This window comes from Perissodus microlepis, chromosome 13, assembly GCF_051167445.1.
Source record: "Perissodus microlepis isolate ML-2025 ecotype Zambia chromosome 13, ASM5116744v1, whole genome shotgun sequence".
Lineage (NCBI taxonomy): Eukaryota > Metazoa > Chordata > Actinopteri > Cichliformes > Cichlidae > Perissodus > Perissodus microlepis.
Window position 1 is genome coordinate 3,298,680 of NC_140473.1, and position 72,089 is coordinate 3,370,768.

The 72,089-nt window shown below is 39.1% G+C and overlaps 2 protein-coding genes across 2 annotated transcripts; one reads left to right on the top strand and one right to left on the bottom strand.

The window, feature by feature from the left end:
* Positions 1-6,405: 6,405 nt before the first annotated feature.
* On the top strand, positions 6,406-17,878 carry LOC146374505 (cationic amino acid transporter 2-like; the record flags this gene model as incomplete). The annotated part of the gene is made up of 11 exons (XM_084949191.1): positions 6,406-6,823; positions 7,245-7,400; positions 7,503-7,668; positions 11,341-11,471; positions 12,779-13,001; positions 14,170-14,306; positions 14,842-14,944; positions 16,261-16,385; positions 16,582-16,748; positions 17,144-17,252; positions 17,401-17,878. Coding segments are annotated over 11 exons (1,857 nt in total), but the record flags the coding sequence as incomplete, so codon positions are not given.
* Positions 17,879-37,862: 19,984 nt separating this feature from the next.
* On the bottom strand, positions 37,863-44,649 carry LOC146374506 (uncharacterized). Its single transcript, XM_084949192.1, has 3 exons — positions 44,463-44,649; positions 43,703-43,800; positions 37,863-40,796 (listed from the first exon to the last, which is right to left on the bottom strand). Exons 1-3 carry the CDS (start codon positions 44,647-44,649, stop codon positions 38,232-38,234), a joined length of 2,850 nt encoding a protein of 949 aa, XP_084805318.1. The 3' UTR covers positions 37,863-38,231.
* Between the last annotated feature and the right edge of the window lie 27,440 nt (positions 44,650-72,089).

A 72,089-nucleotide genomic window follows, 5' to 3' on the forward strand; every position in this document is an offset into this window, starting at 1 on the left:
TCCATGGTCTGAGGACACAGCTGAAGTCGCCGGACAGGGATCCAGGCACTGGCAGAGGATGGAAAATGCCGACACAAGAGGATGAGACCCATCATTGAAGATCAGATAGATAACAGCGTCTATCCAGGGCAGCCAATACATCATTGATACGGAGCAAAAACAGGACAAACGCAAACACAGGTGCCATCATACCATCACTCTTTTGACCACATTTTTAAGACTAAGAACTAGGAAAAATTCACAGATATGCAAAGAAACTTCTTGGGACACTCACAGCTAACTGGATGGGATTTACAGTTTTGATTGATTTTTGCCAGTACCACAGAATGCCCATTACCACAGTAACTTCGACTGCTGCTTAGCTGATGGCACATTTGAAACTGATGACTCTCACTGGTGGACTTAGTTTTCCTCTGTAAATCTCTTGTATTTATGGGTTTAAAATGTGTTTTCATAACTTGCCTCCCCCTCTCCCAAACAAACATATGGCATTGGCTTAAATGCATGTGCACACATTTTCAGCTTATTCAAACCAATCAAGATGGGCCTTTTTCCCTCTCTCTTTTGTACTTTTTTGCATAAGTTCTTTACCTCACCCTCAATCTTTTAATTCCCCCATGGCTGAAGAACCAGTCTAGTTCTTAAATGGCTACTCAGTTTAGTAAATAAGATCAAAGGTCATAAGGGTCATGGTCTGTCAGTCCTCACCATCCAACCCTTTTTGTTATGTTTTGTTATGTTCTCTCCTGGATTCCTGCTTCCCTCTATGTGGGTGTAACAAGGCAGCCTTTTGCTGCTTGATTTACAGTGAAGATGGAGACACTGACAAAGTATGGTGGAAGCAAGAGGCACTTATTTGCCTACATATATCTAAAGCCATGACATTCAATAGCAGGTCAAGCCTTCTACAGCAATCACTCCTCTGTCTAATGACAAATGGCAGCCTTAAATACTCTCAGCTGTTAATGACTAAACCAATATTTACTCTCAGGTGAGTTTACCAAATTCTAACATTCCATAAACATTGTACAATACACAATCTCAATAAATAAATATACATACATTTTAACATTCTGATAATTATCTGTGGGGATACTGGTGGGCACGATTCAAGATTCTTCCCTACCACGACTCACCTGTTTAGCTAAGCTAATTCATTAGACACAAACTCACTCATGGGAAGCATTAATTGACTCCAGAGTGGAGCAAAACTTGGCTAAGTCTTGGCTCTTAATGGGATCCTACTCTCTGACATCACTCACGCGAACACTCAGCTGTCTCTGTCTGGCGACCACGTGGAGGAGTTTAGTGTGTTTGTTTTCCATCCCCCAGTACTCCATTAGTTCTCACCTACCCCTGGTTAAGCAAGCACAACCCACAGATTTATTGGGCTAAGGGCAGCATTTCAGAATGGAGTACCTGGTGTCATGAGAATTGTCTGCGTTCTGCTACACCTAGTGTCTCAGCTACAGAGCCGCCTGACCCAAGTGACAAATCTGATCTCTTTGCCAATCCTAAAGTCTACCACGACAGACCCAATGAAGGTTTCATGCTTTTCAGAATTTTCAAGACACTTTTATTAACAGTTGCTGGAATACACAGCTACAGCTGCAGCTTTCCAGTTCGCAGCTCACTCTCCCACAACAACAACGGCATGACAGAACCCAGTTTAAATGTTAAAACTGGCGAGGCGTGATTGTCGATGCCGCTCAGGTGCGTCCACCTCACCTGCAGTGGCACCGCAGACCACGCCCTGCCACATCCTTATATTTATAAAACACTTTTATACTCCTACTGACCCAAGACCACAAGTCACATCTTTGCTATTCATTCATACAGCACTACATTCTGTGTGCTTCAAGCACTTTATTTGCCTCACATCCATGGCCAGTTTAGAATCACCAGTTAACCTAATATGCATGTCTTTGGTCTAAGGCAGCGCTCCCCAATCCCCGGGCAACAGATACCAGTACCAGTCCGTGAGAGTTGAGGCTCGGGTGTGAAATTTATCGTTTTCAGTGTTTTTATCGGTTTTTAGTGTTATTTTTGTTTTTATGGTTAACTCGGTTTCCCTGGGATTTTTCCCATGTGTTATGAATAAATCTTTTTTTTTTTGGTACTGGTAGTGGTTTTATTTTGTTGTATTTATCCGCGACACCTTAAAGGCCGGTCCGTTCAAATATTGTCGAACATAACCGGTCCGTGACTCAAAAAAGGTTGGGAACCGCTGGTCTATGGGAGGAAGCCAGAGTACACTGAGGAAATCTACAAAGCCAGAGAGGCAACAAACCACACACTGCTGCCATAACATTTTGATTTTTGAATGATTTATATAGACATGTTACTCAAGAGAGGCAGAGTTAAGTGGGTTGGATTAGGAATTTGGATCATTACTGTGATTAATACTGTTTTAAACTCATGGCTTCTGCACACACTTTGGTAATATTTCTGTTTAATAGTGATGCTTATATTTATTTGGTATAGAAGAAATACATGGCATTGCTTCTCTATTGTGGCAGGATTCTCAGGGCTTTGTCTACTGAAGTTCATTCTTTAAAAATGCTCCAGAAGTGACCTAAGATTTGATATGCAGGGGGAAGGTTCTATAGCTCTGCTCATTTGTTGTGGTGTGTGTACACACTATTCTGATAGTGGTGTCTAAATGACTATGTTTTCTCTTCTAATCATTGTCTATTTTTTCCTGTAATTTTCATTGTATTAATGCATATTGTTTGATTTATTTGTAAGACACTCAAAAACAAAAGCGCTCTCTTGTTGAAATCTTCCTTAGAAATGTATCTTTCCCCAGGCAAGCGTTTTGGGAGTTTTTCCTTGTTAATATGATAGTGGTGTCTAAATAATTTTGCTTGTGTTGCTATAAATTTCACAAGTTTTCTTTAATTTTGTTATTTTCTGCTCTTATTGGTCATTGTTTTATTGGCATGTGATTTGCTAATAAATGTTAAAGGAATTCACAAACCTTCTATCAATGAGATCCTAAGTCACTCATTATTCAGAGTGTGACATATTAACTGACTGACTGATCCAGCCTCCCAACAACCCATTTGTCAAATAATTGAAAATACCTCTGGTAGTTCTGATCTGCCACTAGACACACAGATATATACAATCACACCACAAAGGTGTCATTATGAACAGTGTGGTGAGAGCAATGAGAAAAAGCATTGATTTCTACTCTGAGAAAGTGCACTCGTAACAATTACCGCTCCATTACAATAGAGCTAACTGAGTGCAGAGAACAACTTTAGAGCAGTCCTGACACATACAAGCGCACACACAAAAACACTGCTGGCTGCCTGCCATCACCACAGCTACTAACACACACAAATGTTGGAGGTGGGGCTGTGCAGAGTGAGTGAATTTATTTAGAGGTATTTCTACTGTCACAGTGTGCATATTAATTTTGCAGGCTGAATTATTAAAGCTGCAGAGCAAAGACATCCCTCACACAGCCTACAGCAAGACATGAAGGAAAAGAGTCCAGTGTTTTAAAAGGCGATCATTATGATACAGACACTGAATTCACTAAATTATAAACACTTCATTATTTGAACAAATAAAGGATATTCCATCAAATTCCATCACTCTGTACCTGACAGACTGAAGGTGTTAGGGTGCCAATCATTTCCATCTTCCTGGATTTCAAACAGAATTCCCTCCTTTTCATTGACAAAGGGATTATGTCATCAACTAGAAAGCCAGAGAGGGACCGAGCAGTTTAGGATCTTTTCTGAATACTTTTGCTGCCATCTTGTGACCTTACCAGGTATTACAGACTAGAAGAACCTTAAAGTCATTATGTTGTTGTCAAAGAACTGATGAGAAAGACGTTTGACAAGCTTAATATATGTGTTAGGGAATCGTTTGGATATAGAGAATGCTGGTGGCATGAATTTAAATGTTTGTAGCTTCATCCAGTGATGAAACTGAAATCATAATAGGGAGGGATTCTCCTATCAGATGGAAAGATGAATTAAAAACAGCAAAATTACAATATGTAAACTTGTAAAGGAATATTATAGACAGTTTTCAAAGCTATAGATTGATCTGTAAAGATGTCAAGCAGCTTCTAGATGCTTAAAGGAAGCAGTGAGGTCAGTTTCCATTCTGGGTTTTTAGCATTAATAAGGCAACCTGCTCTAAGGTGAGTTTGAGGTCTTAAAGAAGTCAACATAGAGAATTTTTTTTTTACCAACTTTATTTAGTGCTTTTCTACTCTACCTGAACATTCAAAGCGCTCTATACAGGTTGCCTCATTGACTCATTCACACCTGTTCATAGAAGCCCTTTCATACTGATGAATGCATCAGAGAGAAACTTAGGGATAATGTCTTGCCCAAGGACATTTAGCATGCAGTCTGGAGCAGTCACGGATCAACCCAAAAACCTTCTGATTAGTAGATGACCTGCTCCACCTCCGCAGCCACAGCCACCCCTTTTAGGGTTAAAGAATCATTTTGAAAGTCATGTCCATAAAAGGTACAGTAAGTAATTTTTTTTAGGTGATTTGATAATAAAAAAAAAAATTGTTGTACTTCTAAATACACAATTCATGTGTTCCAACAAATTGATACATTGTCATAAACTTATCATTTATCTATTAAAAATACATAGGAGCTGGTGTCATGTTGTGGAAGCTGCCATCTTGCCCCACCATCTGGAATACACTGGCTGAGATGGGCATTGCCGCTCCGCCTTTTTACATTTTACATAACTGGCTAGAGACTGGCCGCACTTTATACATTAGTTTTAATTTAAAGGTCACAAATAGCTCTTTCTCACTATATATGACCATTTAACATTTGTACATGTATATTTTGGTGATCTCTTTCTCAGTATGTTTTTCTTCTTATGTTAGCTTGGAAATAAGCTAAGATTAAACCAGTTAATGTTAGGCTCCAGTGTCCTAAAAAAAAAAAAAAAAAAATCACACTTTTCCCCTGATAAACAATTTGATTGCATTCTCACATCGTATGGGAGTTCGTTTACGACTAAGAGCCAGTTCAAAGAAAGTTTCACCTACATGGGCAAACAGCAGTGATTATCAACAGAAAAGTTCAGTATATAAAAACAACTGACCTCAGTATTGCTGCTAGTGGACAGAAGTGAGTGTCACTGACTCATATCAGACTCCTTTAGAGTTTTACTAAATGTGGACACCAGCTAAGCTAAACGGCTGACTGACAACAAAGATGTATTCTGCTTGAACCATGTCACAGCATCCACTTATTAATTAGTGAGAAGAACTTAACATATGATTAATGATAGAAATCACAGTTTTTGTGTTTTTCTTTCCCCAATCTGATGCTGACCCTTAATGGACCTTAAATTAATGGCCTCGTGGTAGCAGTGCTCTAAGTCTGAAAACAAATGTTTTACTAGATTAATATCACAGTGACATTGTGACACTGTAGCTAGTTATAGATTTAGGCCATAGCTTTTATACTGAAGGTGGATTTAAGGCTGCTGATGATACCATTCATGAATCATCTGATTTAAAGGAAAAAAAAAAAACAATGACAACAATGAAAGTATTTGCATCTTGAAATGGATCCAGCACAATTCGTTGCAGGACTGCTGAAAGAATTTTGTACAGTTACCCAGTCTTAGTTTTTAGTCTAAAGTTTCTGGATCCTGGAAAAAGTTGCCATAAGCTGCTGGGCCACAGCTGGAGAAGTGGAAATGTCAACATGATTTCCAAGAGCTGATGGATTACCAGAAGCAAAAAACTTTGGGGGATTTATGTAGCTAACCTGTTTATATGGGCTCAGGAAAACATGGCTCCAACTCCGCTCAGGCTTGTGATTTTGCCAGCAGCTTGAAAATCAGAGATAAATTCTGATGGAATAGTTCAATGCTGGAAATTAAAAACCATCCAGCATGTCATATAACCCTGTGAGACATATTGAAGTGAAGGCCAAGAGGTATTTGGTTAGCTGCCACATCTGGGGCTTTCTGTAATGTGTCTGTTCACTACAAACAATTCCCAGTTTCTGGAAACAGCATTATCTACACTCTACTGTGAAATAGAAACAGTATTAAATTCTTATTTCTATCTGTGCAAGGCATATTAAAGTATTTCCATCACATGCAGCATATATACCTCATACTGTTGACAATTCATTGATAGAAGCAGTGAGACAGGAGGCCTGAACATCATCATGCTGATTAGCTGAATTGATGTCAGGTGTGCCGCTGCAGCAGTCTGCAGGGCTGTTAGCTGGAAAGAGAAGGGATTTTTTTTTCTTCTCTCCTCTTCTAGTCCACACAGCAGAAACAAATCTAAGCACCTGTGAAATGAGTAGCAGGTAATGTTTGTTTTGGCCTTTTCATTATAACTTCAAGCCAGAAAAAATCAGGCACAGAGAGGCCACATAATACTTGAATCCTTCACTGGTGTTGGTTGTTTTGTTAAATCACAGTACTACTGATTTCAGAATATGTTCTGTGTTAGCGTTCATCCGTTCCCTGGCCCGTAAGAAGCCTTTGGAGCCAGCAGGTGAGCAGTCCAACTTCTGCCGATGCTTGACCAGCCTGGATCTGATTGGCCTGGGTGTTGGCGGCACGCTTGGAGCAGGGGTTTACGTGCTCTCAGGGGAGGTGGCGAGGGAAGTGGCTGGTCCTAGCATCGTCATCTCTTTCCTGGTTGCTGCAGTGGCTTCAGTCTTTGCAGGGTTGTGCTACGCTGAGCTTGGTGCTCGTGTGCCAAAGATGGGCTCGGCCTACCTTTACAGCTATGTGACTATAGGAGAAGTGTGGGCATTTGTGACTGGTTGGAATCTGCTGCTGTCCTATGTCATTGGTACGTGGAATTCAGGGGGCACTATACATCTTTACCATGTATTTGACAAAATACATAAATGCAGTATGCCAAGTGATGTAGTTGTGCATCAAATCCAGTTTTTGCAGCAGTTTATGGTAGAAGGTGTGAAAAAACAGACACAAATGTTAAAGCTGACACTGCCTGAACTGATTATTTATTTTTATTTGACTCTATTTGTAGGGAATTTGATCATATTTAATATAAAATATTTGATATTTACTTCTTTACACACGAAGACCCTTAGTCTTAAATGTTTTGTAAAAGCTGATTTTATTCAGTTTTATTTGTATAGTGTCAAATCACAACAAAGTCACATTAAGGCATTTTATATTAGTAAAGACCCTACAATAACAATTAATGGAGTTATCTTCCATGCCTTGTTTTTTAAACTTCTCCTTAGAAACATCTAGTATAGCCAAAGCCTGGACTGGAGCATTTGATGACCTGATACACAATGTTATGGCTAAGCATCTAGGGGAACATACACCAATGGACTCACCTGGCTTGGCTGAATACCCAGACTTCTTTGCTGCTGCGCTGATTATGTTGCTTGCTGGTGACATTTGCAATTTTGACATGAAGTATTATTTGTATCATAGATGGAAAAACATTCTTAAAGGTAAAGTACATCTGTTTATATCTTTCCCTCTGTTTTCAGGGGTGCTTGCATATGGTCTGAAGGAGTCTGCAATCATGAATACTGTTTTTACAGCAGTAAATGTGACTGTGTTGATTTTTATCATCACTTCTGGCTTTATAAAAGGAGATCTCAAAAACTGGCACATCAGTAAAAAGACAGTTCTAAATGCAACTTGGGAAATTATGTAAGTTTTATTTATGCTAATTGTCATTTTCATTCACATTCTGATAGATTTATTTTTTTCGTGTACTCAAAAGTCAGTTTTAGGTTTCAGTTTATATTTGGAAATTTTTACTATGCTGGACACAGTACTGTGAAAAAGTATTTACCCCCTTCGTGGTTTCATGTTTGTCACACCAGCATGTTTCAGATCATCAAACAAATTTTGATATTAGAGAAAAATAACAGGGACAATATGTACTACAATAACCGGTGATCTGTCTTGATCTGTGGAAGAATTTCAGCCGACTTTCCTTTGCAGAACTTAATTCAATTCAATTCAATTTTGTTTATATAGCACCAAATCACAACAAAAGTCGCCTCAAGGTGCTTCATAGATAGAGAGAAAAACCCAACAACCTATGACCCCCTATGAGCAAGGAAAAACTCCCTTTTAACAGGAAGAAACCTCCGGCAGAACCAGGCTCAGGGAGGGGCGGGGCCATCTGCTGCGACCGGTTGGGGTGAGAGAAGGAAGACAGGATAAAAGACATGCTGTGGAAGAGAGACAGAGGTTAATAACAGATATGATTCAATGCAGAGAGGTCTATTAACACATACTGAGTTATAAAGGTGACTGGAAAGGAAAAACTCAATGCATCATGGGAATCCCCCGGCAGCCTACGTCTATTGCAGCATAACTAAGGGAGGATTCAGGGTCACCTGGTCCAGCCCTAACTATATGCTTTAGCAAAAAGGAAAGTTTTAAGCCTAATCTTAAAAGTAGAGATAGTTTCTGTCTCCCGAATCCAAACTGGAAGCTGGTTCCACAGAAGAGGGGCCTGAAAACTGAAGGCTCTGCCTCCCATTCTACTTTTAAATACTCTAGGAACAACAAGTAGGCCTGCAGAGCGAGAGCGAAGTGCTCTAATAGGGTGATATGGTACTACAAGGTCATTAAGATAAGATGGGGCCTGATTATTTAAGACCTTGTATGTGAGGAGCAGGATTTTGAATTCAATTCTGGATTTAACAGGAAGCCAATGAAGGGAAGCCAAAACAGGAGAAATCTGCTCTCTCTTTCTAGTCCCTGTCAGTACTCTTGCTGCAGCATTTTGGATTAGCTGAAGGCTTTTCTGGGAGTTTGTAGGACATCCTGATAATAATGAATTACAGTCGTCCAGCCTGGAAGTAATAAATGCATGAACTAGTTTTTCAGCGTCACTCTGAGACAGGATATTTCTAACTTTAGAGATGTTGCGCAAATGGAAGAAAGCAGTCTTACATATTTGTTTAATATGTGCGTTGAAGGACATGTCCTGGTCAAAAATGACTCCAAGGTTCCTCACAGTGTTACTGGAGGCCAAGGTAATGCCATCCAGAATAAGAATCTGGTTAGATACCATATTTCTAAACTTTTCAGGGCCGAGTACAATAACCTCAGTTTTATCTGAATTAAGAAGCAGAAAGTTAGCGGCCATCCAGGTCTTTATGTCTTTAAGACATTCCTGCAGTTTAACTAATTGGTGTGTGTTATCTGGCTTCATGGACAGATAGAGCTGGGTGTCATCTGCATAGCAGTGAAAATGTATGCTATGTCTTCTAATGATGCTGCCTAAGGGAAGCATGTATAATGTAAACAGAATTGGTCCTAGCACTGAACCCTGTGGAACTCCATAATTAACCTCAGTGTGTGAAGAGGACTCTCCATTTACATGCACAAATTGGAGTCTATTAGATAGATATGATACAAACCACTGCAGTGCAGTACCTGTAACACCTACAGCATGTTCTAATCGCTCTAATAGGATATTATGGTCGACGGTATCGAACGCTGCGCTGAGGTCTAGCAGGACAAGCACAGAGATGAGTCCACTGTCAGAGGCCATAAGAAGATCATTTGTAACCTTCACTAAAGCTGTTTCTGTGCTGTGATGAGCTCTGAAACCTGACTGAAACTCTTCAAATAAACCATTCCTCTGCAGATGATCTGTTAGCTGTTTGACAACTACTCTTTCAAGGATTTTTGATATGAAAGGAAGGTTGGAGATTGGCCTATAATTAGCTAAGACTGCTGGGTCTAGAGATGGCTTTTTGAGTAAAGGTTTAACCACAGCCAGCTTGAAGGCCTGTGGTACATAGCCGATTATTAGAGATAGGTTGATCATATTTAAGATCGAAGAATTAATTAATGGCAGGACTTCTTTGAGCAGTTTTGTAGGAATGGGGTCTAAAAGACACGTTGATGGTTTGGAGGAAGTAATTATTGAAGTTAACTCAGAAAGATCAATTGGAGAAAAAGAGTCTAACTTAACATCAATGGTACTAAGAGTAGCTGTAGATAATATTACATCTGTGGGATGATTACTGGTAATTTTTTCTCTAATGATAAAAATTTTATTTGTGAAGAAGTTCATGAAGTCATTACTAGTTAACGTTAAAGGGATGGTTGGCTCAACAGAGCTCTGACTTTTTGTCAGCCTGGCTACAGTGCTGAAGAGAAACCTGGGGTTGTTCTTATTTTCTTCAACCAGTGACGAATAGTAAGATGTTCTGGCTTTATGGAGGGCTTTCTTATAAAGCAGCAAACTATTTCTCCAGGCTAAATGATGATCCTCTAAATTTGTGACACGCCATTTCCTCTCCAGCTTACGAGTCATCTGCTTTAGGGTACGTGTTTGAGAATTATACCACGGAGTCAGGTACTTCTGATTAGAGGCCTTAGTTTTCACTGGAGCTACAGTATCCAGAGTCGTACGTAGTGAGGAGGTAAAATTATTAACAAGATTCAGTCTTCACACAGGGTTTCCAAGCATGAACTGCCTGATTTAATGTCATGCCAAAGTTTTAAAAGAGCCCACACATTTTGCAACTTCTATCTTGTTAGTCCACAGAATATTTTTTCAAAACTCTTGGAACTCTTGCAAGACTAATTACTACACACTTTTCTCATAGGCTTAGTTAGATGGTTAGCATTTTTCCCTTAAAATAAAATATTTGTTCAATATTAAATTTGTTTGATAGTTTAGGCTTGCCAATTCTTCCTTGTTCCTCAAGTTCTCCAGTTTCCTGTATTGTGTATTTATTTTTTGCATACTGGAGTTTAACATTGGCTCTGGTTCATTCCTTGCATGCCCTTTGCACACTTGGAAGATTCATAGGTTGGTGTTAAGTGATCAACAAAACTCTGAAGATAGTCAGGTACGAGGAGTAGACAGGAATTATTGAAAAAGCAACCAGTGTCCAAAGAAAAACTTTGAAAGACCTTCAAGAAGACAGGAGAACTATTTCTTTAAACAAAAACAAGATGCCCAGTCTTACTTTGGGAGCAAAGTATAAAGAAATGAGGGGTAATGGAGATCTAAAGAGCTTAGAAAGAAGAGGTTGCTTGAATGGGGTAATGAAGACTTACACAGTACTGTATATTCATAGCTGCCTGCCACCACGTTAGAATGCTTATCCCAAATGGTGAGGAGACTTGATCTAAATAGACAATCCGATTTATTTCAGTCACAACTTTTTCCCCCTCTTTGTGCTCTTTATAGTTTCATGGTATATTTAAGATTTCTCAAATTGCTCAGTCATATGTATAACTTTTATACAAGCAGAAAACCAATTTGTCTGATAGTATGTAAATCATTAATGTGGATATTTCCGTTGTGATATCATGTCATGAAACTACTGTTGCTTTTTGCAGGAAACTTGAGCCGAATGAAACTGTTGACTTTGGTGTTGGCGGCTTTTTCCCCTTTGGTTTTGATGGAACTTTGGCCGGGGCAGCAACCTGTTTCTATGCTTTCTTTGGATTTGACTGCATTGTTGCTACTGGTACTCTTGAGTAGGATTAACTTTGTTACCTTTCATCTGGCCACAAACATTTTGCCCTGTGAGGTTGTTTATTATATTCCAGTCTGTAATGCACTATGTGGACAAAAGTACTGGGTCACATCTCTTAATTATTCAGTTTAGTTTGTGAAATTTCTTCCATCCAGGATATTCCACATTCAAATGTAAGTGGCATTGCAAAGTACAACCACAGTAACTTAGCTACAAATTGGCAGGAAATTTCTGAGTAAATTTTGAGTATGCCTATTCTTCTACCTGGTGAATTTTCAGAAAACATCAGGATATATGTTGTTGAAGCAAAGGAAAGAAAACAGCCTTTAAGTTCTGAAATAAATGCTTTCCAAGAGAAAACTACAAGTCGTGTTGGGAAAATTCCCTGTGAGCAGAAGCAACTTCCAGTCTACAGAATACTCAATTTGCATGTTTGTAGAGTTAATAATAGTGATGTGGTTGCAGTGTAAAGACACCCTACTTTTTACCCTATGAGCTGTTTTAAAATGGTTCCCTATGGGAGACAGACAGGGAGAAAGCTGTGCTTTGATGGCATTTGTGAGATGATCGTAAATCCTATCTCAATGAGAATAGCACTGGATGAAATAGAACTACGATAGAGAGATGGATATCAAAACATAGCTATCGTGCATGTGCGTGTGTGTGTACACATATGTATATTTAAAAAAAATAAATAAATACAAATCCCTAGCAAAAGTTTAAAACCACTTGAAAGATGGCAAAAAATCGTATTTTGCATGGTTGGATCTTAACAAGCTTCCAAGTAGAGCTTCAACATGCAACAAGAATAATACATAATAAAATAAAATTATAATAAAAATCACTCCACACACTTTGCTATCTGGAAATCTCATGGACAAATCTAGTTTTGATGACTGCCAGGAGAATGTTGCCTCCATTGTACTAACTCTTAAGCTTTGGAGGTTGGATAAAGCTATAAGACTGTCTGTTTGTGTTTGGCCCAGGCCCCTTAGTTCCAGGGAAGGGAAGTCTTTGTGGGAACAGTTTGGAAAAGGCCCTTCTCTGTTGCGGCGCCGTTTTAGGAGACCAACTCTATATTAATGCCTGTAGGCCTAGAATAGGATGTCATAAATTTCCTGTAGGTGTAATGTGCAAGTGACTCAGTACTTTTGTCAGTATAGTGTTTGTGCTTTTGTTGCAAAATAATCTGTTGGTCTGTTTATTTGATTGTTTTGGCTCATCTGTGTGTAGATCATTTCATTATTAGATTGTTTGCTGAATCAGGAAGTGTACGTCTAATTCATCTGCTTCTCTAGGAGAGGAGGTGCAGAACCCACAGAAAGCCATACCTCTTGGGATTGTGGTATCCCTGCTTATTTGCTTCGTGGCTTTTTTTGGCGTGTCGGCTTCCCTGACACTTATGATGCCCTACTATCTGCTTGACGCTCACAGTCCATTACCTGTGGCCTTTGAGTACATTGGCTGGGAGCCTGCAAAGTATGCTGTTGCTGTAGGATCCCTTTGTGCACTGTCAACAAGGTAATGATCTGTACACCTGTAAAACACTGAGTCAGTTCCAATTGCTAGATTCATTTACACAATTGTTAAAACTGCATGCTTAAATTTACTTTAGTACTACAGAAATCTTTTCTTTCTTTTTATTAAATTGTCATGCACAATTGCCTGATTTGCCTGAAGAAAAAAAAAAAGGTTCTTTGCCCCTCACTGGCATCAGGGGGTGTTGTAATTTGACCATTTTTCTAAAAGCAGCAAGGGCAATCTGTTATGATGTAGCCTGTAATGACTTCAAAGCAGTGGAATACTTGACCCCATTTGCTCAGGCTGACTATTACTAATCATGATTAATATATTGCCTTGTAAGCTATACAGAGATTTGGTGTAGTATATATCGTATGTGAAACTAAATACATAGTATGCCAAGTTCCCCACACACACACACACACACACACACACACACACACACACACACGATAAATAGAGCTAAGTAATGGACTGTTTAAATACTAGAATTTAAATCACAGAAACTGGAGAAGTTGTCGAACGAGATGCATGTTAATTCATTCACATGCACAAATGCCACAACTACCTGCGAAGTCCATTTCAATGACTGGAGTTACCAGAGGAATAGCAGACTGCTTAAGGCTGCAGCTCCATGAACATAATCAAATAAGCCATTATTTGGCTTATTAGTTGTTAAAAATGAAAATAATTCAACCTCAGTACAACATGATGATGGAAAATATCCAGAGTCCAGTACTGTTTTTTTTTTTTTGTTGTTGTTCTTTAAAAAATATATATCTGGCTCTATCCATGTTTCTAATGCTAATAAGCTGGCCATTTTAACATGGGAGTGTATGGGCAATGCAGTGCTTTTGAAACGGCAGTTTTTGGCACCTTTCAGCTACTAAGATGATATTAATTATTTGTAACCATCTTATAGGCAACAAAGTAAAAATAATAGTAGAAAGAAGCTCTCCCTATTGTCAGAAATCATAGTTCAGCTCTTGTTGAAAGTGGCTTTGCTTGTCTATCCTGTATGTGTTTGTGCTACCAAAGCCAAATAAACGGCATATAAAACTACATCTCATTCTTTGTTGTAGTTATGGCTCATCTGTGAAGTCTGTGATGTGCAACTTGCTGTACCTGTAATTTCACGTTTAAAATACAGTTGATACGTCATTCACAGTTTGCTGGGAGTGATGTTGCCAATGCCACGGGTGCTGTATGCCATGGCCAGGGACGGCCTGCTCTTCAAGCCACTCAGCTACATGAGTTCCAGGCAAAGTCCTGTCTTGGCTACATTGTCCTCAGGAGCTGTGGCTGGTAAGGCAGCTCTTTTTAACCCCTAGCAAATAGGTTATTAACCAATTTCAACTTTTTTGATGTTCACAAAATCAAAAACAGGTGCAGCAGAGGGACAACAATATGTCAACACCCAAAACTGGAATTATTTTGTAGGTGGAGGCTACTGACATAAGCATTCAAATGGTTCCAACCAGTAAATCTAACATAGTGTCTTGATGCATGCTCAATTGTCCAGGTAAATAAATCTCCCACTGAAAACGCTACGTCCAGATGGATAGAATCAAACTTTTGGGACTAACATAGATTTTCTGTCACCTTCTCACTTTTTCTGAATTTGTAAAGCTGCTTTACACCCTCTTCTGCTTTACTCATTTGAGGCTTTATCTTATTTAATGTTGTAGTTGTCATTGATGCCTCTAGTTCTGCACACAGGGTCTTTCTGTTGCTCCTTGACAAAATGTCAAAGCAAATTAGTGTCTAAACATTTTTAATAAGTGTTAAATTGTAGACTTTTGTGTCATCTGTAGTTGGGTGTGTGTTGATCTTTTTGCAGCTTTCATGGTCCTTTTATTTGACCTCAAGGCACTGGTGGACATGAGCTCTATTGGGACCATTTTTGCATACACTCTTGTTGCAGTATGCCTTCTTATATTAAGGTTAGTACTCAGCCTAACAAATTAACATATACTACTGTTCACTAAAAAACAATATATTCTTGTAAAAAAAAAACAAACAAAAAAAAAAAACTAGCCAGTAAAATAAAGATTGCAAATCAATTTGTACATGCATAGTGCTTTTATCCCCAGGTTAACTGAAAAATCTAAATTGCCCATAGGTGTGAACGTGGGAGTGAATGTGAGTGCGAATCGTTGTCTGTCCCTGTGTGTTAGCCCTGCGACAGACTGGCGACCTGTCCAGGGTGTACCCCGCCTCTCGCCCTATGACAGCTGGGATAGGCTCCAGCATCCCCCATGACCCTGAAAAGGATAAGCGGAAGCAAATGGGTGGATGGATGGATAGTACTTTTATGCTCTGAGCACCCAAAGCCCATCCTGTCCAATATCTTTAGAATGGATCAACTACTGTTTTGACTTATAGTCTTGAGTTTAAGTAGTGAATAGATGATGTATCCTACATCACTGGAAGAACATTTACAGCATTTATACAATGCAAACTTTAAACTTAGTGCAAAATAGCATTGGGACAAAATGCTAAGTACATATATACAAATTAATTTATGTGAGCTCACAAACTTTAGGCAGAACTTCATGGTACTAATGATTTGCAAATCTAATACACCTTTATTTTAATCACATTAAAACACAGATAACCTATAAAATGTATACACTGATATTTAATGGTTTATGGTATTCATCCTAATCATTTGATTATATATGCATGTTGTACAATCATTCTATCCTGAAGAGAGAGCCGTTGAAAGTAACTGATATATAACCCCAAATTAACAAGATACACTCATGAGTGTATGTACAGCTTTTTTTTTTTTTTTTTTTTTTTTTTTTTTTGAGCATGACACATGCTTTTCAGCAAGATGTTGTATTTTTAATCAAGATGATGCTTAACTGCAGCTATTGCAACAACACAGATTCATAGTACTAGTGTGCTGAAATGCCCACCATGCAGTCAACTTTGACATTAAAAATACAAGAATAATGTCACAATGTTCCTCTTCCAAAAGTCCTGCAACTGTTATCTAAAATTCCCAGGTGTTTTCCCAAATGCTCTGTTTACAACTGTGTACCGTTGTAAACAGGGCATTGTCCTGAATCTTGAGGTGTTGCTGCTATCAAATTCAAAATAAGCCTTTTTTTTCATGAAAAGGTAAAATGTCTGTTTTAAACATTTGGCATGTGTATGTTCTACTGCAAATGACTTGGTCAAACAAGAGTTCCAGATTAGATGTAAGCCTGACTGTTTTTTTTGTTGTTTGTTTTGTTTTGTTTTGTTTCAGGTACAAAGATAATGCTGGTTTTGTCCTCAGACTAGAGCCATTCTCAATAAGGGATGTGCTCAGGCCTCCATTTCGAGCTACCCACCGCACCTCTAAAAATGTCACCATTCTCACCATCATTATCTGTGAGTCATCCTTTATCACCCCGCCACACACACACCTGATTTGCTGAGGCTCCTGACAGCTGCTTCACTTTGATACTTTGTATCTTGATCAGATACTGCTAACACTATTCATTAAAAATTATTTTTGCTATTAAGAATGCAGAAATGAAACAAAATTCTAGTATTATGTTTTCTGACAGCTCCGACCTCTCCCCAGTGTTCCTGGTAATCGTTTTAACCGTGCTCCTGTCTGAGGCCTTGTACTCACTCAGCAGACGGGAACTATGGAGCGTGCTCCTCGTCTCTGTCCTCGTGCTGACATTGGTCCTTGCCGTTGTTATCATCTGGAGGCAGCCACAGAGCAGGACTAAAGCTTCTTTCATGGTAAAGCAGATGGTGTTGGGCGCTTGGTTCCAAATGTAGGATTTCATGCTTCTTGAAAGTCTGCTTCTATTGATTTTCATTGAATACAGCTTATTTGGGGGTCAGTTGCTGGGCCTCACTAAGGGTCTGTTGCAGGGCACAGAAAGTTTATAGCAAATAAATGTAAGGCATGTTTACTAAAGGGAGGGCAACCAGTGGGCAAATGTTGGCTGACATTTTTTTCTTCTTGTTAAACTCCAAAAAGAAGGAATAGTAAGGAGAGTACTGGTACTGTCTGTCCCTGCTTAAAAAAGAAAACACTTGGCCTTTTTACTTAGGAAAAACAATGAAAAAGTGTAACTTCTAAAGTCAAAATGACATACATAAATCAGTCATGGGTTCATATCCTTCTGCAGGTTCCCTGTGTACCTGTAATTCCAGTTTTAAGTGTCTTCATTAATACCTACTTGATGGTTCAACTGGAAGGAGAAACCTGGGTCAGCTATGCTGTTTGGATGGCAATTGGTAAGAGCGTGCATTTTCAGCCATTTCAGGTAACTAGGATTGCTATCAAATGCTTTTATTCTTCCAGGTTTGCATCATTGTCGAGAGCATGTAGATGTATTAAGGAATAAAGACAGTAAGTTCATGGCATGCTATCCCCTTTTCTCAGGTCTGATCGTATACTTTGGCTATGGAGTTCGTCATAGTGTCCAGAAACAAAGACTCCAAGAAGCTCATGATCAGCTTAGTAGCAATAACGTAAGCAGTAATGTTGTGGATTGTGCTGCTTGATGCTGTGTTCCAAAGAATATTTAAGATGATCAAGAAATCACCTTAAAATCCTATTTTGGAATTTTACCCTGACTGACACAAAGCTAGTATGTGTCCTTTGATGCATATTGTTTAGCTAACAACTGCCTGAACTAAATATTACCATGGCAACAAATGTTGCAGTTTTATCTGTTTTGGCTTGATCAGTCAATCTGTGTTATGCAATCTTGGCTATTGTTGTTTAATGTTAGTATTTCTGAGTTAATATTTCACTTTTTACATATTGATGTATGTTTCTGAAGTTGGGGGGGGAGTAAATTTGTTTAAAAAAAAAAATAAAAAAGTAAACTAAATGTACCTAAATAAACTTGGTTCAGGTGAAGAAATTATGGTTTCCCGTTAGGTTATACTTAACTACTATTAATCAGTATTTTGATTTTGTCACTGTGGGAGTGCAGAAGAACCTGAAACACTTTATTTCCTCAGCACTTGGTACCATAATGGCTGATTAAAATAAAGTACACCTTACCTTTTATTTACACTGGCAGTAATTGTATTGAGGGTGTGTGTGGGGGGGAGGGAATATCAAAAATGCTCTCAAGACGTTCTGCAAGGTTTGTCTTTGAGCCAAATTAAAATGACGACGTGTTCTGTGCACTCACGGTGCTAGACTAATCAAATTTCAAGTGGAAAACTTTGGGACACCTTGAATACTCCAAAAACCAAACTATTTTTCATTCATTCATGACATAATTTTCTTCACTATTCATTCCACCAGTGTGTGAATGAATAGTGGAATTGTACAGCGCTTTGAGGTTCTCGAAAAGCGCTATATTAATGCAATTTTTTATTATTATTATTATTATTATTATTATTATTATTATTATTATATTCCCCCTCTCTCTCATTTGTAGCTCTTAGTTATTACAAATACTTGATTGAAGTTGGTGGCAGTGGTGGCACAACCAGTTATTAGTTATGACCCATATTAGTGTAGCCTGAGACTGAGCAATCTATGAGGCCCTTTTATTATGCACACATATCGTCCCTTCATACACAAACGTCATGAAGTAACATGAATGTGGTCAAAAGTGTGCAGCTGATGGCAGGTCTATGGTATTCAGAAAAAAGTCAGATTTATACATGTGAAGTTCTTCATGACGTTCTTCAGTTTTCTTACAAAGAATCTGTAAATGGCTTTAGAGCCACACATATTCCTTCTTATACTGCTCTATATTGAGGTGAAACATTGGTGGTATATTCGTGACTAACCGTGAATCACTTTTATTGCACTGTTCACGATTTTTTTTTTTTAAACAAACAAAAAAAACATTTAAACCTACCGGGTAAAGAGTTGATTTGTGTTACCAGGTTGGGAGATGGTCTCTGTGTCATTAATACAAAATAACAGTGAAGTGAGCAAACCTGTGCCATCTGTTTAGTGGAAATGGGTGATGAACAGTGATCTTTTGTTATCCATCCACCACAGAACTTTTCAAGCATCAAACAAAACTTCAATACAGTAAAATGAAAATGTCAAAACTGTACATCCAAATGAAAATATTCACTGACTGTTACACAAAGCTTGGCTCATGAATTTATGTAATTGGCCCCGATATTCACTTTGTTTTCAGGAGTTATTCCACCATTGACCACTGAGTGGAGTTGTCATAGTATTTTTTTGCTATCCATACAGTTTATGAATTCAGCTTGCTGATATCAGGATTACCTGATAACTTGCACTGCACCCACTAATCTAAATCTCATCTACTGGCCCCACAACTCCATAATACTGGTCAAAACTCTGTCACTAAGGCTTTGAAGTACAGAGTCTGAAAATAGAGGGTTGTGCCATAGGGGCTACAACAATCTTTACATACAGTCTATGGTATGTTGTGCTTTTTCAAGAAGCTGTTTTGAAGAAACTTCTTGGCCACTGATGGGCCTTAAGTGTTCTAAATCCTTCCATCTGTACAGATTACCTGTCTGCTCCCAGATGCTATCCTCCTCCTTGGAAGGACCGTCATCTAGGAAAGGTCAATTAAATAATGTCGGAAGTGAAATACCTCCCATGACATTTGGACTTGAGAATGCTGTATGTACATAATATTACTGGCTGCTAATAACAATGCTGGTCTTTTGCGGTAACTGATGTCCTGTCATTGGTCCACATATTACTCATAATACTGATCCATTCAGATAGACAAAAACATAAAGTTTATACACTAATCTGTCTTATATTTTCCAGCTGGTGTGGTGTTTTGTTTTTTTTGTATGTGTGTTGTTGTTTTTTTTTTGGTTCTGCACTTTAAAACACCCTGTAGTCCTCCTGTCAGTCTCTGGGGCTCACCTGAGCAGCTGCCACCACCAACACTCAAAATGAGTCCATCAGGGGAGCACCGACACACACACTTGTGCAAACTTGCCTTATTAGCTGCTCCAGATTGGCCATCCTAAAGCCCAGATGTCTGTGACCTCCCACTGCCCCCTAAATGCAAAGCTATTGTGATTAAAGCATGATTGGCAGTGCTGGTTATTAATTCTAATCTGGGCCACATATGTGGGGTGGTGGGCAGAGGGCAGGCAGCAGTGTGTGCCAGGCTCACGCCAAACGGAGGCTAATTCAGTCTGACACGCTATCAGAGCAGACTCTCACACACATGCGTGCGACATTCCCCCAATGTGCCGACACAGCTATAGGCAACACACATTTTTCCTCTAATGTGCAGGAGAGAGGAGGCGAGGAGAGAAGGTTATCCTTTAACAAGAAGCGCGTACACATTTCACAGCACTCCAACACAAAAGTGGCATTTCCCGAAAACCATTAAGGTGCTCTGTAACTTCAAGTACATCATTTGAAAGCAGAAACAGCATGTGTTTTGCAAATCATTTCCATCTCGAGACTCGTATAAAGGTCTTACATTTACCACTTAGAGGCAGAAACTAGAGTGAAGGGTTATTTTCAAAATATGTTTTCTTTCCTTCAAGGTAAAAGCCTCGAAGCAAATGATGTCTTGTCTGTATTACCAAGTCACTTCTCGGGTTAAGGTGTCATCTCTGTGGCTGCAGTCAGCCTGGAATTACTGCAGGAGTATTACAGGAGGAATGGACGGACTCTGATTACTCATCATGGGGATGCTGTTTTATTGTAGACTCTAATGAAAATAACAGCCAACGCATGGTGATTTAAATGTATGCAGGCTCATTTGCTAGGACTAACATCTCTTGTAATACTTGAAGTAACTTGGTAGTTGGCAAATGAAGCCATCTTTAAAAGATGTGAACAGGATTAACATTGACTATATTGGACACTGTTGTAACTCAATGTTTTTGAGGCCACAAACTACTAATTTGCAATTTAAAAAAAGGTTTTCTGCTGCAATGATGGCTCTATTCATCTAAATCGGAGGTGCGTGTGTAAAATCTAAGCGGATTGTAAGTAGAAGGACAGAAAGAAGGATGAGGTACTGTTGCTTTTCCTGTAGAGGGCATTGCTTTATCATGGAAGGGAAATGCATTCATGTTTTTGACACAGTTGGTTGAAAATGGCAGCAGAGAGGAACACTCTGTTTTTGAGGGCAGCTCAAATCAACACATTTACATGTACAGACTGGCAGATTTGGTTTAAAGTGCACAGTATGAATGAATGTATGGGTAAATGTAACTAGTACTTTGAGTGGTCAGTAAGAAAACGTGTGAGTACATTACAGCATATATGTTTTTGTGGATCGAACACACTGTGGTCAGACTAGTTTGTGTATTTAGTATTAGTTATCTCCTTTTTGCTGTATTAAACAAGTGTAAAACCAGGCTTATGGTTGAGTAGTCCACTTGTAACTCTCTAATTGAGGGAAGTGACCCAGACACACCAGCATGGCTACCATAATAACATCTGCTTAAATTCCTTAATGCTTCCTTTGCAGCCATGTCACTTATTGAGATGACTGGAAAGTGGTACAAAACAACATGTAAATTATTGTGTTTCCCATAATATACCATAACTTTGCTAATACATATGTTTTGAACACACAAAAAATGTAATGGAAACATCTATTAAACACAGTTTTATAAAAGTGTGCTTGCTATAGTTAGTGGGGGGGGGTTTTCTTGAGTGAAGGGAGCTTTTTTTCTTTTTTACTTTAGGAAAGTTCTGCACAAAGGAAGATAATTATCCATATTCATGTGATTAAAATACAAGTGAAGACTATGTAATTTGTTTTGCATTGGCTATGTCACCAAATTGGACGTTGCTGTAGCCAGTCTTCAGGATTATTGCTAATTAATTTGACTTCAGAATTGCTGAAATCCTTAATAAAGACATGTGGATCATCTCTTCAGCAGAGGGAGAAAATGAGTGGACACCAGTCCTACAGGGAGTGCAGAATTATTAGGCAAATGAGTATTTTGTCCACATCATCCTCTTCATGCATGTTGTCTTACTCCAAGCTGTATAGGCTCGAAAGCCTACTACCAATTAAGCATATTAGGTGATGTGCATCTCTGTAATGAGAAGGGGTGTGGTCTAATGACATCAACACCCTATATCAGGTGTGCATAATTATTAGGCAACTTCCTTTCCTTTGGCAAAATGGGTCAAAAGAAGGACTTGACAGGCTCAGAAAAGTCAAAAATAGTGAGATATCTTGCAGAGGGATGCAGCAGTCCCAAAATTGCAAAGCTTCTGAAGCGTGATCATCGAACAATCAAGCGTTTCATTCAAAATAGTCAACAGGGTCGCAAGAAGCGTGTGGAAAAACCAAAGCGCAAAATAACTGCCCATGAACTGAGAAAAGTCAAGCGTGCAGCTGCCAAGATGCCACTTGCCACCAGTTTGGCCATATTTCAGAGCTGCAACATCACTGGAGTGCCCAAAAGCACAAGGTGTGCAATACTCAGAGACATGGCCAAGGTAAGAAAGGCTGAAAGACGACCACCACTGAACAAGACACACAAGCTGAAACGTCAAGACTGGGCCAAGAAATATCCCAAGACTGATTTTTCTAAGGTTTTATGGACTGATGAAATGAGAGTGAGTCTTGATGGGCCAGATGGATGGGCCCGTGGCTGGATTGGTAAAGGGCAGAGAGCTCCAGTCCGACTCAGACGCCAGCAAGGTGGAGGTGGAGTACTGGTTTGGGCTGGTATCATCAAAGATGAGCTTGTGGGGCCTTTTCGGGTTGAGGATGGAGTCAAGCTCAACTCCCAGTCCTACTGCCAGTTTCTGGAAGACACCTTCTTCAAGCAGTGGTACAGGAAGAAGTCTGCATCCTTCAAGAAAAACATGATTTTCATGCAGGACAATGCTCCATCACACGCGTCCAAGTACTCCACAGCGTGGCTGGCAAGAAAGGGTATAAAAGAAGAAAAACTAATGACATGGCCTCCTTGTTCACCTGATCTGAACCCCATTGAGAACCTGTGGTCCATCATCAAATGTGAGATTTACAAGGAGGGAAAACAGTACACCTCTCTGAACAGTGTCTGGGAGGCTGTGGTTGCTGCTGCACGCAATGTTGATGGTGAACAGATCAAAACACTGACAGAATCCATGGATGGCAGGCTTTTGAGTGTCCTTGCAAAGAAAGGTGGCTATATTGGTCGCTGATTTGTTTTTGTTTTGTTTTTGAATGTCAGAAATGTATATTTGTGAATGTGGAGATGTTATATTGGTTTCACTGGTAAAAATAAATAATTGAAATGGGTATATATTTGTTTTTTGTTAAGTTGCCTAATAATTATGCACAGTAATAGTCACCTGCACACACAGATATCCCCCTAAAATAGCTAAAACTAAAAACAAAGTAAAAACTTCTTCCAAAAACATTCAGCTTTGATATTAATGAGTTTTTTGGGTTCATTGAGAACATGGTTGTTGTTCAATAATAAAATTATTCCTCAAAAATACAACTTGCCTAATAATTCTGCACTCCCTGTATTAATGTCACTTTCAGGCTGGTAAGCTTTTATCTTTTTCAACCTCCGTAGTGAAGTAGAAACATGGACTAGTTTGTCCATGTTTCTACAGTCTGTACAAAACAACACAGTTATGAAACACGGGCATTGCAGGTCCAATAAAAACACATTGTAACAGATTAAATATCTGTGACTAGTGTAAGTGCAGCCTGATTTTTGGTATGTTTTAGGAAAAAATGTATTTCATTTACCCCACAGTAAATAAAAAAATAACCAATTAAAACAGAAGTACCTTCAAATAAAAAAGAAGTGACAAAAACCAACAAAAACAGTTAAATGTTTTCAAACCCGACCTTAGGAAAAAATATTTTAAAAGTATTCCAATTATCTGGAATGGCCCTTTGCAACTCTTGTTGTCCTGACACTAGTTGCAGTGCAAGTAGACAGAACGGGTTAATCAAGAGCTGACTGAAGCTTTGGACCTCTGGCATACCACTCTGGTGTCTTTCTGGTGTCCATTGTGCTCGTCTCTCTTATGTTACTTGTATTTCAGGCCTGAAGCTCCAAATTACAGCCACCAAAATGTCCTAACCTGCAAGTTAGTTCTTGCAGCCTTTTGTCATGCTACTCAAAAAGCCGAATTATTCAATAATTAAATCTAGCAGGGTAAACATACCAATCAATTTTTTAAACAAAGAAAAAACGAAATAAAACAAGCAGAAAACCTAAACCACTAAAATCAACAAAATAAACATGCAAAACACATTAAACCAAGTATTCTGCCTGGTGATGAGTACTGATTCCAGTACTTTTCTGCACAGTTTTAATTCTGCACACTTTTTCTACAAGCTGCATGAGATAATGGGGGGCCCACTCACGTTAAGAGATCTGACTGGGCAATGCAGTTTCAGTTATGAAAATAAACGAATGCGCTGTTTTAGCGCTTGCACAGCTGGTGCGCAGCAACCCTTCAGGCCGGCCCATTGGCCAAACAATGTGTCGGCCCACCGGGAAAGTGCCCAGCATGCCAGATTACCAGTCTAGCCCATATCTCTAGCATGTATTTAGTTCTATGGATTTATAAATTGAATTGTTTTTCCCTGTTAATTCTGACAGACTTCTTTAGCATTTCCCTTTTGCTTTGCAGTTGACATGAATAATAAATTCTGCCATGGCCTTTCTGAGCTCTTTCACAACCTTATTTCTCAGTATAATAAATAAAAGCCTGCCATTTTGTGCTTTATTCTAAAGAGGTACCTTAGAGGATGGTCCTTTGGTTTTATAAGTGAAAGTACATTTCCATTAAAGCAAGGTAAAAAGTCTTTTTGGCCTGTTTTTACTTTTCATTTTTTAAAAAAAATAAAATAATCTATGTATAGTTCTCTGAAGTACATGAAAGCATTATAGCTATTATCCAGGATTTTTGCAAAAAAATCACTACAGTTTATTTCATTGATTGCGTTTTCCAGACTGTAAAAGCCAAGTCAACGAGAGTTTCTGAGATTCTAGTTGATCCTTCAATAACCTGTTGGAAATAAAAGTTTCTTGTTACCCTTTTTAATGCTTTTCATTTTAGTTTATTATTTCTAATGTAAATTGAAGTCCCCAAATAAAATGGCCTAATTATTGTTACCACAGTCTTTAATATTCACTTTGTCATAAAACACTGCAGATGGTAGTCTATATGTTCCAATTATAGTGAAGGACATTTGAGCTGAGAGTGTTAATTTGAGTCATTAACACACGACTAATTAATCTGTTTACAGCTATTCTTAACATAGAAAAGCACAGCCTGCCCTGACCATCAGAACATATTGCAACCTTGCACATTTAATATGTCAGCTGTGGAGTTTTCATGTAGTCGTGTTTCTAAGAACCACAAATTTAAAAAAAAAAATCCAAATGTGGTTCATACATACAGTAAGATGTTGTAGTGTTTCAGTTTAGGAATGGAGCTTCATATGTATAAATAGTCCTCTTTCTTATTTGCCATGGAAGGTGGCAACATCGTCAATTTATGGCCCCACAAATATTTACATCCACTCTTCTGTTAGGAGAGGGAACAGAAAGAGGTTTTCACCCACTGCAAATGTACTCCAGTGGATTCCTCCAAAATCACAACTGAATGTCGCAGGATGCAGATGCCGTATGTGTCAGGGGAAATGGGATTGGTGGACCAGAATAGGGAAGGGAGCAACAGTTCACTGGGAACGAGAGAAATGTGAAATAAAAGCCAGCAAAGATTATTTTAAAAACACAGTATGAAAAAAAAAAAAAACATGGCTGCAGGGACTTTAGATCATTGCTCTCTGATTTGTCATTTATATTTGTTTATTTGCTTATTATAAAGTTTTATGTGACGTGGCTTGGCACTATGGATGAAAATTAGCAGCTTCAGTAAAACATTGCATTTTCACACTTTACATGTTTGATTACTGCTTAATATTGATGATCATTAACATGTATTGCCCATCGTAAAATAAAAATAAAAACCCACTGGCTGAAATTCTCCCACAGACTGTGGATTCCCTTTGGATGCCACTGATAATCAGAAACGGAGGACAAGCTTGTTGGTGCCATTTGAGGGCATTTGGAGGTGTTTGGTTCAAATTTGCTTTCAGAGAAAGACAAGAAAAAGGAGAGAGCTTGGAGAAAAGTTCTGGTAAGTTGTGGAAATCTGTCAATATAACTTTTTTCCAGTTATCAGCACTTCTTCATGTCCCAGTGGACTGAATTTACCCAAATAACAACATGCGAAAATTCCCTTTGTATTTGGTGTGAACACGCCATTAAGATTCAAATTAATGGATGGCAGTGCTTTATGCTGCACTACTGTGGCTGGTTGTAATCAGTGTGGAGTCCAGGACTGAGGTGAGAGCACTTTAATAGACTCTCAGCATCAGTGTTTAGTACTGTTTTATTATTGTTAAAGCATTACACACCACAGACACACACACGCGCAGAGTATCATTTGCAGCTAGAGTTAAAGAAGTTCTCTTGATTCCCTCAATGCTCCCCGGAGAGGTTTGAATTAGGATAAAAGAGGAATTTATTTTTAGTCTCCTTCCACCTTTTCTCTGTGCTCCTGTTCTTCTGCTTTTCTTTTCTCCTCCTCACCTCTCCTGCCCAGTCTTGGTTCCTTCTTCCTCATAATGTTCTCTAAAATATACTTTTTTATACTCTTCTTCCGCCCCTCTTTCCCTCATTCCCTCTCGACCCCACTCGTCATGAGAACATCTGGAGGTGTCATTAAAAAAAACCCTGTTCCTTCAGGAGTACACACACACTCACTCTCTCTCACACACACACACACACACAGATCAGCATGGACACACATTACTTCTAGTGACATTACTGTAATGTTATTTTTATGCGAATTCAACATAAAATTGGTGGGGGAGAACAGAAAAGGCAGAAAGGAACATTGAGAAGTTAAAAAAAACACAAAACCAAAGGGACACAAGGAGCACAGAGCAATCTTTCATTTATTCAATTAGCTAACGAGGTGAGGGAGCCAGGCGCCGACAGAGGATTGATAGAGGGGAAAAACTTCTCTCAGCAGGCGACGCTTACTCAGGACTTTTACTCCTGTCTCTCTTTAATTCTCTCTGTCTTCTCCTTTTTTCAGAGGAGAATTTTGGCAGGAGAAAGAAGGGAGGAGACTGTGAGGATGACCTTGAGCAGCTGTTCTGTGTCTTGGGAGGAATAACAGGGAGCAGATGAAGACAAAAAGAAAGAAAAACAGAAGCACATGAAATGTTTTTGAATCAATATTTTATAGAAAAATGTATAATGTTGTGTTGATGTTGTATCAGCAACTTTTTCCATCACCTCCCTTGTAAACATCGAGCCTAGAGTGACTGTCTCATCAAATATTGAATATTGATCGGACAGTTATGTGGTAAATATTGAGAATACTTTATGATATCACGAATATCTTTCATTCACACTTTAGTCTTTTAAATCTTTCTCATTAATACTCTGAGAAACCGCTTGGAAACAGTGGTGAGAGAAAACTGGCATTCAAGCAGGAAGAAAGTTGAACATGGCTGCAGTGGCTTCAAAATATTTTAGTGGTGAAGTTGCAGAGTGAAATAAATTGAAATTTGTTGGCTTCTGGTAGAGTTTTCCTTTAAACAGCCCAACAGAGTGATTCAGCTCCACTGCCAGGTGGATAGATACAAAAGCTATCATTCTCTATAAGACTCTCTTGCATCTGGAAGAGAATCAGTAGGGTCAGGTAGTAATGATATATATTGTATATTATCAGTTTAAATCCTATTATTATCATTATTATTATTTCAGCTACTGTATTAAAAGAATTTCCAAAGTAGCTAAATGTATTTTTTACCATATCGTATGAACACAACACAAAGTTAGAAGAAAACAAGGAATTTAAAGAAGCTTTAGCAAGCAGCCCATCCCTTCTGTTGACCATAAATATCACAGCACGATATCAAGGCACTGATGACAATGTTTTTTCTTTTTTCACTAAATAAAATAGAATTTCTCTGTGTAGTCTGTTTTTAATTTGCCCTCGGAAAATGTTGGCCTGCAGATACCTCCTGCCTCCAGTCTTCATACTAAGGTAAACTGATTGCTTCTGGACAACACAATCTATCACTCAGCAACAAGGTGAAGAAGAATCTAGCATTTACCTACTGTGGTTTTATTAGCATGTCATCATAAGCAATGAAGGCTTAGACGAGCTAACACTGCAGCTTACACAATCAAGTAAAAACACGCAGTGGTCACTGATAAGTACCTAACTGACTGTCAAAAGGTGGACTGTGTGTTCCTGGCTGACGAATGTCAAATGCAGCTTTTTTTAGCCACAGTCCAGTGCTTGGAGAGTGACATGCTGATCCCTGGCCCAGGTTCACGCTCTGACATTAAGCTTGACATTTCAGAAGGATGTCAGCTTCCATCGCTAGTAAAGGTCAGCGCTGCTGTCCTGTCAGCAGAAGGTCATAAACTCTGACCCCAAGGAAGAATCTCTGTATTTTTACGTATGTCGAAATGGTGATTAAGAGCATAATGAATGGCTTTTCCAAACATCGGCATTGAGCAAGCCTTACGTACACACTTACACTTATACACACACATGTGGTCCCAGTGACCTTGAGGGGTGTTAGATTTGGGTCAGGATCAGTAAGTGTCTCACAGCCCATCTGTGCCACTCTGGAAACAGTTCCAAGTGAGTCCACTGGGAGAGAGGCCACCTTTGCTGGTGTGGCAGCATAAACCAGCAGTAATTTTAAAGAGAGAGAGAGAGAGAGAAAAGACACTGTTGGATTCAGAATGGATGAAAGAGACTGGAAAGTAATTACAGTGGTTGAATGTAATCAAGAAAAATGTCCTTAAGTGCTGTATGAAGTATCATTTTGAAGTACTGTTATTTCACTATTTTATTCTACATCATATGTCTGAAATTGTTTGGCTTTAGACGTATTATGAGAAAGAAGCCTCTAATTGTGTGTTTACCGCAACTGTGTCAAGTTTAAGAAAGAAAACAGACATTTCCTCTGTGAAGTCCAAAGATAGTTCAGAGAACACTTGGTAAACACTGTTTAGAAGCACTACTTTCATTTCATCATTAGATGTCAGGATATGGCAGATTGCAGTCAACTGAATTCAGTTTTCTTACATCTCCCAATTCAAGCGCATAATCCTAGCTGGCCACTGTAGGAGAAACAGCTCTGGTGACCATTGAGCATTAGTGAGTACAGACCAGGTGTCCACGTCCAGTTACTCTAGAGGAAATTGTAAATCTCTGTGAAAGGAGTTTGATAGCCGTCAATTAGTCAGTGAAGCTTGCTTCTGTCCTGTCATTAGCTTGCATAATTTTAGTTTAGAACCAGCTTCTGTTGTTTAACCAGGTCCTTGTCAGCTATCCGGAGACAGGAGGGTGCTGTGTTTAATCTGCTGACAATATCGTGAATAAATAAAAATGGTGTTGCACGTTTTCATGTGTTGGAACTCTGAATATGGTTCCGGATACGAGGCTTGTGGTTGGGAGGAAGAGAAAAGACATAATGAGGTGAAGATGATAACATGTATACATAAAACCTGTTAAATGGTCAAATATAGTCTGAGAGAGCTATTTGTAGTCTTTAAATTAAAAGTAACTTTTAAGGTGTATTGTGGACATTCTCTAGACACATACAGAAAATACGATTAGTTCAAAATAGCAATGTACATCTTGGCCAATCTTTTTAATTGAAGTTAATTGAACCATTTTTGTTGGAAGATGTAATCACATAGTAATCAGTCTATATTTATAAGTACAACATTCCTTTTCTTTTAAATGACTTACTGTACTTTTAAGAATGCACTAGTGGTATTAAGGAAGTTAGAAGCAACACACACATTTGAATCAAACAAAGCCAAAAATAGTTTGCGACTATCTAGCTATCTGTGTACTTCTAAAAGTCTTTTGTTGGCTAAAAGCTAACATCAGGGTCCTTATAGCTCATAAAAGTAATGTAATATCTCGTGATAATAATTTTAATATTTATATTAACTTGTTTACACTGGATTAGTCTGGTAGTTGACTGAGATTTGCTAATTAGTCAAGATATTTGCAGATAAGCCTACTTGTTCATAAGAAAAAGTGCTAAAAGTTTTTTCACAGGATTTTTACAACTTTTATTAGGAAGACACTCAGGGATTGCTACAATTAGAATTAGCTAATGATTGAGAACTATCCTCTGGGGACAGTGAATGAGTGAACAAAATGTGCTAATTCATTGTGCAGGTGTTGAGTTATTTCAGCAGTATCTGCTGTTGTAGACCTTATTTTTCTTTATTATATAATGCAGTCAGAGGAGACAGAGATTGAAAGACACACAACAAAGAAACCTCAGGTCATAGTCAAACCCAGGCTTTTGTATTTAGCCTTAAGGCACAGTCGCCTACTCAACCAGTGAGCTAAACTCGTGCCCACGCACTCCTTTGTCACCGTGCAGACCTTCTAACATTGTGTATGCCCCACAAATTAGCCCCACACAACCATCCCCACTCTTTCTAAACCTGAAGTTCAGCGCTGCACTCAAGTCCCAGTGAATAGTTGCAAAATTTGAGGCAGATCGCATGAACAGCTGTCAAGATAGCTGAAGAACAGACAGACATCAAAAGCTTCAACGTGCTGGATCTGACGCAACTAAGTGAAGCAACAAAGGATATATGTGACTCGACCCATACGTTTTTGGTGACCATTAAGTTACGTATACACTGTAACATGTAATTCTAGATGTTTGATATTGTAACATATTATTCTATATCAGTTTGACAATAGATGACTGAAGTTGTTGTTATAGCACAGAATTACAAGTGGAAAACATCCCAATTACACCAAAAAAAGCTAACTTAAAAACTCATGTGGAGCTAAATCAGCAACTTATGTGAACTTGACAATGTAGTGAAGTTGAGCACAGCAGGGTTCAAAACTGCTTCACGTGACTGCTATCCAGGTGCATCTTGGGAAATGGCGGTTAACAGCATGCTCACTTTACTTGGACATTTTCTAATCGTCTTCATTGGAATCTACTTTCAAGGTGAGTAACATTGATTATAAATCCAAATTCAAATTCAAATTTTATTTGTCACATACACAGTCATACACAGTACGATATGCAGTGAAATGCTTACACAACTGCTCGTGACCTAAAGACAAAAGAAAAGGCTATGAATAAGATAGGAAATAAATATGAAAATTAAAAGGGTAAATTTAACTAGGAAGGAATAAAATAAAATATAAAATATAAAAATTAAAGTTAAAAATGAAATAACTGTACAACACAAATTAGAATGAAGGGTAAATTTAACTGGGAAAGAATAAGATAAAATATATAAATTAAAGTTGAAAATAAAATAACTGTAAGGAAAGAGAGCTACAAAAGTTAGAACAAGTTTTAAATCTATGGCGTGATGTGTGTTTTTCTCTTTTACCGAAATGTTTGCTTCAGCTGATGTTACTTTAGCCAATGAGGCCCAGCTTGTGTGTCATGACCAAACTTAGCCTAATAAACTGAAATATGGAGTTTTTTGTGGTTTTAATGTAGCATGGACCGCTAGCTTTAAGGTTGCACATTCAACCACTGTTGCGATATTAGTAAGCTAACTCAGCTAATTAATATAGCTTATTTCATATTGTCTCTGTACTTGTAAATTTAATAAGTTCACAGGCTGTTGTATTTTGGTGTTCATTTTGGCAATATTTACAATAAGTGAGTGGGTTCAAAAAACTTTTTGGCAGGGCTGCTATGCTTGTTGTCATCTGTTTACCTCTATGTAATCACTTAAGTTTAGTTACTGTTTATTTACTGCTGCATGCTAAGCTGCAAGAGTGCACTGAGGATTGAGACAAAAGTCTACAAACCAGCGTTATATTAGTTTTTATCAGATAGTCATCCAGCGTGTTTATTTCTTGCAGTAATGATATTCTGCAATTATTTCTTTCCGTTATGCTTAACATCAGCTCCATTTTGACTTATTTTTGAACTCTTGTGATCAGTATAACGAAATTGTGTGTGAGTTTCCATACTAAAAGAGCTGTAGTGATAAAATAATTGGCATCATAGACACATATTTTTCTCCAAATCCCTCGGGTTGTTTCAGATATTTTTTTTTTTTGGTGTGGGGGGGGGGAGGGGGGGGGGGGAGGATAATTTAGCTTTTAATTTAACTGGATTCCCCATGTTGTAACAAAAATAAAATTGTTTGGTGTCAGAAAATGATATGCAAACACGCCTATATGGTGAGAACAATATAATTATAACATATATATATATATATACACACACACACACACATATATATATATATATATATATATATATATATATATATATATATATATATATATATATATATATATATTTTTTTTTTTTTTTTTTTTTTTTTTTTTTTTTAGGTCTGTGAAGCCAAACTTGAGGCTGGGCATTTATTTTTTTTCAGTGGAGTCAAATGTAAGGTAAGTTACATTTTGTGTATTTTTTCATACTGGAAACACCAAAGATTATATTGTCATTTAATAGCTCTGTAGAACAAATTATATAAAGATTGTAGTGTCAGGGTGCTTCTTAAGAAGTAATATAGCGCTATTGATGATCACATAAACTAAATATTCAGATGTGCTACCAACAAATGATTCATTAACAAAAGCAATGGAGCAGACTGTTTAGGCTCTTGTGGTTGTAATAGCATCTATAACTGAAGGTTTGTCATTAATTTATTTTCACAGGTCTAGATGACTTGCAAACATTGCATTGTTTTTGTGGAAATTGCTGTCCACTACCTGCATATACACAGAATGTGCACAGTATTTCAGATCTAAAAAATGCCTTGGAGGTTAATTTAAGAGCTCATGGGGTCACAGAAGGAGTATGTAATGGACTTGCTGGCTTTATTGTAAAAAGCCTGTTGTGTAACTTTAGTGAGGCAGTTGGACTAAAGCAATATGTTGTTCATCAAGGTAAACATCTGAGGAATAAGGAAATTGTTGCTTGTCCTTTTGATCAGTGTTCTTTTACATCCCACATTTACTCCAGTTTTACATCACATTAGAGTTGTTTTCACACTCATTCTGCTTTAAAATATTTCAAGATAGATAGAGATATTGTTCTCTGAATGACAGGTAAAATGCGTCTTTTTGTTTGCTTGCTTTTGTATGTGTGTGCATTTTCTTTAATGGTTCTCAGATGACGGTTTGCTTAAATTTAGGTCTCAAAGCATTTAAAAAAAATTCTGCCTGTACTCCCCACGCCTCTTCTTTCATTGCTCAGGCTGAAGCTCTTTGCTGGGCTTGACCAATATGGAGAGGTTCATGGAGCTGTACAAAACCGAGAGTGGCATAGCAACTAGGCTCATAAAATGCCTCGATGATGAAGTAAGTGTTCAACTGCTAAATGTTCTCCTTCAAGTTTTAGGTTATCCATTTCAACTGATGAACTCATTCAAGATTCAAGACAGAGGACCTCATTTTCTCAAGAAAGATCCCTCACACACTTTCAAGACTGTGAAGGTTAGCATTGTTACTTTTAGTTAATTCTATATTTACAGCACCACAGTGGATTTTAAATCAAACAATCCAGATGTGAAGTGCAGACTTTCAGCCTTAACTCAAAGGGTTAACTCCCTCCTCCCTGTAAATGCCACATGACAACATGTATACTTTTCCTCACCAAATGTATTATTACGACATCTGTGACACTGCTGTACTGTTCATTACAGCTTTGCCTTTGATTTCTCACATTGTATATTGTAATGGAAGAGATATTAGGATATTTAAGGGGTTGCAGTGGCTGCTACAGCCCTGACCCCCATCGTGAGCAAATGCTTCGAGAAGCTGGTCAGAGACTTCATCTGCTCTGCACTACCCGACTCACTGGACCCTCTACAATTCGCATACTGCCACAACAGGTCCACTGATGATGCCATAGCCCTGAAACTACATACTGCCCTCTCACACCTGGAGACGAGAGACACGTATGTGAGAATGCTGTTTGTAGATTACAGCTCAGCATTCAATACCATTGTTTCCTCGAAGCTGGACAGGAAACTGCAGGATCTAGGACTGAGCAGCTGCAGCTGGATCCTTAACTTCCTGTCTGACAGACGCCAAGTGGTCAGACTGGGCAGCATCACCTCATCCCCCATCACACTGAACACTGGTGCTCCACAGGGGTGTGTACTGAGCCCTCTCCTGTACTCACTCTACACCTACGACTGCACGGCCACTAGCAACTCCAACATCATTGTGAAGTTTGCGGACGACACTACAGTGGTGGGTCTTATCACCAAAGGTGACGAGACGGCCTACAGGGAGGAGGTCAGTGCCCTGACCCACTAGTGTCAAGACAACCATCTTACCCTCAACGTCGCAAAGACAAAGGAGTTGATAGTGGACTTCCGGAGGTGCAGAGAAGTACCCATCACCATCAACGGCACTGCTGTGGAGAGAGTGAGCAGCTTCCGCTTCCTTGGTGTACATCTGGCTGAGGATCTTACGTGGTCAGGACACATAAACAAGACAGTGAAGAAGGCGCAGCAGCGCCTCTTCTTTCTCAGGAGACTGAAAAGATTCGGCATGAGCCCCCGCATCCTCAGGACCTTCTATCGCTGTGCCATTGAGAGCATCTTCACTGGATGCATCGCCACCTGGTATGGCAACAGCACCGCTTACAACCGCAAAGCTCTCCAGAGAGCAGTGCGGTGCTCTGAACGGATAATTGGAGGTGAGCTTCCCTCCCTCCAGGACATCTACAGGAAGCGGTGCCTGAGGAAAGCAGGCAGGATCATCAAGATCATCAAACACTTCATAGACATCTCACCTTCACTTACGAGAACTTCAACATTATGCACCCCATACTGTATATAAATGCCACTTGTTTTGCACATGTCCAACTGCCAACCTCTGTATATTTTATTTTTTTTATTCTATTTAATTTTTAAAATATGTATATATATATATATATATATATATACACACACACACACACACACGTAGATATACACATTCAGTAATGCACATATATTTATTAATATAACTCTCAGATTTACCCATTCTTATATTTTGCTTGTTGTTATGTTATTGTATTTTTGCACACGTCTGTTGCTTGTGAACCTCGCACACAAGAATTTCACTCGCATGTACTGTACCAATGTACCTGCACATGTGATGTGACAATAAAAGTGATTTGATTTGATTTGAGCTGTGGGGTGCAATACTTTGGTGAAATGTCTTAGACCCTGGAAAAGAGACTGTGTGGACTGGGTAAGCAATTAAAGGTTACTGGCCCAGAGTCATTGGACAGCTGGGTAAAGGCAGATGTTGTCATTCAATGCCAGTTATGCAACGTGTCCAGCCATGTCTATATGCTCTTTTTTTCATGCTGTTAATATAAGAGGAAAAAATAAACTGTTACTAATTAAAGAAGCATGGTCTGTGGAGCCACAATCTGATCCTGTAGTTTAGCTCCAGTTTGCACATTTCATGTATTCTCAGTCACATTTGACTCAGAGCCCTTAGCCCAAGTAAATTTTAATTTTAATTTTTGTTCACATTCTGCAATTGAAGATATGCTCTGTTATTTATGAAAATGGTCTTTGTTTAAAGCAAGAAATGGATTTGTAACATGGGGGTGCCAATCTCATTCTGAAAAAACTTCAACAACTAATAAGTGTTACCCAAAGCCAATGACCATCACCCAAGGCATCAGTATGGCTCTTCTATGGAAAGACAGGAATCCTAAAGCACAGGGAATAGTGTGTAATTTTTTGAAGTCAAGTATGTTAAATGATTGGGGTTTTTTTTTGTCTTTGAACCCTTTTATAGCCCACTGATATTGAAGACACATTTACTAAGAGGATGAAAGTTGGCATTGTGTTGGTGAAAGAAGAAGACATCATCCATGTGTTGGTTGTCCTTGATGCGTCAGTAATCCTGTCTAGTCTGAGGGATGTCTCAAGTGCCATTTCCATGCTGATGGGCCTTCTTTTTGCTCTCAACATAAACTATCCAAAGGAACTTAAGTACACCTTTGAAGTAATTCAGAAGGTCCTCATGAACACTGGTGGAAGGCAGTGCTCCTCACTTGTGCATGGTCTAAGAAACAGACTCTTGCGGAAAGCCATGCAGAACTGCAATTGTATGCTCACAGCATTAAAGACAGCATTAAAGACAGTTTTTATTTTACTGTTTGTTTTTACATACTTGCAAGCTCTCATATTTCACTTTGGTATGTCACTAAATGACTAGACTTTACATTCCAGATTAGACAATCACTCATTTGTTCATGGTTTAAGAAACTTACTTCTGTGAACAACAATATAATGGTGGACTCTGCAAATGCTTATCTCATGCAAGTCTGTAGTTTTTCCTTTGTTTTGCAATTGAGCCGACTGAAACTGATGTTTCTGAAACTTACATATTATCAAATGTTTCAGAAGCATGCAGCACTCATTTTCAGAGCAGTTGGTTCTGTGGAATTTGTTGCAGTTGTAAAGGAAGACAAATACAAGAGTTTGAAGTCTTAATTGTTATAAACTGATCTCTACTGTCAATTAACAGTACAGGTGTTGTACTATTTTAATATTTCAAGTTTTATGCTAACAGGTGTGACTAAGCCTGATGAGCTACATCACTGATTTTTCTGTTTCTCAGATGAGTAAGATGGCGCAATAAATGTTGAATGTTGGGTGCTCATGAGTTATTGTCTTGTCATGTTCTTAAAACAAGCTTTCTGTATGAAATGATCTGATACACTTTAATTGAATCTGTGGGTTTTTATTTTTTTTGTAAACAACAGAAAATTACTTTAAATGAATGTAGACATTTAAACCTGAGATCAGAGATAAACCTAACAGGTAGTTTCGCTGAAATGGATGATGAAAAACTCAAAGAAATACTTAAGATGTTCAATACACATTTTTTTTTACATCCAGTCAATCAACTCTGATAATTAAAATAAAACTGATTTACAAGTTCACAAGTTTACAAGACTATTAAAGCAGTTGAACTGACTAACAAACCTCAGTCAACTAAACTAAGACAAAAGTTTAGACAACGTGTGATTTTTCATCAAGATAACAATTGGTTGTGTTACAAGGACAAACTCTATTTCTTGACTCAACTTAAAATTTTAAGGCAGCCCTTTACATCATATTTTTAAGTTGAAACAACAAGTTATATTTTACAGTGTAGGCAATATATGTCAACTTGGTCTCATGGCCATTCATGAAATACTCATAAAACCTAATCTGTTCAATGGGTTGTATAGATGTTAATAATGTTAATAATTGCTGTATGTGTAGCTATACAATATTTTTGCAATGTTCTCTGCTGAGAGATACTGTTTATGCATATATGTACTACAATCATTATAATAATAAGTATGTGGAAATGTTCTTACATTCCACAAAAATCAACTGCATATGCAAAATTACGATTGGATTCAAGAAATGTACACATTGGCCTGCTTCGTTCTTACAAGTGTTTTATAGTCAGTCAGAATCATTCTAAACAAATGATCGTTCAATCTGAATACAGTCTAAATACCACCTTAATACTGCCATCACTGTAAAGACAAACATTTTCAGAGTTGAGAGAAGCCTGCACCTCTAAGGCAAGAAGGCATTCGAAAGTCCAGCTGAAGAAGCATAAAAGGCACAGCTTTCCAACGTGTTTCCACTGAACAATCAATCACTCTTTATTGATAGACTTTACGTCCATAGTTTATCAAAAAAAACAAAAACAAAAAAAAACAGAGCACAACACACAAACCTTAGTAAAAAAAAATATAAAATATTTGTTACAATATAAAACTATAATATACATAAAAATGCACAATTACTTACAAGAAATTAATAAATACACAAACACTTCAACCAATTCAATTCAGTTCAATTTTATTTATATAGCGCCAAATCACAACAAAAGTCGCCTCAAGGCGCTTCATAGATACAGAGAAAAACCCAACAATCATATGACCCCCTATGAGCAAGCACTTTGGCGACAGTGGGAAGGAAAAACTCCCTTTTAACAGGAAGAAACCTCCGGCAGAACCAGGCTCAGGGAGGGGCGGCCATCTGCTGCGACCGGTTGGGGTGAGAGAAGGAAGACAGGATAAAAGACATGCTGTGGAAGAGAGACAGAGGTTAATAACAGATATGATTCAATGCAGAGAGGTCTATTAATACATAGTGAGTGAGAAAGGTGACTGGAAAGGAAAAACTCAATGCATCTTGGGAATCCCCCGGCAGCCTACGTCTATTGCAGCATAACTAAGGGAGGATTCAGGGTCACCTGGTCCAGCCCTAACTATATGCTTTAGCAAAAAGGAAAGTTTTAAGCCTAATCTTAAAAGTAGAGATAGTTTCTGTCTCCCGAATCCAAACTGGAAGCTGGTTCCACAGAAGAGGGGCCTGAAAACTGAAGGCTCTGCCTCCCATTCTACTTTTAAATACTCTAGGAACAACAAGTAGGCCTGCAGAGCGAGAGCGAAGTGCTCTAATAGGGTGATATGGTACTACAAGGTCATTAAGATAAGATGGGGCCTGATTATTTAAGACCTTGTATGTGAGGAGCAGGATTTTGAATTCAATTCTGGACTTAACAGGAAGCCAATGGAGGGAAGCCAAAACAGGAGAAATATGCTCTCTCTTTCTAGTCCCTGTCAGTACTCTTGCTGCAGCATGTTGGATTAGCTGAAGGCTTTTCAGTGAGTTTTTTGGACATCCTGATAATAATGAATTACAGTAGTCCAGCCTGGAAGTAATAAATGCATGAACTAGTTTTTCAGCGTCACTCTGAGACAGGATATTTCTAATTTTAGAGATGTTGCGCAAATGGAAGAAAGCAGTCTTACATATTTGTTTAATATGTGCGTTGAAGGACATGTCCTGGTCAAAAATGACTCCATGGTTCCTCACAGCGTTACTGGAGGCCAAGGTAATGCCATCCAGAGTATGAATCTGGTTAGATACCATATTTCTAAGATTTTCAGGGCCGAGTACAATAACCTCAGTTTTATCTGAATTAAGAAGCAGAAAGTTAGCGGCCATCCAGGTCTTTATGTCTTTAAGACATTCCTGCAGTTTAACTAATTGGTGTGTGTTATCTGGCTTCATGGACAGATAGAGCTGGGTGTCATCTGCATAGCAGTGAAAATGTATGCTATGTCTTCTAATGATGCTGCCTAAGGGAAGCATGTATAATGTAAACAGAATTGGTCCTAGCACTGAACCCTGTGGAACTCCATAATTAACCTCAGTGTGTGAAGAGGACTCTCCATTTACATGCACAAATTGGAGTCTATTAGATAGATATGATACAAACCACTGCAGTGCAGTACCTGTAATACCTACAGCATGTTCTAATCGCTCTAATAGGATATTATGGTCGACAGTATCGAACGCTGCACTGAGGTCTAGCAGGACAAGCACAGAGATGAGTCCACTGTCAGAGGCCATAAGAAGATCATTTGTAACCTTCACTAAAGCTGTTTCTGTGCTGTGATGAGCTCTGAAACCTGACTGAAACTCTTCAAATAAACCATTCCTCTGCAGATGATCTGTTAGCTGTTTGACAACTACTCTTTCAAGGATTTTTGATATGAAAGGAAGGTTGGAGATTGGCCTATAATTAGCTAAGACTGCTGGGTCTAGAGATGGCTTTTTGAGTAAAGGTTTAACCACAGCCAGCTTGAAGGCCTGTGGTACATAGCCGACCATTAGAGATAGGTTGATCATATTTAAGATCGAAGAATTAATTAATGGCAGGACTTCTTTGAGCAGTTTTGTAGGAATGGGGTCTAAAAGACACGTTGATGGTTTGGAGGAAGTAATTATTGAAGTTAACTCAGAAAGATCAATTGGAGAAAAAGAGTCTAACTTAACATCAATGGTACTAAGAGTAGCTGTAGATAATATTACATCTGTGGGATGATTACTGGTAATTTTTTCTCTAATGATAAAAATTTTATTTGTGAAGAAGTTCATGAAGTCATTACTAGTTAACGTTAAAGGGATGGTTGGCTCAACAGAGCTCTGACTGTTTGTCAGCCTGGCTACAGTGCTGAAGAGAAACCTGGGGTTGTTCTTATTTTCTTCAACCAGTGATGAATAGTAAGATGTTCTTGCTTTGCGGAGGGCTTTCTTATAAAGCAGCAAACTATTTCTCCAGGCTAAATGATGATCCTCTAAATTTGTGACACGCCATTTCCTCTCCAGATTACGAGTCATCTGCTTTAGGGTACGTGTTTGAGAATTATACCACGGAGTCAGGTACTTCTGATTAGAGACCTTAGTTTTCACTGGAGCTACAGTATCCAGAGTCGTACGTAGTGAGGAGGTGAAATTATTAACAAGATAATCGACCTCTGTTGGGGTAGCGTTCAGATAGCTGCTCTGCTCTGTGTTGGTACAGGGCATTGAAGATGATAACAGTGGGTGGATTATATTCTTAAACTTAGTTACAGCGCTTTCAGAAAGACATCTACTTTGATAAAATCTACTCTCCACTGCTGTGTAATCAATTATTGTAAATGTAAATGTTATCAGGAAATGATCAGACAGGAGAGGGTTTTCAGGAAACACTGTTAAATGTTCAGTTTCTATGCCATATGTTAAAACAAGATCTAGAGTGTGATTAAAGTGGTGGGTGGGTTCTTTTACATTTTGAGAGAAGCCAATTGAGTCTAATAACAGACTAAATGCCATGTTGAGGCTGTCATTTTTAGCATCTACATGGATGTTAAAATCACCCACAATATTTATTTTATTTGAGCTCAGAACTAAATTAGATATAAAGTCTGAGAAATCAGACAGAAACTCTGTGTAAGGCCCAGGTGGACGATAGATGATAACCAGCGCTTCCTCAGACTGGATGAGTTACAGGAACCACTCATTGTCGGCTCTGTGAGCGCTAAAATTATACTGAACTGACAACAGGTTTTTTTTGTTTGTTCGTTTGTTTTGAATCAGCAATAAAACACACTTCTAAGGTGCAGCCACTACATTTTACAACAATGCATATAACTCCCAAGCAAAGAAACCCCTAAAATTGACTTTATTAAATTACAACAGTTTTCTTCTGCCTCTTCACCCGCTCCCCTCCTGTGACATCAGCACTAAACAGGAAGCTATAAATGCAGGAAGTGAAACAGCACTTCCTCCTTTTGCTCGTGGAACACAGTGCAGCCTAAAAGTACGCAGCCTTAATGGTACTCAAGGGCCGCGTACTCAAAGACCGCGAAGACCGGAAGTGCGAAGCTTGTAGGCTTCTGAAATGGGACGGTCTAGCCTCCGTCGCGCTTGCCTAGCAACCATGGTACTACCCGCTGGAAAAGTGTCATACAGCATTGTTTGACAGAAATGAAGGAGAACATATTTTGTCCATTTGTTTGTTTGTTTCTACATGAGCTGTGTGTGATTTGATGAGTATCTGAGGCTGAGACCACAGGACTGTAAAACATGATTGTTGGGCTTCATTTCTGTACTGAACAGTCATTTTAAGATTAGTTAGTAAATAACAATTAGCTTATGTTGTTCATTAGTAATGTAAATATAATATGTCCAATATTATAGTAATTATATTAATCATTATTAGTTATTACAGCAGTGAACTTGAACTCTGTGTTAAATACTGAGCTTCAGTAAAGATGCAGTTATTTATATTTCCTATCACTTTAAATCTTCACCCAAAGACAAGTATCTTTGACAGTGTATATATTATATATAAGAGACAAATATTGTTCTTTTAATATGTTGGCATTACTAAATTTGTCTCAGTGCTTACATATATGTGTAAAAACAACATGTACGAGCTGTGATAACTGTTTCTGATAAAATGAAGAGTAGACTGATATACTGAATATTCCTTTATTGGGTGAGAAAATCAGACCATGTCATAACTGCTTTAAGTCATACAGAATAGATATCAGAGCCTTAAACAGGCTGACTTCTGCTAAATGGGTCAAACTGGGCAGAAAGTCTACAAACACATAACATCCTTATAGAATATGATGTAACACTATAGATCTACTTACCTCAGAATATATAAAGCATATAAACAATTACAGCAATATGATACAACAAACACAGCAGTGCTACTGATCCAAAATACTCAAAGCTTCACTGAACTGAAACAAACATTTATTTTTAGCTCCATTCTGCTGCTGATACATACTTCAGGTTTCTGAACATTAAACTTGTTGCTGCCTTTCATAGTGTGTAACTTGAAGGCCCTGAGTACTTTCTCCCACACTGAAAACAATGGAATGATAAAATTATTTGAACATTACCTAATAAGACTGATTCAGGACAGACAGTTAGTTATTTTAAACTTTCCTAGCAGTCCTTCACAAACAGGGAACAGTCTGTCTATTCTCTCCATCTGTCAGCTGCTGCTGGCTCTTCCTCCTCCTCTTCCTCACACACTGCTGAGTTTGTCCTGGTGGATCATCAGGGGTGCAAAGCCTCACAGATGATGTGCAGCAGTGGGTCCCTCAGTCTGTCCTCACTCTGGTGTCAAATGTGTGATAAGCTGCAGGATTCAAACACAAGTGTAACTTATCAATACATGTTCATACTTTTATTCCACAATCAGAGAGAAAGAAACAGAGAGAGAGTGCAGGACAGACAGACAGGTGACAGTCTCAGGTGTAGACACTGCTACAAAACAGGAGGATTTAGTGTTTGTGTTATTACGAGTGCTAAACAAGAAGAGTTCCCAGATGGTACAGTGGACACATGTGTGACTCCTGTGATTAAAGCATCTTTCTTTCAGCTTAACGAGTGAACCGTCAGCTCGTTCAAACACACGTTAAAGTCCGTTTGGCTCGACACCACCGAACAGAGGCAGCAATATAACATAGCTAACATTAACAGTGCAGTGAATCCTGCTTGTGCCGTGATATTCAGGACTGCAAACCGAGCAGCATCACTGACTTTCAGCTTGTTGTGTTTGTGGATATATGACTGACTTTAATTATCCACAAAATCATCACATTCTCTGTAAGATTAAGGCCGACTATTGAACGGCGTATATTTTAAAGTAAATGATTTAAAACCAAATTAGTACAGACATCACTAATGTCACATAACTTTGCCGACATGCTGCCAACAGTAACGTTTTAATGTTCTTCATTATTAAACATTTGCACATAAATAAGTGACATAATATTCAGTACTTACTTTTAAAAGTTTACTCTTTGGCCGCCCCTCTTCCGCCGTTTTTTTCAGCAAAATTATCCACACCCACTGCCGTGCTATGAAGTCTGAGATATGTTGGGTCATGGAGGATACACGGACCCATCCTTAAAATCCGGGGAAATGAAGGACGCATTTGTGGGCCGCATTTCGAGCAGCCTTTGAATTGGGACAGCCCTCGTCGCGTCACTATGACGTAATCGGCCTTAAAATGCGGCCTTTAAGGCTGCAGACCCTGAATTGGGATACAGCCACAGGTAAGTAAGGTGAGTTCAAACAAAGTAAACTGGACAACTAACAGCTAAAATAAATACAATGTTAACAAACTTGTCAAAGTTTGCAATCTGTAAAAGTGCAAAACATAAACAAACCCAGGATAGTAAATGTTTGTAAACTACAGAATAAAGATAAGGAACGGCTAAATAAAAACAAGAATGTTAATTAAGAATAACAGGCCTAAACTCTGGGCAAATGGTGTTTTCACCCACTTTGTCACAGCTTATATGAAATAAATAACAGATACAAGAAAAAGAAAAAGATAGGCGCAGTTCAAGCCGCATATGGTCGGTCAAACTCACTCCACTGGAACAAACAATCCAGATTTCAGGTTCTCCAGTCTCCTCTAGTAACAAGAAACTAGAACGTAGGTGCTGACATCCAGCAATGACAGAAGTCCCTGTCATAGAAATACATTATCATTTAAGACAGAATAAGGAATATTGGAATATATTTAAATTAAAAGATTACACACATTACACATTCTGATTTATTATTTTGTTTTCTTTACATGCAGAAATCAGCCTTACCGCAGTGTTGTGATAAGCTGTATATAATGAACAAAGGTAATAATAATAAAACTGCCATATGTGTGATTTACACACATTTGTATGTAGAAGCTGTAAATCGGGCATGTCATCTTTGTTCAGTCATTCAGAAATTAATAAAAAGTTCATAGCCTGTAAGTGCATTTTTATCTGTACACACATACATATATCTTTTTGTACGTTTTTAACAAAGAGATACTTGATTGTTTGTGCTCAGGACAGTATTTGTCTGTCTTTGCTTTTCTCTTTTCCCCCTTCCTCCTCTCTCCTGCTCTCTGTTCTTCTTCCATTCTTCCAGGTTTGCCTTTAATTTTTAACCTTCCTTGATCCCACCCTCCCTTATTTCAAGCTCTCTCTCTTCCTTCATATCTGCTCCTCTTTTTCCTTGTTTCCCCCTCGCTCTCTCCCCTGACACCTTTCTTGATCCTTTCCTGTTTTTTTCTGTCTTCCCTCTTGTTCCCTCCCTCCTACCATCTCCTCCTCTGCTCTCCTGCTGTGTCTCTCCTTTATTTACCATCGGAGCTGCTGAGTTTTCCAGTGGGCCCTGACACTTTAGGTTCTGATGGATAGTCCTGCCAGTGGACGCGAGTGATAAACGGTGAGGTGATGGATAGATCTGCTGGGGCGGTGGAGACATCACATAGCAGTTTCACTATTTTGCAGCTCCTTGCCAGGCAGCAGGAGGGCCTGAGGGCGGCCATTTTGTGCCAAGCCACAGGCCCCTAATGGAGAAACCGGGGCCTAATGAGGCCAGATGATTAGACAGTGAAAGGGGGAGGGAGGAGGGCCAGTAATCTGACTCCAGTAGAAATAATGGGACTTCACAAAAGTCGCACTCCTGTTGAGACAACCTACTCAAGTTATGTGTATCATAATTGAAATTTATGACATCATAAATCGGTTGAAGCCATTCACATCCTTGTATGAAATTTGAGCATGAATGTGATGGTAATTTGGGGCTTTTAAATTCTTTGCAGGCTCATATGTATGCATACTCTTACTATCCACTCATTTGATAAGTGCAGATTCTGCCAACTTAAAAATTAACTTCTCGTGGGACTTTTCTGACAGTGCTCAATGGACTGACCAATGCTAAGAAAAATGGGTGAGTCACTTAAAAAGCATTTCCTTTTTAAAAAATGTTGGAAATATCATTTTGAAATAGATAAAACTAATTTTTTTCCCCATCTATCATATTAATGAGAAAAATATAAAAAAAAATATATATATATATATATATATTTTTTTTTTTAAATGATGTCATTAACAATTTACTTTGGGACAAACTTGGGTTAGGAGCATCCTGTTTGCTTCAATTCTTAAGGTCACCAAAAGTTGAATCCCTTCATATCTGAGTCTAAATAATTCATGTCTGAGCCAAAATTTAAAACCTATCATTGAGATTCTCCTGAGAGGTTGCATTTCTGAGACTAGGAAAAGATGTGAAGTCTCAGTGAGCTTTGACTACCAAACAGTTCATTTTTGACTCCAACTGCACATGTAAAAGTGAAAAGAGAAGCATATTGTGGAACAGTGCATTTCCTATGTGTTGTGATGTGAAAAAAATCTTTTGTAAAGCCTTGCTTTGTTTTTCAAAGAAATTTGATGAGACACAGGTTGGTTTGAGTGCATAGAGCCATTTCCAGGTCTTTTAGTGCAGCGGTCCCCAACCCCCGGGCCTCGGACCGGTACCGGTCCGTGAGTCGTTTGATACCGGGCCGCGAGAGTTGAGGCTCAGGTGTGAAATGTGTGGTTTTCAGGGTTTTTATCGGTTTTCAGCGTTATTTTGTTATCATTTTTATCGTTAACTCGGTTTTCCTGGGTCTTTTCACGTATGTTATGAATAAATCTTCTTTTTTTCAGTACCGGTACTAGCTTTATTTTGTTGTATTTATCCGCGACACCTTAAAGGCCGGTCCGTGAAAATATTGTCGGGCATAAACTGGTCCGTGGCGCAAAAAAGGCTGGGGACCGCTGTTTTAGTGGAAACATTTGGAATCAAGTTCTAGATTTGGTCATTTGGCCTAACTGAGAAAAAAGGTCTATGACCAGGGAGGTGATCAGGAATGCACTGACCTTTTCCAAAGTCAAGTCAAGTCAAGTCAAGTTTATTTATAAAGCACATTTAAAAACAACCGAGGCTGACCAAAGTGCTGTACAATAAAATACAAATATAAAATACAATAAAACACAAATACATAAAACACCTCACTGATAAAACAATAGATTAAAACAATAAGTTAAACCTTGCTAAAGGCCAATGAGAAGAGGTGAGTTTTAAGAGCAGTTTTAAAGGTTCCTAGGCTTGTGGAGAATCTGATGTGAGGAGGTAAACTGTTCCACAGTCTGGGTGCAGCCACAGCAAAAGCCCTCTCTCCCCTAGTCTTTAGTCTGCACCTGGGAACATCTAAAAGCATCAGGTCTGCTGACCTCAAAGATCTCCTGGGGCGGTAAATGCTAAGAAGCTCTGCCAGGTAAGGAGGTGCAGTACTGTTAAGAACCTTAAAAACCAGCAGTAAAATTTTAAAATCAATCCTAAAAGCAACTGGGAGCCAGTGGAGAGAGCAGAGGACCGGAGTGATGTGGTCTCTCTTTTTGGAACCGGTCAGCATGCGAGCAGCAGCGTTCTGCACCAGTTGGAGGCAATGCAGACAGGAACGATCTAAACCAGCATAAAGGGAGTTACAGTAGTCCAGCCGTGAAGTAATAAAAGCATGGACCACCCTTTCTAGATCGCTCCTGGACAGGTAGGACTTGACTTTAGCTAAAATCTGTAGATGATAAAAAGATCCCTTGACTACGGAGCTGATTTGTTTATCAAATTTAAAAGCACTGTCAAAAGTAACACCGAGGCTCTTAATGGAGGAAGTACATTCGGAAGTTAGGGGTCCCATAAAATCAAGGGAAAGGTTGGGGTCTTTAGGAAGCCCAAACACAATAACTTCAGTTTTACTTTCATTTAGATGTAGAAAGTTAAGAGCCATCCAAGTCTTAATGTCAGACAAACAGGAGAATAACGGCTGCAGAGAGTCCTTACAGTCTAACCTCAGAGGGAGGTAGATCTGAATATCATCAGCAAAGGTGTGGAAGGACACATTATGTTTGCGCAGCACATCGCCCAGAGGGAGCAAATACAGAATAAACAGCAGGGGGCCTAGAATGGACCCCTGAGGTACACCACAAGTTAAAGGAGCTCTGGGAGATGACAGATCACCGAGGTGAACAGAAAAACTCCTGTTATCCAGATAGGACTGGAAAAACTTTAAAACAGTACCTTTCAAACCGACACAGTGTTCTAGGCGGGATAACAATATGTTGTGATCAACAGTGTCGAAGGCTGCTGTCAGGTCTAAGGTTACTAGGACAGCAGCACAACCAGAGTCTACAGTTAAAAGCAAATCATTAAAAACTCTCAGTAAGGCGGTTTCAGTGCTGTGACGAGCTCTAAAACCAGACTGAAACTTCTCATAGAGACTGTTGTTGTCTAAAAATGACTGGAGCTGCCTGAGGACAACTCGTTCCAGTACTTTGGACAGAAAGGGCAGATTGGAGATGGGCCTATAATTAGAGAGTATAGATGGATCCAGGTTAGGCTTTTTGAGGAGAGGTTGAACAACAGCATGCTTAAAAAGTGTTGGGAAACAACCAGAGCTGAGACAGGCATTGATCAGGACCAGAAGGACAGGTCCAACTGAGTCCAGGACCTGCTTCAGAAGACGAGAGGGGATAGCGTCAGTGGAACAGTTGGTAGACTTGACCTTGCAGACTGTTTCATGCAGCTGAGAAAGAGAGATTAGCTCAAACTGGTTAAAGGCAGATTGGCACGAGGGAGAAACACAGGGATTAAAAAGTGGAGGTGGAATGACAGACTGCAGGGAGGAAATCTTATTAACAAAGAAATATAAAAAGTCATTGCAGAGGGTGGCAGAAGGTGTGAGGCAGGTGGACGTATGAGGATCAACAATGGAGTTTAAAACACGAAACAGAGTCTGAGGTTTATGGACATTACTGCTGACCAGGTTAGATATGTAGGAGGACTTGGCCTCTTTAGCAGCTTTCTGATAAGTTAGAAGAGAGTCTCTCAGGATATTGAAGGAGATTTGCAGCTTGTCCTTTTTCCACTTTCTCTCAGCACACCTGCAGGAGCACCTGAGAGCACGAACAGAGTCTGTAATCCAGGGTTCAGCGTGAGCTTTGGGACGGAGTGATTTTAGGGGAGCGATGGAGTCCAGAATAGAAGTGCATGTTGAGTTAAAAAGAGCAGTTAAATCTTCTGCACACAGGGAGTCAATCCAGTCCACCGTGGAGAGCTCAGAGTTGTTGAAAGCAGCAGAGAACTGGGATGGTACATGGGTATTGATGATCCGGTGGCGGCGTGAAGGAGCTTTAACTGCAGCAACAGAACATTGTGCAGTGGCAGAAAACAGAACAGGAAGGTGATCAGAGATACACGCACTCTCACAGATTTCAGAGACGTGGATACTCAGGCCGTGAGACATGACGAGGTCCAGTGTGTGACCTTTCTCATGTGTGGAGCCAGACACACACTGAGTCAGGTTAAAAGAGTCCAGCAGTGATACAAAGTCTCTAACCAGAGGTTTAGATGGACAACACACATGGATATTCAGATCGCCAACAATAAGAAAATGATCAAAATCTACTGAAAGTCCTGATAAGAATTCCCCAAACTCACTGATAAAGTCCTTGTTGAATTTGGGAGGACGGTACACTACTGCACACAGTAATGGAGTAGATGAGTTCAGTTTAAAAAGCTGCAGTTCAAAGCTGGAAAAGGAGGAAGATGAAATCTGATGACAGTCATAAACTGATTTAAAAACACAGGCAAGGCCTCCACCTTTACCAGAAGACCTGGGAGAGTTGAAAAAACAACAGCCTGGAGGAAGAAGCTCAGAGAAAGCCACAGTCTCACCAGCATGTAACCAGGTCTCAGTCAGGAACATAAAATCCAGTTCATGAGAAGAGAAGAAATCCTTGAGCAGAAATGTCTTATTGGAGAGGGATCGAGTGTTGATCAAAGCCATAGATAAGGTGAGATCAGTAGCTGTCATCGGGGTTGATGTGCGGCTGAGTGGGCGGAGGTTTGAAATAACGGTACCAAGTCTGCGGATCCGTGGCTGTAAAGGAGCCGATGACCCAACACCCGGAACAGGAGCAACCAGCGACGTACTTGGAGAGTCACGCAGGAGAGGAGCAGGCATCGGGCGCGGGCCGGAGATGGAAGAGAGTCGCTCACCTGAGGAGAACGCCACCGCCGGCATGGCGAGGAGCGAACCAGACGACTGAAGGAAGCGCGGGCCGAGAAGCGGGCCCACCGGTGAAACAGGAGCAGCACCAGGCAGAGTTGGAGAGACAGTGCGCACCCAGGGTCCTCTGGGTTGGAGTGAGCCTCTCACAGTGGCAGAGTAGCAGAAACCCATTTGTACAAGGAGAGGATCAGCCAGGCAAGAAAGTGACAGGAATGCGTTTGTACGAGCCAGGAGACCACTTCACTTCCCTCGTCTTCTCCAGCGTTTTCTCCGGTGTAGCTTGGGAGGGAGGAACCAGGTGCGACGTAGGTAAGGCGGAATGCCATCGAGCGGTGGAGGCGCACTGCTTGTTTGCCTATCAAAAACAAAGGACAGAGGTGCTGTCACTGCTGAGTCTCGGATGATAAAAAGAGTTTTTCGGTCATATGTCCGGAGCGAGTTAATTTCCACAGTTAAGGCAATGAACAGCAAACAGAAAACCAGAAAATAGGTGGAGTGACGGCGAGCCGAACATACTGGTGCCATCTTGTCTCACTGTGACTGTGAGCTGTATCAGAGCTGAACTTGTCAGGATTGATGGAAAGAGGAATGCTGCCAAATCTAGAAAGGGTCTTGAAAATGAAACTACGCCAGGGTGCAGCAATCTGATCTGCTTTTTACCAAGACTTATAAGCTGAGGCACACACCCAAGTCAACTAAGTAATGACTGAATGAGAAGTTCTTGAATAGCCAGCCAAAGTCTTAAACCCCACAGGAGTTGTGTAGTGACCTGAGGATGACAGTTCAGACTCTTCCCATGTATGTAATGAAGCATGAGAGGATGTGCCAGGAAGGATCAGAAACTGCCCTGGAACGGCTGGAAAGGAGCTTTGAGCAGAGAATGTGCAGTATTCAACACTTTTGTAAATGAAATATGTATGAAAACATATTCTATGTGTTGAGTGTAGATTCATACAGAAATACAATGGGAAATACTATCCATTAATATATATATATATATATAACCCCAAAATGTCCAAAGAATATCACTAGTGGCTACATCTAGTATTGGTAGATAGATGGGCGTATCTAACTCTATTTTCTGATATGCTACTGCTGTGGTTGAGGCTTGACTTATGTATCAACCATAAAACTAACACTAAAGGTTGGAGGGAGAGGTAAGGCAAACATGTGAGTGGCCAGAAAATCTGCCAGAGTTACAGATCAGTCTAGTTAATCTTTCTTTGTTTTGAATATATTATCAAGGGTTCTAAGTCCTACAGTATTGGAGCATCCCAGTGATAAGCAAGCACTTGGTGACACTGAAGAAGAATAACTCCATTTTGAAGGCAAGATCTCAGAGCCAAGCACGGGAACAGCCAGCCATCTGCCATATCCTTTTGGGAATTAAAGGGGAAAAGTAAAGAAAAAAGAAAAAAATGAAAGCACCAACAACAAGGAACACAAATTACAGGAGATTCAATTTATATAGCACCCAGCAAAACAGTGCGTATTACTAGCCAGTCTTCCATCTAAGTACTAAGTAGGCCTAACCCTTCAAAGAATATGAGGCAGTAGGATCATAAGCCATAGTGAGATGAAAGTTAGAGGCTTGTTTAAGAGTTTCATGGAAAAGAAGATTCCGGCAGTGATCTGAGCCTATGACAGTATAGGCTCTATACTATAACAGTATAGTATGGGGCGATCGTGGCTCAAGAGTTGGGAGTTCGCCTTGTAATCGGAAGGTTGCCGGTTCGAGCCCCGGCTTGGACAGTCTTGGTCGTTGTGTCCTTAGGCAAGACACTTCACCCGTTGCCTACTGGTGGTGGTCAGAGGGCCTGGTGACAGCCTCGCCTCTGTCAGGGTGGCTGTGGCTACAGTGTAGCTTGCCATCACCAATATGTGTGTGTGAATGGGTGGATGACTGGTTGTGTAAAGAGCTTTGGGGTCCTTAGGGACTAGTAAAGCGCTATACAAATGCAGGCCATTTACCATTTAGTTCCAGGTCACCCAATCCACCTATAAGCTTAATCAAAAAGTAAAGTTTGAAGATGAATCCAAGCAGTAGAGTAGTGACTGTCACCCAAACCCAAACTCTCGAGAAATGTCTAGAAACTACAAGAGAGCCTGCAGTCTAAGTGTGAAGAGCTCTATTGGGGTGAAATTATACTATGGGGCTTGATCATTCAGGACTTTGCATGCAAAAAGAAGGATTTTATTCTAGATTTAACAGGAGAACGGGAAAACTTCAGTTCATGTTTTGCATGAAATTAAGGCTTTTCCTTATAATAAATAATTACAATAAGACTTGAAATAAAAAATGTGCAGACTAGATTTTCAGCATCACTCTGATCTTTCTACTTTTTACAATACTACCCAGATGAAAGAAAGAAATCCAACGAATTTAATGTGCACACTGAAGGACATATCCTGGTCAAAAAGACACCTAACAGTATTACGAGAGACCGAGGTAATGCTATTTGCAGTGATCCCTGTATCATCCACAGTTTCACTAGAACTCATGGTACTCATTTTCAATTTAATATCACACTTGATCATTAGCTTCTTCTGATAAAATTATAATGTGTGTCATGTACTGTCCACTCCTTCCTCTCCTGCTCCTACAGCTTCTTGTATTGACACTGAATGTCCAGAAGAGATCGCTCTTGCTCTGCATTTGGACGGGATCTTCTGCACTTCTTTACCATTGACTGGGGCATCGGGCACAGAGCGTTTGTGCTTTTTATGCTTTAACTGCAGAGTTTCAAGAGAGACCAGTGAGCCCGAGGAAAAGTAATGGTGGACAGGTGGAATGACAAAACTGTCAATATTAAAATGGAGAACCTGCACCCAGGAGTACTCTAATTGCCTGGATGAGTAAAATAAATTAATTAATTAATTAAAAAGTAAATTAAAAAAAAACACTAAAATTAAAATTAGACACTTGCTGCTTTTAATCACACAGCAAGCAGTAGAATAATAAAGAACGGACACATTCAAAGGGGCAATCAAATTAAAAAAAACTATTATGATGATCAATACACAATTAAACAATCTTAAAACTGAGTAATCCAACTGAGCTACACTGAAAGTGAATTTCCACTAATAAAACATCTTGCTCTAAAACAAATTTTGAGAACATGGAGTAATATCTTGGTACTGGGGAAATGCTGGGACTGATTTTCATATAAAAGTCATTCTCAGAGAAACATTAGAATAATTTAAGGCTCAATAAATCTGGCTGCTTTTGCATCTGATGTAGAGACAACCATTTCTTAATAAACCTCCGCTACTTTGTGGACAGCAGTGTCACTCCACATGCTGTACACCTCACCAACTCCGCCTATAAAAAGTCACTTTTCCAAACTGTATGCTGATATCATTCTTACCATTATGGATCACTTATGAGATTGAATGTTGGCAATATCTAATAGCATTGCTTACATGTGACAGTCATAAACATATCAGTCACTAGATAATGGCTTGGCTGTTGTAACAGAAACTACCATCAGACCTCTAGATTTAGCATTCATCCTCTCAACTGGCCACTTTACTAAATAAGCCAACTTTACATAAATATTTTTTATAGTTTGACCTTTTCCCTTCAGTCAAAGGGACTCTTCAAGCACTGCCATAAATGTTTCACTTGGGAGCTCTAGCACGACTCTCTGATATTGCTGCAGTGAAGGAGCCATGCATTTTAGACACTGGGTGTTCTTTATAAGGGTGAGATGCAAATAGTCTTATTGTTTCATGTCAGCAAAGACGGAACTAGACAGCCTGGTTACCTCCAAAGTGAAAAAAGTGCAACAACCTACTAAACTCAAAAGTTCACTAATTAATTAGACAACATATTTTTTTGCCATGCATTAACAGCCATCTGAAGTTAGATTCCTATCACTACCTTAAGATGTACCTACCTCATATTTATATTCTTGGATTCTTTGGAATAGCTCTGAATTCTACTCTAAAAAAAATACCCCATAATTATGTTGCACATGTACAATGACAATGAAGGGCTATTCTGTTTTATTTTATTCTATTTATCTGTACCTTTGGCAAATGTTACAAATAGTACAAGGTAAAGATGGCTTTTCCAGAGTAGAACCTCATACTAACTATGAACTACAGTGATCGAAATTTTGCATTTTGCTTCTTTGTTTTTTTGTTGTTGTTTTTTTTTGCTGTGTAATTTGACTATGACTTTTGTGTTATATTAATGAATTCTCAAAGAAAATGTGAGGCCATCTGTCTGAAACTTTAAGATGAACACGAAGTGAGTCTTTCAACAGCATAATATTCCCAGGCACACCAGCAAATGAGCCAAGGAATGTCTCAGAAATAAGAAATAGAAAGTCAAGAGAAAAAGCCCAGATCTGAATCCCACTGGAATGTTAAGGGGGGAATTTGCAATGGGCAGCACATTGAAGAAAATCTTCAAATACCTTGCAACTGAAGGAATTTTCCACGGATGTGTAATTAGAATGTTCAGCAAACCGAAGTGTTCTGCTAATTGGCTGAATGTTAGTTCCTGAGTTGAAAGGTGTTTTGTTTTTTTAATCAAATTAATCAAATTATTTTATCTATTGACATTTTGTTAATTAAGGTATATCACCTTTATCTGCAGGCATATTTCAAAGAGTGTCAAATGTTTTTCTTACATAAAAAAATCCAACAGTTTCACAAACATATTTCTCACAACTATTCCTACATATGTATGTAGATACAATGACAGAAAAAGTATTTTTTTTTTATTTTTATTCCAACACCTCTCTTTTATTCTTGTAGTTGTCACATTTTTTTCCCAGTTTCCTCATTTTTCCTTATTCACTACATGAACAGTTAAAGGGCTGAGAAGGCATACACACTCCAAAATGCTATCATACATATACACCTAGCACACAGCCTCACACATACACACACACAGCCTCACACACACACACACACACACACACAGAGTATGTGACGAGGAGGTAACTTTTAGTGGCGGCTAGCTGTGAAGAGAGGCGCCTAATTAAAAAGATCATGAATATTCATGAGATACTTGTACTGCTGCAGCTAATTACATATTCAGAGAGCTTTGGTCCACAGCGCTGGTGTGAGTAGTCGATTCAACTCCGACACACTGACAGCTCAATAAAACACAAGCAGCAATGTTTCACCCCACTGCAGATCTCAACACTGTGTGGACACAAATGCAACCCACAGGTTACACACATACATTTATACATCTGCAAAAGACTGAAAAACTATACATTTGAATTAAAGAGGTTAAACCTAGATGATAAATATTTTATCATTACATGAATACCATATTTTTTCTGTTAGTCTCAAGTTAGGTTCTCATGTGTCTTGTATTTACTGTGTCTGGTAATAATAAACAGACACTACTGTGAAATTTCAAAATTTATTATTGATCACTATTGGCACTATTGTGAACCAAGGTAACACAGTAACAGACTGGACATCCTATTTACAAATCTTAAATATGGGAAATTATTTCATCCTCTACTATCCCATGTGTCTAACGTGTCCTGCCACTTTGTTAGATGCTGCCTGCATATCTCTGTCAGTAGGTGCTTTAGGAGGTTGTGATGGTGACATACTAAGCTTTAGGGTTTCTCAGCCGGGAGAGAAGGGTTTGTGTCCTGTTGAGGCCCTTGTGTTTTAAACGTTTTTGGCCTCATTTTCATACTTGAGTTTGAGGTGGGGTTGGGTGACTGAAAAGTCTCAATGCTATAACCCTGCGCATCATGCAACAACACAAAAGCATACATTGTGAAAATGAGCCAGATTAAAGACTGACCAAACGGGATTCATTGACGCCCTGGGAAATGATAACAGACTGATGTGTCATGACTGTTAAATTATTGTACTCCTTGTACAACTACATGTTTTTCAAGTAACACATTTAAACTATTCTGTCTGATTTGAAAACCACACCTCTTTTAAACTGCAGTCAATATTACTTATGAATTTAAGGAACTTCAGGTGTATAGGAGGGAGAATTAAGAGTGTTGATTGTACCTACTGAAAATCACCAGTATGATTTAGGATGTTTTCGTCTTAACCATGACACTTCTTGTATGTTGTAGTGTGTATAAGCTGGCAATTCAATTTCAATACAGCTTTATTTATATAGCACCAAATCACAACAACAGTCACCTCAAAGCACTTTATATTATAAGCTAAAGGCCTTATAATATCAGCTGTTTTCTCAGCTATCAATACGTGTCCACATCTAGAAGAGCCTGTAAACCTCCTCCTCCAGCCTGACAGGATTCTCAGAAGTTGATGAGTCAGTGAAGCTCACTTCTGTCTAATGACAACAATACTGAGGTGAGTTGTTGAGGATATCATGAACTTAAATGCTGCTGTTAGCCTTGTTGGCTGCTATTCAGTATTATTGAAACATTCTTCGAAGTGAACATTAGATTCACTGGCGTAAGATGAGCTTATAAGCTGTTAGCTATTGTTGTCTCTTTTTTTTAACTAGCTCACTGTCAGCTGTTTCAGTTAGTGCTGACAAGAAGTAATTGCGAACAGTATCAGGAATAAATGGGATTTTATGCTTTAGGGGGAAATCTGCACCATAGCTACCTCATAACTGCAAACCCTTCTGAAATTCTGCGATTAAAACCTAAGCTGCAACCTACGGTGTAACTGGATATGCACCTCCTGAGAAATTATCTACACATTGAGTTGACATAGCCTGCAAATGCATTCCTGGAAACTTTTTCTTCTCAGTTTTTGAATATCATTAAGACAATAACAATGATTTTCTTAAAATAAGGAATAATAATCATAGAATCACTATAAAGATTCACAAATGTCAGCAAATTCCTGGAGGGACATTGCTGAAACTATCGGAATAAACATGAGAGAATGTATAAAGAAGTTTAAAAATTGTCAGGGACAAATATATTTCATGTTGCACCAGTCAATATATATTTATGAGAACAATACTCTTTTTTCTATGAAATCACCTCAAAAAACGACTGACTGTTAAAATAAATATTATTTAAATATTTTCACATACCATTAGAAAACCTAGGGTTTCAAATGTAAGGTAAAGGTAAATAAAACTAAAAGGAGGAATGACCATGAACTATCATCTCTTTGCTCTGTTTATAGTCCAGTACAGAATAAGGGTGGATGAGAGAGAAAAAAGAAAGCAGGAGGGATGGAGGAAGTGGTATTGGGAATTACAGTGCAGACTCTGATGGGTCGGCTAATCACCACTTTGCCCTGCCTAATGTGGAGCCCCTGTGGCAACAGAACATGTTTTATTCACTAACTTACAACATCCCAGTCCACACTCGCTGATAGCCAGCAGTTAGCGCTTAGCAGAAGATAGCATTGGTAATGGCAGGAACATCTTGAAAACCTACATGTAACAGCGGCACATAAACTGTGTTGGAATAATTCTTGATAGTAACTCAGTTTGTCATGATCAATAGTATTATTGTTTAGGAAAAAATAAGAATATTTTTGATAATACTTCAACTGTGTGTCAGCTATCACAGCCATCATGAGCTATTAATTTCATGCTAGCAAACCAAATACTGAATAATAGAGAATATGACTTATATATCATTGTGGTCTTGCACAAAAAGTATATCAACTAACACACTAAATCTTTTTCATTTATTTATTGTTTGGTAGATTTTAGAAAGAAATAAGCGGTTATGAAATAAATATAATTAATTGGAAAAGATTAAAGGAGATAAATATGTAAGATCAAGTAAACTACAAGTTATTTAATAATGACTATAGAATAACCATAACTCTGCTGTTAATCCTTTAACTATGCCAATAATCCTGACTTTCAATTCTTTCAAATGCTTGCAAGTCTTTGTTATTCTAAGCCAATCTACCTATCAGAAGCCTAACATCAGAAAAAAATATATAAATAAAAAAAACAAGGAAACTTATGAAAAACTTAAATTAAATCAAAGTCAACTTTTGTCAGAATCAGTACTTTAGCCTTTTCATTGAACATTTAACATTGACTGTTAACATTCCTTAAAGCCATACACGTTCTTTAATGTGGATCCTCCATTTAAAAAAACACCATTAAAGAGAAAGGAGATCTTGAGAAGTACCTTAGGGGTAACATGTATGGATATTAGAAAGTGTAAACAAGTAAAGATTCAGGGGGGAAAAAGAGGGTTCAGGTGTTAACACAGTATCTGACTTTCATGTGTAACTGAAAGTGAAGCCAAGTAAAGGTTTTTGTGAAACATGCTCATATTTTATTATCTATCCAAGTGTAAGCGGGTAAAAGCAAAGTCTCTGACAAACAGAGATGTGTAGGACAGGAGGAAGCAAGTGGAATGGAAAACTCTACATTTAAGATGAGTCCTTACAGAGCAATTTACATATTTGAGCATGCACTAATTATTTTAGCTGTTAGTGCTGATGTGTAAGAGTGTGTGTGTGTGTGTGTGTGTGTGTGTGTGTGTGTGTGTGTGTGTGTGTGTGTGTGTGTCAGAGTCTACATGTCTGTGTGCTCACTGGGCATTTTAAGGGGGACATGCTGGCCATATGGAAAAGACAATGAAGCAGAGTAATTAAAACAGAACAAAGAAGAGAAGCGCCGGCACCATAATTAGAACACTGATTAATCAGCTGATAATTTTATCTTGATTAATGTGACTGATTTTCTCTTCATTTTGACCCCAGCCAGTCAGGCCCGGTCCAATTAAATTTAAATTATGCGTCGGAATCTGTCCAGTCCACCTCCCCCCTCTCTGTCCTCCATCGCCAAACTCACACATACACATCTCAACACATGCATGCGCAAAACTGTGTGGAGTAAAACACACACAGACTTGCATAAATGCAAGCACAACTTACACACATACATTTTTTTTAAATGTACAAAGCAAAATAAAAACCTCACTGAAACAGGAAAAATTTAAAAAGAAGGAGGTAATAAAGGCAATAAGGATGAGTTGTCATGTAAAATGTTGGCATGTGAAGTCATGGGTGTTTTGAAAAAAAAAGAAGATGGAGTGCTGAGCTTGTAAAAAACACATTTTCGTGTCCTCCATTGAAATTTCACCAGCAGCACTCAAAAGGAAATTCCTCTTAGTAAGGTTATTAAAAAAAAGAAATGTTAGCTGTTCGATTTTAGGAGCACATGACAAGGAACAGTCACAGGGTTGCTATGCTTAGTCTTTATCTTCTTGTGGGCTTCTGTTTTGCAGTACAGAAAACTCAGCCCCACTCACTGTTCATCTGGACAACATGGCTTCAAAAAACCAACATGGTCCCAAAGAAAAGGTTTCAAAACTGAATTCAAAGCTGGAGGGCAACTTCTCAGTGTCCATCTTTTGTACAGTCTACTAAATAAAAATAAGATTAATAATAAATGCTATAGATTGGCGACCTGTCCATAGTGTACCCTGCCCCTCGCTCTATGGTAGCTGGGATAGGCTTCAGCTCCAGGCTCCCCTGCAATCCTGGTAAGAACAAGTAGAAGAGAAGGGATGGCTGGATGGATACTACTTACCAGCAGCCATTTTAAAATAAAATAATAGATTAACAAAGGTTCAGTTTAGGGAAAGAATCCACTCAGACCTTTCTCTCCAAGTAACCTTATGCCACCCTTTTGGAGTTTTTCCAAGCCAGCCAAGAGGTGTAATATCTCCATCATGCCCTGGGTTAGCTGCAGTTGAGGTGAAGTCCCAACTGACCAAGCTTCTCATCCTCATTTTTGCAGCTTACACTAGTATTAGAATTTTATAAACCAAACCACATGGCCACGAGTAAGGATGGGACAACCAGTAACTCAACAGCTTCACTTTCATGCTCAGTTCTCACCACAACAGAACGCAATACATATTCCAATCTATCAGTTAGTTTCCCACTGGACTTTTCCTTAACTCGTGAACAATACCTAAGATTTTTAATCAACTCCAGTTGAGCAATATGTTCCCAACTCAAACTGGACACTTCCCTTTTCTCACTGGGAACCATGGCCCCAGATTTAAACCAGTTGCTTCACAACAATGACTTTATTGATGCAAGTCATTGTTCACATTGTAATTTAACAACAACTTTTTTATGATTAACCCTGGCAGTCTTGGCTGTTGAGCACAGCTTGCTCTTTATTAACAAAAAACACTCCATGCTAAGCAACATATGAGACAGTAAGAAAAGCCTAATTAATGATTGAGAACAAGTCTGGCATCACAGGTCACCAGTAGTAAGAAGACATCATCAAAAGACATGAGAAACACCACCACGTACTCGCCATAACTCATACTGAGTAAAATAACTGCCTGTAGCTACAGAGTTTGTTAAGTGAGAAAGAAATCTGGGATGCAGTGAAGCAATTGACCCTTGGTTTGTGCTCCTCCAGCCAACTTTTCCTCTCTGGTGTCTCTACAGGTGCCACAACCCATTTTTGTGATGCCCCACAATGGCAGGTGCATTTGTACTGTCAATTAAAAGAAGATGGAGGAAACAGTTGGAAGGCTAAATGAAAGAGGAAATGCTCTTCTACTTTTTTCTCTCTTATTCGCTCCCCTCCTATCTGGCTGTCTTTTTATTTTTGGCCTTGGCTCAACTGACTGGCTGCATGCCAGGGCCTGCTGAGTGACTTTGGGTACCGCTGCCAATGTGTGCCGCACCAGACAGGCCATCCTCATGTGCCAACGTTATCAGGGGCACGGTGTTTGGAAGTGGCAATGCTGCTGTTGCCTATGGCCCATGTCCCATGGGGGGGAGCATGTGGGGTGAAAGTGTTAATGCTTTCAAATCTGGTTAAGAGTAGGGTGACAGCTCTTTTACCTAGGTGGGTGGAAGGAGAGGAGGGTGGGGAGGGATAAAGGGCATCTGCTTCCCTTCCAGCACTCAGAAATCCAGCATTAACCAGCACACACACAGGAAGATGTCACAAAGGACACTTCAGCATACATTTATTTACAGAAACCACTTTAAGCTTTAGCTTTTTTAACAGATACCCAGTTCTACAATGTTTGCTACTACTTTCACCACAGTGCTTAATTTCTATCTGATTTTCAGTTGAAGAGCAATCCCAGGTAGCACACTTCATTTCTAGTATTGCTGTCACAGAAAAACAACTCTTAAGCTCCTTCTTTGAGTTAGCTCTGCTAGCTTAAGGTCAGGTCATTTTTTCAGATCGTGATGTCCTGTTTCTGATGGCGCCCTGTTAGCAAGTGACCTTCAGCTACTATGTAAGAGTATTGTGCTGATAAAGTATTTCATACCAGCATTTCTCAACCATAATCGACAAAGTATACTCAAAGAAATTAAATCGGAATTGTTTTGTCCTAATATGACAATGAATATAGGGTTTTACTTACAAACTTGTCAATAATGGTGACCTCTTAGGTCCATATCAGCCCAGCAGAACACTTCATCCTCAGAATGATGGCTTCTGGTTCTTAGGGTATTTGAAACTAGAATGCGAGGCAGAGCCTTCAAGCTTTCAGGACGTTCGTATGTTCAACCAGCCTCATGTTTGGATACAGACACCCTCTCTATTTTTGAGGTTAGGCTTAAAACTTTCCTTTCCTCACCAGTCACAGCAGATTGCTGTCCCTCCCTGACACTGGTTCAGCCAGAGATTTACTCCTGTTAAAAGGGAGTTTTTACTTCCCACTGTTGCCAGGTGCTTGCTCATAGGGGGTTGTTTAATTGTTGGGGTTTCTCTCTATTATAGTGGCTTGAGACGACTTTCTTGTGAATTGGCACTATGTAAACAAAACTGAAATGAATTGAATTACAGGAATAATTTAGAGTTACGCAAAGTCCCACCTTCTTTCTGATAGCCAAGGTTGAATGGCAAAGTGAAAGGAAACCTGGGGCCATCACACAGGCTGCTTAACCTCTAACAGTCCATTTTGTACTTAGTTTTTTCTCTGTAAGTTGATGATAAAGTTCTGCCCCATCAATATTAGTATTTTGCAGACCAACATTACAGTTATTACAGTTTAGTGTTTTTCTTTCTTTTTTTCTTTTAATTCTAAATTTTGGTTTGTTAGTTTAGTTTCAGTTAGTTCGCATCATGGATTCACTTCATTCTCTCCAGTTTCAGTATTTACTTTTTTTTATTAGTTAATTAATTTGAAGTATTTTTTTTAGGGACAAGACAGTTTTTTAGGTACATATCAGATATTATTTGGACACCCTAGTTTTAACAAATTTGTTTTCACAGCTTGTTTATGATGGTTGTGTTGACAAATTTGTCCAAATTTAAAGCTAATGATATAAATAGAAACTAAAGAGTTCACATAGACTTTAAATGCAAAATATTGTTTTTGTTTTTTGTTATTGTACACTGTTTTTTAAAGTTCATATTTGTGTATTTGCACAGACCCAAAAGATACCCCTACATTAACCTGCTTGATATTAGTTCAAATGAAGATGATAATTTCACATAGTAACTTCTTTTCCTTCACTTCGCTCAACAGACAGACGTGTGGAGAGGTTCAACAAGACACAGATCTCGATTAGACAATAGGCCAGCATCACTGAAGACAGACTGCATTAAGAGTTTGACTTTTAAAGTGCTTTTTTCTTTCACTTCAGCCAAGCTAAAGTGTATTTAACATTTTTTAGAATTTGGCACACTATTCCCTTCAGTCACATTTTACTCTGAAACATTAATGCATGAATTGATGTTTTAAAATGACTCTAGATACAAAACGGTTACTGTACATTCTTCTTTTTTTAAATAAGTGGTATTCCTCCACCCTGTTTGAACGTTTCAGAATAATTGTTTTATATATATATAGGCTAAACAGGCAGGTATATAGAGTAGCCTGCCCACTGTATAAACAATGTTACATGTAAATGTAAAAGTATTTATGTGTTTTATGTGTGTTATATTTCCTTGTTTGTTTACTTAATATTTAAAGATTATTATAGATGAGAAGATCAGCATGTCGCTTATGAACATTGCATAGCGCACAGTAGGGAGTCGTTAAAGCAGCAGTAAGCTACATCGATGCTACATCATGCAGACAGAAAAAAAACACTTGAAGAAGCAGAGGTAAGCAGCGTTGCCCTGATGTCTTGCAGACGAGCAAGATATAGCATCACTACCTGTTCCATCTCTGTGTAGACTGCGCAGAGATGCTAAGCAACATAGCAGCAACCCTTTATCAATGAGCAAAGACAGGTCTATGCTACATAGTGGCTCAAACTGCACACTCAACGCATATACGTCAGCAATACATCACTGTACTCTTTGTAATGCTGGACATACTTAACCCTGAACATTGTATACAGACTAAACAGCCGTTGCGAATAATGGAGAAAAGCCTGTTTTAATCTTACAAACAACATGCAAAGCAAAAGGCCTCATTACTTAACGAGTAACACTTCAACGGCCTTAAATAAGAGTTTTCACTTATTTGCCTACAAAAAGTCCCCAAAATTCGCTGGTGTTATTACACTTTTTAATAAAGGATCAGTAATATCTAACTTACTTTGAAAAAATAACTACATTTACTTGTAGGGTTAGTTTTTGCTGAGATTTTAGTCTCATGGCAAACAAGCATAGTTTCAGAAATTATAAGAATTCTCAGGAAAAGCTTAACACAAATATGATGATCCAATTTTTTTCTTCAGTAATCCTATCACATACATGGAACAAAATCATCACTGCACCTAACCTACCAACAGTTCCATACTGTTCTCTCTAACACTCCACTTGAAAAGCCTCACAGTTGTGGGAGGCTCCCTATTAAAATGAGAGAAAGCTATTTTTTTCCTCAGCAGCTGCTGCCTTCGCTGTCAGTGGTCAGCAGTTTTTCCAGAGGAATAATGTTGTCTTCTGTCAACCTCCCAGTAGCTCCTGTCCGAGGTTCCAGTGTTAGTGTGCCAGCCTGGCTGGGCGATAAATAAATGATGAAAAGTGAAATGAATAAAAACATGAATGACTGTGGCAATGACACTGTGTGACAGCCCAGAGATGGGAATTAGGAGCCAAAGCGGCGCTAACGCTGGGTTATTGGGCAGGGGCCACACTAACGAGCCGTGAGATTGAGTTTGACACGTCAAAGAACAGGTGCTCGTTTATTTTCCCAAATAAAAGGACTGCGCCAAAACTCGCCCTTGCAAAATAGCACAACAATGTAAAGCCTTCAGTTGGTAAACAAGCTAATTGAAAAGAGTTTTTCTCACTGGGTTGTGTCCTTATATAGTCTGGCTAATCTTGTGTAGGGTTATCATACACATTCTTGAGGTATTTCCAGACGCCTTCCGGCACTGTACCGGCATTTTGCCGGGCACAGGTGTGGCAGCGTGGGCAATAACAAGCACTGAGTAATTACCACAGCCATATCCATAACAGCCCTAAACCCCCAAAGTGTGCTCAGGGTACCCCTCTACCCCTTCATCTCCTCCACCACCTCCCTCCATCCTCTCGTCTTGCTATCGCTCTCTCTCTAGCTAAATCATAGAACTGGGCTCAGGTCCAAGGGTCTGGCTGCTGCTGCCCGGTTTCTGTTGAGAAGGGAAATAAAGCTGGACGGGCCTCTCGGGATGCTCTAATGTCTGCGTTAATTGTGAGTTATGGGGAAACATGGCGAGAGCACAGGGGTCAAGCCTGTCAGCAATCACACTCTTCGGGCAGAATTCGCCACCACGCTTCCTGTTTATCCTTCCATCACCGGGAAAGAATGCAAGGAAATTAGCATTAGCACACTGATCTGCTTCCCCCACCCCAAATGTCCCCTTAATTTCTTTACTGCTCATATTCTTCCTGGCTGGCTACATCACCCTATGGTATGAGTTGAAGTAGACCAAAATTTGACAGTGAGTCCTTTTATTTCAGCAGCCTTGGGAAATATAAGATTTTATAATACCTCTGAACAGGGCAATATAGTGATGTTATTCATTTAATGAGAAAAACGAAACTCTCTGGCTCAAAGGTAGAATGAGAGCAATAATGGTTCTCGTGATGGCCCATTTTTCTCTCTGAGTCATTGCACACTCTGAACCGGGTGTCGATGTCCCCATCTCTCATTAGCACATCAGTACAGAGCCAGATTAGCTAAAACAGACTGTGTCAGATGGTGCAGAGACCCATCTTTAATGTCACGCACTCAGATAAAGGCCAGTTTATAAAAAGTGAGAAATTAAGAAATGAGGGAGAAATATTCCCTCTCAAAACAGCATCTATGCAATCGATGATGCACATGATAGAGGAGATTAGAGCTAACTTTGTGCTTAACAATATATTGCTATAATAATCTCTCTGTAATTTATAATTTAATTTTCTGTAATCCTATCACAGTAACCAGAAAAAAAATCATTACTTTCACACCATTACATTCCCTAAAAATATATTTGACTGCACACCTTAATTTGCTGCCTTCCTCACATAGTGAGCTAATTTATGATTTTTTCTGCGATTGTAAGTACAAGTTGTACTTTGGTGAGAAAGTTCTCTGAATTCATATGGTGACTTACCTTTAACTATAAGCTTCTTAAAATTTTTCAAAGACTACAACTACCAATTTTTGACTACTAACAAACATGAAATATAGGCTTTTTACAACAAGTAATACTTGATAATAAGTATCTGATTATATATATATATATATATATATGGATGTGTCACAAGATTAAAACCATTGACAGATGAAGAACATCATATCATGCACAATCATTTTGTAATAACATAATGTTCTATTGGGTACATATTTGGTCCTGAGAGTCATGTGGATCTTATTTAGACACATACACCCACCAAAACATTGTTTCACACCAACATGGGTACAACATTTCCTAAATACAGGGCTACAGGGCCTTACTGAACCCTTCCAGAAAATAAAAAATTAAAAGAAACAACTAAAGGTATTTGATAATTAAGTCCAGTTCACAGGTTAATCAGTGGACAATAAGAAAGTTCTCAGAGGTTATGCAATCCTATGAAAAACTAAGTACACACTAGGATTCGGTAGCTTTTAGATCCATGTTTAGCAGCGATAACTTTAAGTAACCATTTTATTTAAATATTTTTTTCTACAGGGCACAACGAAGAGTGATAGGAAAGCAGAAGAGAGGGGGGAACACATGGGGCAAAGGGTCAGATTCAATATACGGCATGTGGCCACCGGCTCAACCTGGCGAGCTAAACCAGCGCCCCGAGTAATCCTTTTCTGTATGGCTTTATCAGTTCCTTAGAACATTTTGAAAGAATTTTGCCAAACACTTCATTATAGTGTTGTTTCAGTTCATTGAATTTTTCTGGCATTTGTTTATGCACAGCTCTCTGAACATCCTACCACAGTATTCCAATGGGCCCGAATATTTCCTATTTGGTCACTGTTCCAGACTGTCATGGCTGTGTGCAGGCAGGCAGGGAGGAAGGACCCAAAATGCAGGACTCACTCAGGTAAAGTTGAACTCAAAATAACTGCTTTATTACGGGTTGCAGACTGAACAGAAGGCTAACTATACTGAGGGAAAAGTACACTAACAGACAGGCAAAACAGGCAACAGAACACACAGCGAAATCAGAGGGTGAGCCGACATTAACGACGCAACAGAGAACAAAGGAAACACAGGGCTTATATACACAGGGAGTAATCAGGAAATGGAAAACAGGAGGGAGACACAGCTGGGAGAGATAGGGCTAACGATACAGGAGGAGCGAAGTTAGACACAGTGACAAAAGACATAACCCTTCAAAATAAAACAGGAAACAATACTTTACACAGGCAGAACTAAACTTAAACCAGAATAAGCTGGAACATACTTATTAATCATCATCATCATCATCATCATCATCACAGCCAGACAAGAAATCAAGAAAATAACCAAAAATACAAAATCCAACCAAAACGTGAGAAACTCAAAATGCTGGGTCGAACCGACCCAGGACCGTGACACAGACGTCCTGTGGATTGTGATTCAGATGCAGCTTTGCAAACCTAAGCCGTGCTTCCACGGTTGTTCTTATTAGAGAGAAGAGGTTTTCAGTTTGCAGTTTTTCTGAGCATTTCAGGGTCTGACCGTGGGGTGAATTTGTCCACTCCTGAGAGCGATGTGGCATCATGTTCACACACACCTGATTGCTCCAACCTGAAACTTCTGCTTTTACAGAGATGTTCACATTTGCTGACAATGAGTTAATCAAGTGTAATTAATTAGCACCAACTGGCTGTAACTTATCCTCTTAAATCCTACGGAAGCAGTAAGGTTATATACAGTAAATGAAATGAAAACCGAAACAAAAATAGTCCTTTAGCGGAAGTAAATCTTTCAGGATGCCACAGCTAAAGTGAGCAAAAGACATTAACTGGAAAAAATAAAATTGAAATTTATGACAGTGGGAGGACTGGCGTGACGAGAGCCGCACTAGGACGATGTGTTATCATCCTTGCAGCTTGCAGGCCCTGCCTCCGGAGAAGAGGAATGAGGTAGCATTACTTTAACAGCTGTGTAAACAATGCTAATGCCTGCTACTGCTGTTTCCCCTTTCTGTATGCAATGCTGCTAATCATAGTGCCTAGCCCCTGTGACTTTACCTAGAAGCCTGCAGACGCAAACTAATACAGACCTCCAAAAATACCATCCTCCTCCAGCTCCTACCAAATGACTCAGGAATTACAGAGAGGATTAGATAGGCCTAAACCTGAGAGGGTTTAACTGAAGATGCTCAGTTGGGTGATTGCATATAAGATCAGGCAACAAAACACAGATAACAACATCAGAGCCACAACCCTGACCGCTGTTCTGATGTTACGCTCCAAAGCACATTTGACTTTTTAAAATGAGTTATGTTTTCAAACCTCATTATCTAAAGGTTGTAATGTGGCATTTGTGAGCCTGGAGAGTTTGGAGTTAATCAGCATTCTGCGATGCAGGAGAGGAAACAGGGCCAGATTATTTTACTCAAGTAGAAGTGTTGTTGTGGTCGATGAATTCTTTCTTAAGGCGACACCTGCTCCATCATCCTCTCTTCCCTCCTGTCTTCACCTGGAAGTTCGCCTTCCTCTGCTACCTCCACATGGTTTTGTTTCATGCAGATGTGTACGGTTGTTGGAGATGTGTTTTTTACTTGATTTATATATTATGAGAAGGTTATGAGCGTGACCAAAGCTGGTAGATAGTTTTCTATTACTGTAAATAATAACAGAATGGGATGATTTGCAAATCTCATAAAACCAATTTGTTTTCTCAGTTGAACACAGAACCATATCAAAACTTTAAAGTGAGAAAATGGACGAAATATTAGCTCTTTTTTTATTTCATGCCTGCAAAATATTTAATTTATGTTCTGACGGGGCCATTTTTACCACTTTGTAGCGTCCCCTCTGCTTTTAACAACAGTCTGTAAACATCTGGAAACTAAGAGAGACCAGTTCCTGGACTTTTGGGAGAGGAATGCTGTGGCATTGCGACCTGATAAAGGGTTCTAGCTGCTTTTGCTTTGTGATGCACCAAATGCTTTCCAGTTCATACAAGGTCTGGACTCTGGTCTTAATAGCTGCATTATGCAGTTTCGCATTGGCTTACTGAAATATGCAAGGCCTTCCTTGAAAACGACATCTGGATGGATGCTCTAAAGCATCAATGGTGACTTTCCAGATGTTGAAGCTGCCAGTTCTAGAAGCACTAGTGCAACCCCATACCATTACAGATGTAGGCTTTTGAGCTGAATGCTGATAACAAGCTAAATGGAATTTGAAATTTCAGTTCATCTGAACAGTTTTCTATTTTGCCTCAGTCCAACTGAAATGAGTCTTGGCTCAGAGAAGACTGTAGCATTTCTGGATCATGTTCACATATAGCTTCTTCTTTGTATGACAGATTCACATTTGTGGACTGCGTGGTGAACAGTACTTACAGACAGTCATTTCTGGAAGTCTTCCTGAGCCCATGCAGTGATTTCCATGTTGCAAAGTCTGCGCACAGAGATTTCTCCAGATTCTTGGAAACATCTTGATGAAATTTGGTTTTTGGAACTGGGGAGGTACATCAACTATATATTGTATTAAAAGTTTAGCATGTGGCAATGGGGCAATAAATAGCAGGGTAACAAAGTTTATTTAGTTTTGCCACAAGCTGCTGAAGTTTGATAAATCATCATTACATATTAGCAGAATTTTTAGTTTTAGAAAATCATTAACAAACGAAAATAAAAATAGAAACAGAGTCAGTAGATTCAGTTAATGAACTACTTTGGATGTTACTGTGTTTTTTCCCTTTTTAACACACAGTGGGAACTCTCTTTAATGAGCCAGCTCACCCACATGACAAAGAACTCCTCCCTGAGTCACTCCAGCGGATTTTGACTATTCTGATGTTTCCATTTGATAAAAATCAGATGCTGTCTATTGTCAATCTCTCACATGATTAATAAAGTTCTGTTTAATATTTCTGTTTTCACTGATCAGGTTAATCAGTCTCAGTGAGGAGACCCTAATTGGATTCTTCCTGGACACTAAGTGCCTGGACACTGACCCTCAATGGTTAAGTTTTGTATTTAGAGATACAGTAAGAGAGGGATGCTGCAGGAGTCATGAATAATAGACAAAGGACATCACATCACAGACAATACTGCACACACAACTGCCTCTCATACACTACTCTGCCTCCACCTCCTCCTCCTTGTCCTGTTTTCCATAAATAATGCATTAAAGGAAGAAGAGCTTGTTTACTTGTGGTCTGTGCGGTTCTTCACAGGCAAATTATTTCCCTCTGTTTGACTGATGGGTCAACATAAGACTTTTTTTCACATTTATGGTTTCTTTGCGCGCACGTGTGTGTATGTACGTGTGTGTATAGCATGCTGGAAACAAACTAGATAAATTCAAATATAATATTATAGCCAGGACACATTTATATCACATTTGCAGTGGTGTGCTGGAGAGGCAGAAATCTGAGCGTGAGTGAGAAACTAACCAGACAACAGGTAAACATGCTAATAGCGAGTGATGATGGTCCAGATCTGACAGAAAAGCCCACACAGCCAGACTGGCCTGTTAGTGTAATGATCAGCAGACTGTCAGGTGTTTAAAAAAATAAATAAAATCTTTCTCAGTTTGTTTACCTCACCAGATGCCATACCTTTACACACAAGCAAAAGAGTCCTTCGTGAAAAGACTTTTTCAAATAGACTGCACCATTTTGTTTTCCCAAGCAGAAGCAAAACCCATCTTTGCCAGAAATGGAGTATGTGTACAGTATGGAGAGACAATTAAAACCACGATGTGTAATGAAGGAAATAGGAGTCTAATGAAGAGGTTCAGACGGAGCATCGCTGACCCTCTCCGACCTGCACATGAAAAGCGACGCATTCGGCAGAATGCCTACAAAGCACCGTCCCTGCCTCTTTGAAGTGGCATGCGGAAAACTCGCCATCTGGCGTGATCACCACATTTTCACTTTGACAATCCTTAAATTCTCACACTTAAACCAACGGTCTGCAATCTCGCCGCCTTCCTTCTCTTCCACTGCCTGCAACACAGTTGGCTGTGCAGTTAATATCGACACTTGAAAAACTAAAGTTTCTTTGTATGGATAATTGCTAATTGTCCACATTGGTTACAGCAGATATTAGCAAGAACAAGACTGGGCTTGAAAAAGTAGTGCTATGGGTTCATTGACAATGACTTGAAAGCAGCTAGCTTTACATCTTGTAATAATTAAAGGTCATGTGTCACATGCAGTACTTCAAAATAGTAAAGGCCTTCATTACGGTCATCCAGTCCATTTAGCTATACAACAGGAACAAAATTTGATATCCAATATGCTACAGAACTTTGCTGGAACATTTTAAAACAAGAAGGTTCCAGAAATGATTGTATCACATGTTAGTGAATTCTAATCAAGTAGATTTCAAGGTAGCACGGACATAGATTCTTCAGATCTATACCCTTGGTGATGTAAGGGAGTCTTCTGAATCCTGAATAATGAAGCTTCATGTCTTAAAAACCTCATGGTCCCAGCTCACACACAAACAGGTTGCAGACTTGCAGACTTACTTGTGGTTCCTGGAGTTCCCAAAAGTAGAACTGCAGGCAGAGGCTTCATCTATCAGGACCCTCACCTGTGGAATCATCCCCAAGTATGGATTCGATTTGGATTGGACATAGTTTTAAAATTAAGCTCAAAATCTTCCTTTGTGATAAACCTTATAGGTAGAGCTGTATCTGGTGACCCTGAACCATGTCTTAGTTATGCTGCTAGAGATTCCAGTTACTGGAAATTTCCCATGATCCACTAAGCACTCCCCCCTACTTTTAGTTAGTTTTCTCTTTGTTTATTCTGATCTCTATATATCCCCCCTTTGTCCACACCTTTGTACTTTTGGTTGCATAGGTTTCCCTGTGTCCTTCCAGGAAATAGTTTAACAGTCTCTGCTTTTAAACTCTCCTGGTTCAATTTTTTAAAAATCTAATATCATGTCTCTGACTTGGCCTAGGCCTGCTCTTATTGTGCTGCTATCCTTGCAGATATAAATAATTACTACTGTAATGTGGTCACATAGGAAGCTACAGTTCTCATCACTGGGTTACAAAGTGGCAGAAGTACTGTAGAAGTGGAAGGCTGGAGTGAGACCTGCTATGATGTATGATTTAGACACAGTGGCAGTGACAAAAAGAAGGTGGAGTTGGCAGCTGAGATCCTAAGACTTTCATTGGGAGAGACCAGGATAGACGGGATTAGTAATGAGTATACTAGAGGGACAGCTCAGATTGAGCAGTTTTGAGACAAAGAAACATTAGAATCCACTGTGGAGACCCCTAATGAGAGCAACTGAAAGAAGGAGAAAACTTTTGTGCTGAGCTGATCCTTTACTCACAAAGAGTTTCCCAAGAAGGCAGCTCCAAATCTTTGATTTGGCAGATTTTCAGATTTTGACTTATTTTAATTTTATGTTAGACACTTGGCATTCCCTGTTAATTGTTCATACATTATCTGTTCCTTTAAGTGTTTGTGATCAGCACTTACTATTAAAGTTTAATAAAAAGGGACTTTCTGTCTTTCCATTACCATTATATGATCTCAATTTGTATCTATAAGCACTCTGGACAGTCATGGAAAAGTCAACTCAATGTTGGATGAACAAATAAAACAGAGTGAGAGATTTTCCCAATGGATCCACTGAGCTGGAAATGACCTAGTACTCATTAATCAGTAGAAAAAGCCTCTCATGTGCTCAATCTGCCCTCAGTACCAGTTCAAGTATAAAGTGTGTGTGATGTCATACCTTGGTGCATCTAAATATGGCTTAGAGCTGTGTTGAATCCAGCAGTGTCAAATATGCACAGCGAAATACAAATCTTGTGCTATTGATGTAGGTGTAACTGTTACTAACACCATCCTGTCCACCCAACCTGGCAGAATCCAAGAGTGTGCTACATCGCCAAGTCCTCAACCTGGCAACAAAGAGGTGTGATCCTCACTTCAAGGTCTATAAATTATACAGGTCTGGGTGGGATGACAAACCCATCAACTTTCCCTGCTGGCACCAGACTGGAATGCTCTGCAGGCTAAGCAATCATGTCATGCAGAGGGCTCCTTCTGCATCAGCACGAATTCTTTACTTCATTAAATTGCAATTAATTCTTAAAACCTATGGTCATCACTAGTAAATCAGAAGTAAAGCTGAGAAATAAAAAAATACACAATGTTCTTCCAGATGTCAAAACTAAAGTCAGTGTGGAAGTGCCTTAAACTTGGATTCTTTCTCAAATCCAGCAGGCAGCAGTCCTGTGACTGGTCTATGAGAAAAATACCTTTTGGCTCCCTTGATGACCTACGTAAACACATTCACATGAGCTTGTGGGTCAGTAAGAGAATACTCCAAGAACTAGTATAAGATATAAGAAGGGATTATTTCAAGCTGTAAAAGACATGCAAAGGCGGCTTATGCTGAGCACACTTTCAGCCTGATA

What these genes read in the sequence shown, in the direction of transcription:
- LOC146374506 (XM_084949192.1), bottom strand. Translation starts at nt 44,649, where the DNA reads ATGGCCGCCCTCAGGCCCTCCTGCTGCCTGGCAAGGAGCTGCAAAATA. An exon ending in AAAACTCAGCAGCTCCGATG is followed by an intron (nt 43,801 to 44,462) that starts GTAAATAAAGGA and finishes TTTCTATGACAG; the next exon opens with GGACTTCTGTCATTGCTGGA. An exon ending in GGATTGTTTGTTCCAGTGGA is followed by an intron (nt 40,797 to 43,702) that starts GTGAGTTTGACC and finishes TAACTCATCCAG; the next exon opens with TCTGAGGAAGCGCTGGTTAT.